The sequence below is a fragment of the Acinonyx jubatus genome, chromosome C1, assembly GCF_027475565.1.
Source record: "Acinonyx jubatus isolate Ajub_Pintada_27869175 chromosome C1, VMU_Ajub_asm_v1.0, whole genome shotgun sequence".
Lineage (NCBI taxonomy): Eukaryota > Metazoa > Chordata > Mammalia > Carnivora > Felidae > Acinonyx > Acinonyx jubatus.
In genome coordinates, this window is record NC_069381.1 from 139,246,666 (window position 1) to 139,318,754 (window position 72,089).

A 72,089-nucleotide genomic window follows, 5' to 3' on the forward strand; every position below is an offset into this window, starting at 1 on the left:
TTACAATACGGTATTTATTGAAAAAAAATCCCACATGTAAATGGACCCATGCAGTTCAAACCTGGGTTGCTCAAGTATCAACTGTAATAGTTATTTTTTAAATTGTGGAAAATTTCTGTCAGGTACTAAACTAAGTGCTTCACTTTATATCTCACTTAACTTACAAGAGATTCTAGGGGTTATAGATTATGACACAGCTGTTAAGAACGTTGGTGCCACACGGATCTGAGTTTGATTTCTGGTTCCCCAGAAAAATAAAGCCATTGTCCTACAAAAGGTTTACTAGGAAATGTCCTTTGGTGCCACCCAGAAATTCCAGGCAAAAGAGTCTGTGGGTACACAATCTCCATTCTAACAACATTAAACAGAGAGGCATTGGGCAACCAGTGCAACTCTCTCATGCACTGGGAGAGGGATTTATGAGGTAACATGAGAGTGACCTCACATGGAATAAACATGTTGGTTCAAGTCCAAATTATCTGAGCTTAAGGCCATCTGTTTAGAGAAGTGCCAGGAAATGCCAGCTGCCCACTTCCCTAGTACCTGGAGTTCGTGGTCCCGGTGGGGAATTAAGTCTATGAAGAATGCTCCTCACTTAGGGAAAGAGAAGCTTCTAGTCTCAGCCAGCTTGCTGGGAAAACAAAAACAAAATCAAACACCACAAAGAGCTCCCAGGGTAACTTCTCCGACAGTACTGTCTGTCACCACAGCTGGGTAACCTCAGGTCACACCTCAGCCTGCTCACGGTTCAAGTGGACATAATAACAGTACTTTGCTAGAAGTGTGCTTGTCAAATAAAATTACATAGTAAAGCACTTAGTCCTGAGCTTGGTACACTCTAAATATGAAATAAATGTTGGTTCCTTTGTAATTCCCACTTGACTGTTGAGGAAATGAGACTCTGAGAAATTTAATAAGGTGACCTCAGTCACACAACTCGTCAATGGTGTCAAACCCAAGTCTGTCCAAGGGTTGGCTTTTATCTCTATGCTCTATTGTCTACCCTTCTCACCAAGCTGCCAAATTCCTGATGAAGTCACCCCATTCATGACCCTGATATGTGAGGACTCTTCATTTGGAAAGCCTTGATGCTGTGGTCAGACGCAGGGTCACTTCCTCCCAGACAACTGCAGTTATATGCTCCTGTAATCAGACTGGAGGGCCAGTCAATAATCCCTGGCCACCCCCAGCTACCTGCCATCTAAGCCATACCCTGTTTTATTTTTATCTATGTCTTCTGACATAATATTATTTACATTTTATTATAATCTGCCCTTATTGGGCAGTAAACTCCATGAGATCCCACTCTATTTCAAGTACCTAGAATAGAACCTGGCACATAGTAAGTCCATAATAAATCTCTGTGTAATGAATAAATGAATTTAAACCCCCAATACTAATAAGCCAATTCTGAAATTATTTATTCTGTCATTATGGAAATATTTTCTACATCAAATGCTTGTTTTCCCTTAAATCTGTTGCCAAGATCAGATGGTCGAAGTAGAGAGGGGTACAATGATAAATTTATCCTCCATGCTAGCAACTCATATATCTTGAGTCAGCTTTGTGGATGGGACAGCTACACTGAGGAAGTTAAATTCCATGTGGCAAGTCAGGGGTGAGTTTAAGATCCTTAATAAAATTTCTGCAAGGCAATTCTAGAAATTCTTTATTAAATTAAAAAAACAGAGCTGAGCATCTCTTTTTTGGGGCCTAGCGGTCGAAGCTCATAGTTTATTCAAAAGTAATTGATATATCCATAATGAAAAAGATAATATTGAGAACCCCAGGATTCATGTACCATAGGTCATTTGATTGGTAATTAAATGAGAGGTCTAATGGACTGATGTGGCAAAAAAAAAAAAAATTGGTTATGAAACTGGCCAGTGTTTAAGTTTGCAAAAAAAAAATCAGAAAAAAAAAAGCCAAAGACAGTGTTGGTTTTACCCTTGGAAGAAGACTAAGACTAATCACAAATATGAGCATAGTAAAAATGTTCATCTAAGGTGAATTTTGGCATATCAGAAGGGACCATTGGCTAATCAGGACCCCCCTATTCTCCCACTGGTTTATGCATGAGCTTTTACTTGAGAAAGTGTTATTATAATCACCATAGAATCATGATATAATAGTTAATCAGCAAAGCATCAAGAAGAACATCTGAAATCTCAAATCCTACTTGCGCTGGGGACAAGGAGGCAGGATAAATGGACGAAATGTGGGGTAGAATTGTTTTGGGGATAAGGCTCATTCACAAGAGACCTCTCTCCCTTTAATGGCCTAAGATGCTTTTTAATGACTTCACATCTGGTTCAGTACTGCTGTGAAAATAATAAATATAAATGTACATTATTGTGTCTAAAGATTATAAAGATCAAAGATATGTTTATTAATTGGGGCGCCTGGGTGGTTCAGTTGGTTAAGCATCTGACTTCGGCTCAGGTCATGATCTCACAGTTCGTGGGTTCAAGCCCCGCCTCAGGATCTGTGCAGACAGCTCAGAGCCTGGAGCCTGCTTTGCTTTCTGTGTCTCCCACTCTCTGCCCCTCTTTCTTTCTCTCTCTCTCTCTCTCTCTCTCTCTCTCAAAAATAAACACTAAAGAAAATTTTAAAAGGCATGTTTATTAATCAAAATAATATATTATAAAAATATAAATCCCCCCAAATTAATTTAGAATAGGCAAAAAAAAAATTAGCTAAGAATGTTAGAGCTTAAATAGAAAGTCTGCACCCAGACGAAAAACATCTTTAATACTAATATTTATACCTCAAACTAGGATGCAAAACACCATAGAAGGTAGATGACATATCTCCATGGAGCAGATGGAGTCCAGAAACCTCAGCCTGGTAAATGCCTGGCAGCTAGAACTCATCATCCCAGCTTCTGTCATCACTGTCTCATCACAAATACCATCATCAGTTGAATGAGAAACACTTCATGTCAGCTGTCCAAAATGTAACAAAGACCCAAACCACTCTCCAAAACAGAACCCTCTAGGAGTGGCTCTGCTATGTCCTCACCCTCTCACCAGCCTCAATACTCTGACATGTCACATCTACTCAGAGGGCACTCATTTCTTTGCCAGTATCAAGTGAACTGGAATCAAATGACAACTTCCCCATCCTTCCTCCCTCTCCTCCCCATCTCTCTTCCTTTCCTTGAGTCTAAAATAGAAGAAGAAGAGGAACTGAAATGTCTACATGCTACTGTTTTATTTGCTTTAAGTTCTATCTCAGAGAAACATGGTTAACAATAACCCTGGAAAAAAGAAAAGTTAAGAAAACTTAAAAATGGGTTGAACCTAATTCTCTCCATACCCCATACAACACTGGTTGCATAACAAACTCGTGCAACCACGAACAATGAAGAAAAAGAACAAAAGTAGAGATACTATTTGGGAAAATACAGTAAGGATAGAGAAACATGGATTCAGAGAACACTGCCTTGTAAAACCTAGTTACCTTCTGTGACTGCACTTCAAATTAAGAATAACTTATTAATTTAAAAGTACAACTATCCTTTATGAGAGATGATGGATAAATAATCTATGACATACCCAGACAATGGAATATTATTCAGCACTAAAAGAAATGAGCTACGAAACCATGAAAGGACATGGAGAAACTTTAAGTGCATCTTTCTAACTAAAAAAAGCCCCTTTGGTTAGATTTATTCCTAGGTATTTTATGGGTTTTGATGCAACTGTAAATGGAATTGATTCCTTGATTTCTATTCGTTGCTTCATTGTTGGTGTATAGGAATGCAACCGATTTCTGTGCATTGATTTTTATATCCTGCAACGTTGCTGAATTCATGAATCAATTCTAGCAGTTTTTTGGTGGAGTCTTTTGGGTTTTCCATATAGGGTATCATGTCATCTGCGAAGAGTGAAAGTTTGACCTCCTCCTGGCCAATTGGAAGTGTTTTATTTCTTTGTGTTGTCTGATTGCAGAGGCTAAGACTTGCAATACTATGTTGAATAACAGTGGCAAGAGTGGACATCCCTGTCTCGTTCCTGACCTTAGAGGGAAAGCTCTCAGTTTTTCCCCATTGAGGATTATATTAGCATTGTGTCATTCATATATAGCTTTTATGATCTTGAGGTATGCTCCTTCTATCCCTACTTTCTTGAGGATTTTTATCAAGAAAGGATGCTGTATTTTGTCAAATGCTTTCTCTGCATCTATTGAGATGATCATATGGTTCTTGTTCTTTATTTTATTGATATGATGAATCATGTTACTTGTTTTGCAGATATTGACCCAACCCTGCATCTGAGGTATAAATCCCACTTGGTTGTGGTGAATAATTTCCTTCCTGGATAGGAAGAACAAATATTGCTAAAATGTTGATACTACCCAAAGCAATCTACATATTCAATGCAATCCCTATCAAAATAACACCAATATTCTTCTCAGAGCTGGAACAAACAATCATAAAATTTGTATGGAACCAGAAAAGACCCCGAATAGCCAAAGCAATCCTGAAAAAGAAAACCAAAGCTGGAGGCATCACAATCCCAGACTTCAAGCTACACTACAAAGCTGTAATCATCAAGACAGTATGGTACTGGCACAAGAACAGACACTCAGATCAATGGAACAGAATAGAGAACCCAGAAATGGACCCACAAATGTATGGCCAACTAATCATTGACAAAGCAGGAAAGAATATCCAATGGAATAGACAATCTTTTCAGCAAGAGGTGCTGAGAAAACTGGACAGCAACATGCAGAAGAATGAACCTGGACCACTTTCTTACACCATACACAAAAATAAACTCAAAATGGATGAAAGACCTAGATGTAAGACAGGAAGCCATCAAAATCCTTGAGGAGAAAGCAGGCAAAAACCTCTTTGATCTTGGCCGCAGCAACTTCTTACTCAACATGTCTCCAGAGGCAAGAGAAACAAAAGCAAAAATGAACTACTGGGGCCTCATCAAAATAAGAACCTTCTGCACAGTGAAGGAAACAATCAGCAAAACTAAAAGGCAACCAACAGAATGGGAGAATATATTTGCAAATGACATATCAGATAAAGGGTTAGTATCCAAAATCTACAAAGAACTTATCAAAGTCAACACCCAAAAAACAAATAATCCAGTGAAGAAATGGGCAAAAAACATGAAGAGACACTTCTCCAAAGAAGATATCCAGGTGGCCAACTGACACATGAAAAAATGCTCAACATCACTCATCATCAGGGAAATACAAATCAAAACCACAATGAGATACCACCTTACACCTGTCAGAATGGCTAACATTAACAACTCAGGCAACAACAGATGTTGACAAGGATGCGGAGAAAGAGGATCTCTTTTGCATTGTTGGTGGGAATGCAAGCTGGTGCAGCCACTCTGGAAAACAGTATGGAGGTTTCTCAAAAAACTAAAAATAGAACTACCCTATGACCCAGCAATTGCACTACTAGGCATTTATCCAAGGGATACAGGTGTGCTGTTTCGAAGGGACACATGCACCCCAATGTTTATAGAAGCACTATCAACAATAGCCAACGTATGGAAAGAGCCCAAATGTCCATCAATGGATGAATGGATAAAGAAGAAGTGGTATATATATACAATGGACTATTACTCAGCAATCAAAAAGAATGGAATCTTGCCATTTGCAACTACGTGGATGGAACTAGAGGGTATTATGCTAAGCGAAAGTAGTCAGTCAGAGAAAGACAAAAATCATATGACTTCCCTCATATGAGGACTTTAAGAGACAAAACAGATGAATATAAGGGAAGGAAAACAAAAATAATATAAAAACAGGGAGGGGCACAAAACAGAAGAGACTCATAAATATGGAGAACAAACAGAGGGGTACTGGAGGGGTTGTGGGAAGGGGGATGGGCTAAATGAGTAAGGGGCACTAAGGAATCTACTCCTGAAATCATTGTTGCACTATATGCTAATTAATTTAGATGTAAATTTTTAAAAAGAATTAAAAAAAGAAAAAAAAGTCCATCTAAAAAGGCTACAAAATATATGATTTCAACTGTATGACATTCTGCAAAATGCAAAACTATGGAGACAATAAAAAGATCAGACAATAAAAAGATAGCACAGGGACTTTTAGGTCAATAAAAATACTCTGTATGATAATGGTGGACACATGTCATTATACATTTGTCCAAACCCACAGAATGTGGGTTCACCAAGAGCGAAACCTAACATAAACTATAGACTTTGGGTAATAATGATGTGTCCATGTAGGCTCATCAATTATGACACATGCATTACTGTTGAGAGAGATGTTGATAATGGGGTATATGGAAAACCTCTAGTCCATCCACTCAATTTTGCTGTGAACCTAAAACTGGTGTAAAAAATAAAGTCTATTAAAAATAATAAAAAATAAAACTCCAAAAATGTACATCTTTGGGGTGTCTGGGTGGCTCAGTCAGTTGAGCATCTAACATCAGCTCAGGTTGTGATCTCACAGCTAGTGAGTCGGAGCCTCGCATTGGGCTCTGAGCTGTCAGCATAGTGGTGCTGACAGCTCAGAGCCTGGAGACTGCTTTGGATTCTGTATCTCCCTCTTTCTCTGCCCCTCCCCTGTTCGTGCTCTGTCTGGCTCTGTCTCTGTCTCTCTCTCTCAAAAACAAACATTAAAAAAAAAGTTTTTGGTTTTTTGATGGTTTGTTGGCTTTTTGGGTTTTTGTTTTTTGTTTTTTGATACACAGAAGCTCTGGAAGGCAAAAAGTATTTTTTTTCTGTGCCCTGGAGTAATATGAGAAGCAATTATTATAGAATTGGTCTTAGGGAACTCTGGCCAGGAGACTAAGACAACTCTCCCCTTTCCATGTGTCTACTGACAGCATGAGTATCACGAGTGCTAGGAAGGCTTCTGGGATAAACAAACTGTGCATAGGTGGTGTTGAGACCCGAATAACAGCCTAGGGAGATTATTGTAAAAGAGGAATTGGAGAGGGAGCAATGGGGAGGCTGAAAGAGAGCTCACCAGAAAGAAAGATGAAACTGCAGAGTGAACTAAAACTGCAATAACTTAAACAGTGGACGATAACAGATGCTTCTGGTTGGATGGGAGCATGTTCCATTTCCACCCAGGGGTATGCACTGTGGAAGGCAGCGACGGTATGTCCACTGAGAGAACGGTCTCACTAAGCCTGCAAATGATTAAGAGCAAAATCAACCTTGCAATGGCATTTCCCTGTCCTTACTCCCCAGTGAGCAGGGACACAGGATTGCCCTTCTCACCTCAAAGGATCTCTGCGGCTGGGCGCCGATGACCAGTTCCAATGGTACTGAGATAACGGTCATGGCTGCTGAAATATGCCAAAGGCTCTTTGAGCCTCGGGCAAGGATGGCAAAGTCTCAGGGTTACCTTCCATGACAGTTAAGGAAGGCAAGGGCTCATTTGTGGACTCAGGTTTTCTCTTGTGTTTACTCCAAGAAGTGCTCGGGGAGGATTTCTCTGCAAAAGCCTGAACACACAGCCAGGCAAGTGGAAATCAGAAGCCACTTACGTTTAGGCTTTTACGTACTTTGTGCTTACCAGTTAATAAAACCCATGACAAGGATGGAGGAAAATGGATCCTGAGAAAACTGCCTTAACGAATCCACATTACCTTCAGGGACTTGGCAAGATGGCAGGAATGTATTTAGAAATGCTCAAAGGTGTGGGGAGAAAAAAAAAACCTTCAAACTTAACTGCTGTCTAAATTATTACTCCAAAGGCCAAGTGTTGCTTAAGTTTCATACCCATGCTTAGCATCATGCGTGAGTTTACAAGCTGTAAACAAGCCGCAACTTAATCATAGCATTTTTTGTTGTTTGTAAAGCTTACTGCCAAAGGTCTTGGTATTATTTTATTCATCAAGCTTCCTTTTCCCTTTTGAAGTCGGAGTACACCCAGGGAGAACGTTACTATTGTTGCAGTAATCTTTTATTCAAATAATCAGATAAATATTTCAATGATACAGAGTGATAAAGGAAGCACTTCATTACCTTCAGGCTGAAGATTCTCAGAGGGATAAAAGGAACAGGGAAAAAAAGTAGCGAACGTGCTGCTGTTGAAAATCCAACACTACCCACATGACTGGGCAGCTCTACTGCCAAGAGCCGTTCTTGCCCCTCATTATAGGAATGGTCATTAATGTTTCATACCTGCTGGAAGAGAGAGGGGCTTTGTGAGCTATGGGCTCGGAGACTGGTATTGTCTTCTTCCCTGGTATTTATGGAGCTTCAGGGCTCGAGTGACATTTCCATCCCCCTGGTCGAGTTCTCCCCACGGCTGATTTCTTAAAGGCAGAGGAGCAGGCTGCTTTTCCCATCTGCCTCTTCCTCTGATCTCCAGGCTTGGCAAATTAGTTTTCAGACAAATAAAAAATATTTTGATAGTAAATCCTTGTTTGTAATATCCCCCTGGGGGGGGAGTAATCAGCCTTAGAATATCAGGCAGGCCATCAGTTTAACCACAATTTGAGTCCTGCAATCTGGTGAAACATAATTTCCTCTCTCTTTGTTGCTGAATATTTTTTTTATTTTTCTGCCTTTTGTTCTCTTCCAAATCCCGTTGTCCAAATAATAATATTTTGGAGGATTAATCATCATGAAGTAACCATAACCACTGGAAAAATCATGTCCTTGTTTTTTTCTCACTTATATCAGAAAATAAGTTTGAATTCATAAGCCAATAGTGTTACCTTTTGGAGCCCTGCAAAAAAACATGAAATCTATATATCTGGGTGAGACTGTACCTTTGTGACTGTTAAATAAACATGTACACAAAACTACACAAATACAAAATCAGTTCTCTTAACTTATTAAAAAGGAACAGCTAGCAAATGACTAAGAATTATTTTTTTTAGTTTATTTATTTTTAGAGAGAGACAGCACAAGCAGGGGAAGCACAGAGAGAGAGGGAGAGAGAGGATCCCAAGCAGACTCTGCACCATCAGCACAGAGCCCAATGTGGGGCTGGAACCCATGAACCTTGAGATCATGACCTGAGCCAAAATCAACAGTTGGACGTTTAACCAACTGAACCACCCATGCACCCCACAAATGACTAAGAATTATTTAGAACCATCCTAAACCAACCTAAATATCAATTTTTTATGAATTAAATTGTAGTGATACTGACTTACCTCTGACTATAATTAAACAAACTAAACCAATAAACTATTCCCAGTGTACTAGTAGGTCTTTTACATTTTGGAGAAATTTGCTTTCAGAATATGGGAAGGCAGATAAAGGAAGTTATACATTAAGGAGAAAAAATATAAGCAGTAAGCAAGATGGTAATGAATCAAGCAATGAAATAAATAATAGCATGGCTGTGAAAAGAAAGTAAGTATGTACCTCCCATTCTCCATTCATACTTTTCAAAGCACTCCTGAAGGCATGACCCACAGATTCCAAAAACAAACAAATAAACAAACAAAATCCAGTAGAGGGCATGGTCTGAATAGTGGAGTCACTGAGAAAAGCTGGTGATGATCCCAACAACTGAAACCAGGAAACGTGACTCAAGTAAGCCATTGTTCTGTAAGAGAGATGTGCAGAGATCAGACGGTGGGTAGAGTTGGAAATATTGGCTTCCTGTATAGATATTAACTTGTAAAAATATATTAGTTTTAAATGTTGATTTAATGAATATTCCAACATTAATATTCCAACAGTTTGTGATTAAGAAGGAAGAAATCAAAGGAAACAAACAAACAAGAACCCCACAAAATCTTACCCATATTTTAAATTTACTATTGGGTGCTTGGGAGTGGGGGTTGGGAGGAGAATCGATCATCAAAAACCAAATTCTGTTAAAGTAATTACCCAAAGAATTCCTTGAGAAAACAACAGAAACAACAAAAAAGAAGAACTGATATAGGTATTATATAATAAGTGGGCTATTTTCAAGTGATACATCAGCAACAATGTACACAGGTTGGCATAAAAAGAGCATTGGTACAGAGCAACCATTTTGGAGAATGTAGCTGATGAGAAAAGAAATATAAGGGAAGAGATACACGTGAGTCAATTTAGAGGACAAATCCTCAGAGTTAAATATGGAGGCTAAGAAAAGAAAGCCAAGATTTTCCTAGTAAATGTGTTATTTAGTAACTCTTATGGAAATGACCCTTACTCCTATCATATTTCTGGGAAGCAGTATTTCTGCAGAGGTCCTAGGATAGCCCTATGGATATATATGACACATTTCCCCTTCTTTCCAAGTGTATAGGTAGCTTGTATTTATTTACAAATGAAAGCCACTTTTCTTGGCTAAATGAGCTAGAGAGTGAAAACTAAATTAGTAACTTTAGGTAGTAAAAAATAACCCAAGTGAGCCCTCAGATTTAGAAGCTTGCCAAAATTGAGGATGACTCTATTTTTAGGGTTTGGCTTTATTTTAATTCTCTGAAAATAAGCAATGAACATGTATGAAGCAACATATGTAAAGGTTATTTATCAAAAGCACTGTATGTACCAGTAAAAATTGGAAGTAATCCAGCTTCCCATCATTAAGGAACTGCTTAAATAGATTACTGTACATGCATGCCATGAGAAATACTATAAAACTGTAAGAAAAAAAAGGCAAAGCACTTGAAGTATGGGTAAGAAAAGATCTTCAAGGGGTATAGTTAGGTGAAAATAGAAAAATACAGAGCAGTCTATAGTGTGCTACATTTCATGGAAGAAAGAGTGGAAATAATATATATCTGCATTTCCTTGGTCTTGCATAAAGACATTCTGGAAGAATACTCAGTAATTAATAATATGGTGACCTGCTGGTGACAGAAAAAAGTGGGGCTGATGAGGGTTAAAGTGATAGCTAGCCTTTTTACTGCACTTTGTATTATATATTTAATCATGTAAAAGTACTCCCTATTCAATTTTGTTAAAGAAAACAAAATGAAAAATTAAATACAAACTGCAGTACACAGAGACTATTCAAAGGTGTTATATTTTAAAATTTCATGGTTATTGTTTTCCTGGCACATTATCCTTCACTAAGAATATCACCGTTTACTTCTTGGTTTTGGTTCTCTAGTTGGGTAGAGAACTACTACCCAACTCTACTGCTTTCAAATGTCTACTCACATTTTGGGGGTAGACACAGAAAGTTTATTCCATAAGCTGATGATGTTTCAAAGAAAGAAAGTGTTCTGATCTTAGTAAGTAACTACCTCCGCTGGAATAGAAATATTGGCCATGGTGAGACCCCGTTCTGAGTCCATTCTGCCAATTCAGGGAATTCAGTGAGAAGTAGCAACAATTGAGAACAAGGTACTTACTCTTAAAAGGAAACCTCACAATTTTGCAAGCGTATAGGTTCTATTTGTTGTTATCTACAACCTGTTTGTCATAGTTTTCTTAATTTCAATTATTTTCTAGTGAAAAAACTGCAATGATTAATCAGAAAAAAATCCAGTATTTTAGACCCTTTATCACTTTATGACTCCTTGTGCCTTCCCCCAACCCTTCTCTTCAGAAATCTTTGTTTATATATTTTCAAACAGGTATTGTTTTGAAAAGTGTAAATTCTTCACTTATCCTTGAAGAAATCATTTGAATCTTATTAGTTGTATAGTAGTCTTACATAGTTCTTATTTGGCATCCACCTATTTTTATGTCTTGCCTCTTGAGTGGTTTTCTTCCTTTGTCATCAGTGATCTGGCTAGTGACTTTTAGGACCTTATAACCTAAATTACTTGGGCTGGCTTCAAGGTTACTTCAGATGTCTGTTGTAGGAAAACGAAGTGGAATTTATGGTATGATACATAAAGCAATTTGTTTGCTTTGGCTCAAGTAGCAGAAAACTGAACTAAAATTAGCTTAAGCAAATATATTGATTCACTTAAATAAAAAAGTCAGCTGTAGGGATGCATGACTACAGCCATGAGCCAAGGGTATGTGACATCATCAGAATTCCATCTGCCTTTCTCTATGATTTCCTGGACTCTGCTTCCTTCTTATGTCAGCTTTGCCATTAGGCTGCCTCATGAGGCAAAAATGGCTGCAACTCTTCCAAGCCTCACCTCCATACCCTACCATTTATGCTAAGTTATGCTGCAGAAAAAAACAACTCCCACATTTCAATGTCTCACATCAACAAAAAAAAGTATTTTTCATTTACTATTCATTTCCATTATAGGTCAACTATGGCTCTGTTTCACACAGCCCATATTCCAGGACCCAGGCTGATAGAGCAACCCTGATGTGGGACGTTGCCAGTACTATATGAGAGGGCAGGCATGGTGCAAACACTATGCAGGCACTTAAAGCTCCAACTTAGACATGCCACACACTACTTCTTATATATCATTGACCGCAGTTATGTTGTATGCCCTAATCCGAAGTCAGTGGGGGCTGGGAAATAGAATCCTATGTTAACTAAATGAACAGAAGTGCCTTTCCCCCGGCATTCCAAACTAAGTCTTGGGACTCATACTGATTAGACAAACTAAGGTTGCATGCTCAATTGTTGAACTAATCATTGTACCAGAGGAACAGAAAGATGATTGGCTCCACCTACATCACATGACACACCATTGAAACTGGGGTTAAATTTTGCTTCCCTGGACACAAATAGATCCTCTCCAAAAACGTGGAGGTCTCTGTGGCAAGACAGGGGACATGGTTGCAGGGGATGAAACCTGGCACCCAGTATATAGATCATATTTAACAATGTTTATAACAAATTTCTTAAAGGTAATTCAATGATTACTAGAAACTAAAACAAAGGAGAATTATATCATACCATCTCTCCAAATCTGAAGTCATCCTATCAGGGTTTGTCTCCCCAAATTGATAAAAAGAATATGGGTTTGGGGATTAGACAGACCTGTGTCTCTATGAGAAAGACCACTATATCTCTGTTACTTATTGGCTTTGTGATGGTGGATATGAAAAAATCCTCTCCTTAGCCTCATCTATAAAACAAGTTAGTAATACTTAAAAGTGAGCACAATAAACAACAACATAATAATACTTAATAGTGCTATATTAAAAGAGACAACATATACAAAGTGAGAGAAAACACAATGAGTGCTCCAAAAAATTGTTGTCTTCCCACTCAAGGCCTGATAGAAGGTGCTAATGAACTGCAAATGGTGGTCAAGGGAGTCTTCTTTTTTATTATTATTTTTTAAATTTATTTTAGAGAGTGCACGAGCAGGGAGAGGGACAGAGGGAGAGAGAGAGATAGAGATAGAGATAGAGATATAGAGAGAGAGAGAGAGGGAGAGATAGAGGGAGAGATAGAGAGAGAGGGAGAGAGAGAGGGAGGGAGAGAGAGAGAGAGGGAGATAGAGAGAGAGAGAGAGGGAGAGAGAGCGGGAGAGAGAGAGAATCTCAAGCAGGCTTCACACTCATCATGGAGCCTGACAGAGGGCTCAACCCCACAACCCTGGAATCATGACCTGGGCTGAAGTCAAGAGTCAGACACTCAACTGGCTGAGCCACCCAAGCACCCCAAGGGAGCCTTCTTTTAGCAAGGAAAAATTAACTAAATTTCATAAACAGTGCTTCAGCTGCCCTTTCTTAACCTAAACAAAACAAACAAACAAAAAAAAACACTCAGTGTTTTGCTGTTGATAATGCCATTCCATTAAAAAAAAAAAAAGGGCAAAACTCACATTCTTTTTCAAACTGAGATTGGAGACAAGACAGTGGAAGGAATTTAGAGACCTCTTTATCATTGATAATATATATTTATGAAAAGAAATGGAAATATATAAATGGTAAACACACTGTTAAGCACATTCTTATATATCTGTCAGTATGCAATTTCCCCTAGAGAAGGTCATATGTCAATTATATTATGTATATGACTTGGTTTTAAGCGAAGCCTACTCATCTGCAATTATTATTTTACACATAGTGCTTAAAGATCATTAAATAAAGTGTGGAAGAACTTCAAGGCTTAAGAATGACTCTTAAGTTAATTATACATGGATATCTACTTAAACTTCACCAAGGACAGGCTGATGTGATTTCATCTTAATTGCTATTTGAAAACTGGTGCATATAATGTGTATGTATGTGAATCAGTGGTTCTTGTATTCTCTTTGTGGAGGATGCAGCAATGCAGCTAATAACTCCCTAATTTCGGTTCAAGCCACAGGATGAATGGTCGCAAAGTCCAGGGAAAAATTATAATTACAGATTCATTCACCTTATGATCTGTCCATCCTGATTGTATAAAACTTTGTCCACCCATCCCCCACTGAACAGTATTCCCAAGGAAAAGTCCTATTTAGGACAAGTCACCGTAGATTAAAATGCGAATATTAAAGCAAATGAATTGCAGTGTCGGTTATATAATGAAGCCACTGTCACCTTGAAAGCTTCTCTTCCCACGTGAACACAAAGCAGAGAAATCAGCAGCTTTGGTAGCTGTGGCAACCGCACCGCCAAGCCTGGAGAGCGAACTGTGTCCTACGCAGGTTTTGTGCCCCTCTGGCGCTTTGTAGATTTTGCTAATGTTAAGGCCTCTCAGATTCTCAACTTGGTGCATTCACCCAGCTGGGAAAATTAGAGCTGTGATCAGGAGACAAAAGGAGGCTTGCTTTGTGTCTGACAAAGGTAGAAAAACACCCTTCAGTTGAAGCTCCTAATGACCACCCACAACAGCATCACAAATAGCAAATATTTATCATGCATATTCTTTGTTTAAATTCTGGGAAGAATACAAAGCCAGTTTACTTGGGTTAGACAAACCACTGGATTAATTGCCCCCAAAGTCTGCAAATTTATGATGAATGTCAAAAAAATCTGCATGTCACGTAGACCCAGAAGTGTGTGCCATGGTGAAGAGTAATTACTAGACATTTGTTGAATGTTCTAACCCAGTAGTGTAAGCATCACAATCCAGCTACACCTATATAATTGTTTTCTTCAACAGAACAAAACGGTGTTCACAAATGAACAAGTTTCACATTTATTTTTATCTTCTGTAGTTGTTTAAAATTTTTTATCTCTTTGTACATATTTCTTGTATGAGAGTGATGAGTATGAGATAAAGTAAAGAAGAAATCGTCTTCCTGACCGCAGGGAACATCCCGATTTGTCAAACATTTACAGTTTACTTATGTCACCACTGATCAGGAAAGCAAAGCAGACACTTGCTGTGTCCCTGCAGCTACAGTGAATGGGGAGCCTCACATTTATGCATGCATCACATGGACTGAGAGGGGCCCACAGTAGCCATCTTCCTTCATTCCCTATTAACAGTATCCCTAGATTTGGGGGAGCAGTGATGTGAATGTCTCAAAGATTACATTTCCCTTGCAGAAGACGGTGACCTTTCAATGGGTACCACTTCCAGAAAAGCTTTTCAAAATAGGCTGACCACCTACTCCACTTCTTTCCTCTTGACTGAGCTACTGCAGCATTTTGTATCTTTTCAAGTTGTGGACCAGACCTGAGGAACTGAAGAACGGAAAGCCACAAGGGGCCACTGTAGCAACTGTGAACTCCCTACCTCCTGACACCTCATTACATGAGAATGAGTATCTGTCATATTCAGGCCACCATAGTCAGGTCTCTTATAAGTAGCCAAGTGTACCTCCTAACCTATACAGAATGAAATAACCATAGGAAGCTAAAAGGGTTAAATTATGTGTTACAGACTCTCAATTTGCTGTTAGAATTGAGATAGAAAAGGTTGTGGGATGAAGATTTAATTATTAAAGAAGATTTCACAGAGGAGATGTGAGTAGGCTAAAACTTGAGCAGAATGGGATTTATCTTAATAAAATGTAAGACTGCTTAAAGATAACAGGTGGCTGCAGAAAGGCTGGGGAGCACTACAGAGTTTAGACAGACTGGAGCACAGACGTCACGGCAAGACTTGATGCACAAGAGCTTATTTGTTTGTTTGTTTTAATGTTTATTTATTTATTTTGAGAGAGGGGGAGAGAGAGAGAGAGAGACAGAGAGACAGAGAAAGAGAGAGAGAGAGAGAGAGAGAGAGAGAGAGAGAGAATCCCAAGCAGGCTCCATGCTCAGCAGAGGGCTCAATCCCACCAACTGTGAGCTGAAAATTCAGAGTCAGAAGTTGAACCAACTGAGCCACCTGGTGCCCCAAGAACTTGTTTTATATTTGATGAGTAACAAGAACAATTATGGTCATTGGAAAGTGACATAATGGAAGAAATATTTTGGGAAAAATAATGTGTTAGGAAGATGCGACAAAGAAGAAAGCAAAGAGGGAAGAGGAGAACATTCTGAAGGCAGTAACAACAATTCTGGAAGGAGGAGCTGAGATCTGGGCTACCGCAGTGGTGCTGGCAGGCAGTGTTGCTCAGGGACTGGATACACACCCAGAGGAAGTGATGTCGTCAGGGTCCAGCATTAATGGAGTGGGAGAAGCCACTGGCTTCAGAGGAATGTGGACAGAGAGTTCACCCGGAATTATGGGGAGACAGATAAATTAAGACTGAGGAATTTGCACCAAGATACATTTCCAAAAGTGAGGTGAACCAACTGTGGTTGGAGTTTGCCCAAATAGAAGGAAGTCAAAACAGAGATAGAATTGCTTATGCTCTACTCCCAGAGTTCCTGGCAGCGGGATTCCCACTGATGCTAATAAAAGTAAATAATCCATATACAAATAAAGCAAATGGTAATCAGAGGTAGAATATCAAGTGGTCTAGTTATCCACACCTTGGAGAAAAGACAGGAAGAGTTTGGGAGGGTTCTCTTAGGCACATCAAGACGTACTGACAGAAATAATTCTAGTGATATATCAAAGGTTTGCCATGAGCCTGCACACCTGAGAAGTTGTCTGGGTCCTACTGATACAGAAGTTCTCCCATAACAATTGACAGTCAGTTGAGGAATAAATGACATAGCTGCACATTCTCTCCACCTAGTCCACACCTCAACGTCACTGCCTGGGGCTGGGAAAAAGCAGAAGTGTACTCTGAGTACCCTCTAAGAGGTGGGCTGCTCTTCCTCTTTCCCCAGGAGGACGGGCCCACCTAGCATAAGGAGAAGAGCAAGATGTCACCCATTGCTCTAGTAAACAGTGTTTAGTATAGGGAAACAAGCAAACAAACAAAAAGTAATGTAGAAAAGGGTTAGTAACAATATTAAAAAAATATGTCAAACATTTAGTAGTTTTGCCACTAAATCGATACTACATAAATGTTGAGGTAGCTAAAAAAAAAAAAAAAATAGAGTAATCTGAGACCTGCTCTTGCCCTATATCACAGAATTTTAATTGTCTGCAATGCCCATTATCAACAGAAAAACTAGATATCAGCTAAATCAAGTAGAAAGGGAAACATTTTGTGTAAATATATACCAGCCATAAAGAAATCACAGCCTAAAACTTGCACTCTTAGTTGGACAAATAAGACAAAAAGAATGTCAGAAGTCATGCCCACATGCTAGTAGGTATAGAGAGGATATGCATCACTGAAGTCAGGAAGATTTAAAACAAGCAGGGGAGGGGCAGACAGAGGGGGGAGAAAGAGAATCCCAAGCAGGCTCTGAGCTGTCAGCGCAGAGGCTGATGGGGAGCTTTAACTCATGAACCATAAGATCATGACCTCATGATCCAGGAGTTGGATGCTTAACCGACTGAGGCACCCAGGCTCCCCTCAAATAAAATTTTCATTAAATACAAAATAGTATAAAATGGAATATCATGAACTACATGCAGAACCCAAAGGCAATTCTAAAACCATGAAAGCCATTATTATTTGTAATAGCAGAATTCACTGCATATGTGTAAAGATTCTTCAGTCTGGATCATATCCATTTAAGAGACTCAAAAGAAAGCTATCCTTGGCTTTCAATCTTTTCTCACATTTCAGTCACTGAGTGACTGACTAGTGAAACTCCTCTCCCAGATGGCCCATGTGGGCTGGGTCAAACTTCATGTAGTCAAATATTAATTCCCTTGAGGCAATATGCAAATGAACCAAGTATATATGCAAGTCAAAGCCATAGTGAATAATTCCAGCAACATTTTTTTTCTCAACTATGCCAAGTAAACTACCATAAAAATCTTCCATTCCATTAAAATTAGTGAGTTATTAATGGGTAGAACATCAGAAATATAAACAATTATTTTTGAAAATATACATTTAACTTTCTACTCTCAAATGCAACATAGTAACACAGACACAGACATACCCACACCACATCCACACCCCCACCACACACACACACACACACACACCATTTAAAGGAATAATTCTAGTTGTATGAATATAAGTTACATGCCTAATCTGATCACAAGTTTCTTCTGAGCAGGAAGCACATTATACATACCATTTTCTGCGCTCACAGAAACTAGTTCATTTATGAATGCAAATCATTATCCACTAAAAAATTGATGAATTGTCAGTTTAAAAATATGCTAAATAATTTTTCAAGTGATTAAAGGCAATTTTATTACAAGAAAATAAATAAAAGAATAATTCTAAAGTAATCAAGAAGAAATTTAAAATAAAAGTAAACAATGGGGAAACAAAAAAACCAAAGCAATGCCAGAACTTTAACTGACTGTGCAGTTTATATTTTTAGTTTAACTTTTGAATTTGTAACACATTCACATAGTTCAACATATATATACATACATATATATGTGTGTGTATATATATATATATATATATATATATATATATATATACATTTTATATATATAGTTTTTTTTTTAATTAAATGTCTACCCTGAAACATCTTGCCTCTCCTCTCTCCTGCCTTTTTCCATCTTCTCAGGATCTCTGGGTAATTTCCATTTCTCTTCTAGTTCCACTAAAATCCTGTGAGGTTAACACGTAAAATAGAAAGCACAGAAACAGATGTACATGTGTAAACTCACCCATACACACATATATAAATTTAATACATGACATAGAGAACTTTTCAAATCAGGGGCAAGGATTGACTATTCAGTAAAAAATCGCTGAGTCAGCTGGCCAAACATCTGGGAAAAAGTTATTCTTATTTTACAGCATAGAAATGTGAACAAATAAATATATTCCAGGTAAATTAAAGATGTAAACCCTAAAACCATAACATTAGTAGCACTAAATATAGTATAACTTTTACCATCACCCCGAGGTTAGCAAGAATATCAAGAGCAAGCCAAGAAACATAGAAGGAAAGACCACCAATACTACTTAAAAATTTAAAACTTTTATTCAAGAAAAGACTCTACAACAAAAGTTAAATGACAGAAAAGAAAAATATATATATATATATTTGCAATGCCTACAATAGGCAAAGTTTTAATCAAAATCTATAAGGAGTTCTTATTTCTATATTTATGTAAGAAAAAGAAAACAACACAATGGAAATATGAGCACAGGTTATAAGCAAGCCATTCACAGAAAAAGAAATACAGTAAATATATTTAAAAAGATACTCAGCCTTACTAAGTATCAAAAAATGTACATTAAGCCAAAAAGACACAAATATTTTACCCTTCAGATTGGTAAAAAAAATTAATGAGATATATGGAGTGTCAGTAAGAACAAGGAAATTGAGTCTTATACCTCGGAGGTATAAATAAATAAATAATATATTTACATATTTGTTAAGATGGAGCAAATTTATGTACCAGAATTCCCAGTAGGTTAAGAAGGCAGGCCAAACTGGCAAGAACCACACACCCCACTCACAGCGCCCCCCCCACCCCAAGAGTAGGAGTTGTCTAGAGCGATTGCACGACACTTTTACAGGGACTTCCAGACCAAGAGGAAGGTCAGGCAGAAGGCAGCTGGCCTTTGGCAAGCACTGAAGCAGAAGGAGAGCCAGCGAGAGGGCAGAAGACCAAGTAAGGAGTGGGGGGGGGGGAGATGATATCATTTATTATGACTTCTCTTTTCCTCAATGAGGTTTCAAAGCTCAGGAATTTGGAGTATGATTGGCTTTTTGGAGGAAAACACTGAAAGGGAATAAACTTTACATACAAATAAAGCATTGTAAAAGAAGTAAAGGGCTGATTCATGGGGCAGCTTTGAACTGCCACAAACTCTGGCATTGGAGTTTGGTCCAAGTTGAACTAGTCCTTTACAGGAAGGCAACTTCTAGTATTCAAATTAAAAAATAAGAATTAAGATAAAATAAGAAATATGCTATGCATGTGTCTTGCATATGTGTGTGTATACATGCCTACTTAATTTAGCATGAATTATTAGTTTTTGTGTTTTGTGCATAAATATATTTGCACTACTGAAAAGAAATCATTATTTGTTTTTACTCATGACTGGCCATCTATTTTTACTGACTGAATACTCTCAAGGAGCAAAGGGGTTATATCGTGCTGTCGTCAGAAAAGTATTTGCTCACAATCTGTGCTACCAATGGCTTTCCTTATTATTTTTATTCTTATTTGCATCAAATAAAACATACATAGTTTAATAGGCTTATTTAAACTATAAGGCTAGCCACTTTCCCCATACTTCTCCCCAAGAAACAGAAAGCAGTATCTTCCCTAAGCCCACTCCTTTTCCAAATCTTTCCCGGGAGCAACAAATTTTAATTCCCTTAACTGTTTTCTCTTCAATTTACCTTCACATTCACACATTTGGCTTCTATTTCTATATATTTTTTCAACATTAAACATCATCTATTGATTTCTTTCATAGAAAAAGAGGATTTAATTCTCTTAGATAACTACCCCAACTCATAATTCCCCCTTCTCAAAACAGATAACCACAATTTTTTATTAAATGAAAATACTGTGATTATATTTTCCAATTTAATTGAGATATAACTGACATATAACATTGTGTAAGTTTAAGGCATACTATGTGATGATTTGTTAAATGTATGTATTATAAAATGATTACCACAATAATATTAGTGAACATATCCATCACCTCACGTAACTACCATCTTTTTTGTTGTGGTGATGATTGCGAGAACATTGAAGATCTGCTGTCTTAGCAACCGTCCAGTATATAATTCAGTATTGTTAACTATGGTCACCATGCTGTATGTTAGTTTCTCGAGAACCTATTCATCTTATAACTGGAAGTTTATATCCTTTGGCCAAGATCTACTCATTTTCCCCACCCCCAAACCCTTGGCAACCAGCAATCTGCTCTCTGTTTCTGAGTTCAGCTTTTTCAGATTCCACATCTAAGTGAGGTCAAGCAGTATTTGTCTTTCTCTATCTGACTTATTTCACTTTGCATAATGCCCTCAAGCTTCATCCACATCGTTGCAAATGTCAGGATTTCCTTCTTTTTTATGGCTAATATTCTACTGTTTATATATAGACACCAGATTTTCTTTTTGCATGTCTTGGCTATTTTGAGGGACCTCCATACTGTTTTCTATAGTGGCTCCACCAGCTTACATTCCACCAATACTAATACAATCGTTCTCTTTCCTCTATTTCCTTGCCAACACTTGTTATTTCTTGTCTTTTTGAATAGTAACTCCAAAAGGTATGACGTGATATCTCATTGTCGTTATGATTTGCATTTCTCTGACAATTAGTGATGTTGAGCACCTTTTTGTGTGCCTACTAATGACTTGAATATCTTATTTGGAAAAATGTCTAATCAGGTCAATTGCCCATTTTTTAATAGTATTTTTTTTTTTTTTTTTTTTTTGCTATTGGGTCATATGTATTCCTTTGGATATTAACCTCTTATCAGATAGGTGATCTGAAAATATTTTCTCCCATTCCATAGGTTTCTTTTTTACTTTGTTATTTCTTTTGCTGTGCAGAAGCTTTATAGTTTGATATTGTCCCACTTGTGAATTTTTGCTTTTGTTACTTGTGCTTTTGGTAACATATCCAAAAAGTCATTGGCAAGACCAACGTTAGGGAGCTTTTTCCCTATCTTTTCTTCTAAGAGTTCTATGGTTTCATGTCTTATGTTAAGTCTTTCATCCACTTCAAGTTAATTTTTGATAGCGATCCAATCATTCTTTTGCATGTGGATATCCAGTTTTTCCAGCACCATTTATGAAGAAATTATCCTTTCTCCACCTTCAGACCAATATTCCTGGTGAATATAGATGTAAAACTCTTCAACTACATACTAGCAAACTAAACATAACAGTACATTAAAAGAATACATGTCATGATCAAGTGGGATACATTCTTGGGATGCAAGAATGGTTCAACATATGCAAACTGATAAACGTAATAAACCACACAAATAGAATCAAAGATAAAAATCATATTATAACCTCAATAGATGCAGAAAAAGCATATGACAAAATTCAATATCTTATGATAAAAATTTTCAAAAAGTAGGTATAGAAAATAAAAAAAATGTTAGTATTATCAAGTAAACTATATATAAACACAACAAAACAAGACTAAATTTTAGTTTATAAGATGCATAATTATTCAAGAAAATCAAACATGAAAGTAATATACAATAAAATTAATGTACACATTTCCTCAGAGGGAAGGAGGGAATGTAGAAGGAATTTACCTCAACATAGTAAAAGCCATATATACAAGCTCACAACTAACATCTTACTCAATGGTGAAAGGTTGAAAGCTTTTCCTCCAAGATCAGGAACATGACAAGGATGTCCACTCTCACTATTTCCATTCATCATAGTAGTAGAAGTCTTAGCCAAAGCAATTAGGTCAAGAAAAAGGAATAAAAGGTACCCAAATTGAAAAGGAAGAAGTACAGTGGCCTCTATTTGCAAATGACATGATCTTATACATAAAAATTTGAAAAGATTCCACAAAAATCTTTTAGAACTAATAAACACATTCAGTAAAGTTTCAGAATGCAAACCAACATAAAATAAATTCTGAGTTTCTATAAAGTAATATTATAATACTAAGACAAAAAGTGTTTTGAGCTGAACCACATAGTATATTTTGATTACACATTCTTTCTTGCACAAACATTTGTTTTAACAGAGCTAATAACTGCCTCTGTTTCATATTGGCTACATTTATTTTATTTAAATTTTTACTGTAAAATATTCATATCTAGAGCAAATGACATGAGATATCAATATATAAAGCACATCTATATACACCACTACCCTGGCCAAGAAAAATATTACCTGTAGATCTCTTTTCCAAGCACATTTCCTCCCTCTCTCAGAGAAAACCTACACATTAATTTTATTGTATATTATTTTCATGTTTTACTTTCCCAAGTGATTATGCATCTTACAAACTAAAGTTTAGTATTGTTTGGTTGTTTATGTATAATTTACTTGATAATACTAAACAATTTTCCAAAATATTTGTAGCCACTTACTTTGCCATCAGCAATATGTCTTTGTTCCTTCATATCCTTCCCAATATTTGAAATTGCCATATACGTATGGTTTTTATATATTTATATTTAGTATTATACATGTTTATATTTATATTAATCTCTAAATTTATATAGAGACATATATTATATATATATGTTATCACTGGAATAGCGAAAATTATATATATATTTATTATATAACTATGTATCATATACACAATTTTTGGTGTTCCAATGATTATGTTGTGGTGTCTCACTGTCGTGTAATTTGCATTTTTTTGATCCGATAAGGTTAAGCACTTTGTATATGTTTACTGGCCTTTTGAACTTTCTCTTTGTGGACTGACAGTTTAAATCGTTTGCCTTTTGGGGGGGGAGGGGGAGGTTCTATTTTATTCTTGTTACTTCTTTTGTAGAAGTCCTTTTTGTATTCTTAGTTGTATTTTTTACAGATTATCTCACTACATGGATTGAATTTCACTTTATTTGTGGTGTCCTTAGTAAACTAAATTATTTATTCAGTATCATTCCAATACTCTATGATTGGCTTCTCTCCTTCTTATGCCTTTTTTCCCCTTTTCTTTCTTTTGTGCCCTTAAGAAACTGTTTCCTACTTTGAAATTCTGAAGATATTCTCCTATTTTATTTTCCAGAATATTAACTGTTTTGCCTTTCACATATTAAAATAAAATTTTATAATTGATTTTTATGTATGGTGATTTGTAGGTGTCTAGTTTCATTTTCCAAAATGGATATCCAACTGCCCCAGCACCTTTTGTTGAAAAAGCTATCTCTTCTACTCAGCTTTTCAGTGCCATCCTTTCTTTTTTCTTTTTAAAGATAAAAGCTCATATATCCTTGGGCCTATTTTTAGGTCCAGTAATTTGTTTTACTATCCTATTTGGGATACTTCTACCACTACTATACTCACTTAATAGATTTGTAAGTTTTGATATTTAACAGAATGTTTCCTATTATTTGTATTCTTTAAGTTGTCTTAGTTATTCTTGACCCTTTGCATTTCTAGTCTATCAAAAAAAAATAAAATAAGATTAAAATTCAGATTTTGATTGGGTTTGTCTGAGTCTGTATTTCTGTTTGAAGAAAAGGATATCTTTAAAGACTGACATTCTAGATACGAAGATGATCGTAAGTACACAGCAATATAAACTCTCCAAAATGAAACACGAAGAATAAAACCACTAACATAGCTTAATATATATACTTTAATCTCTAAAGTATTGTGAAGGAAACAAATATTGAAGAAATATTTGCAGCAAAATTTCTAAATTTGATGAAACTATAAATTCACAGATCCAAGAAGCTCAACAAACTCCATGCATCAGAAAGATGAATAAAACTATTATAAGACTCATCATAATCAAATCCTTGAAAATCAAGGACAAAGAGTAAACTTTAAAAGCAGCCAAAGGAAAATAATGCATTACCTACAATAGAACAAAGATCAAGATGACAACAGATTTCCTTTTGGAAATGATGCAAGGTGGAAGACAGTGATGGACCACTAAAGAAATAATTGGCAATGTAGAATTCTTTATTCAGAAAAAAATAATTTTCAGCAAAGAAGACAAAATACAGATTTTTCAGGCTTCCAAAAACTAAAAATATTCAGTAACATTGAACTTACGTTATAGAATATATGAAAAGAAGACCTTTAAGCAGATGAAAAATAATACCAGGAAAACACATAGATCTACACAAAGAAATGAAGAGCACCACAAATGTAACTACACAGGTAAATATAGACTATGTTTATAAATATTTCTCTTATTTTATTTATGTAAATCTCTAAAATATAATCAACTGTTTAAAGCAAAAATAATAATCAAGAAGTATGAGATTTTTAACATATATAGAAATAAAAACATATGACAACAGTGCATAAAGGCCTGGAGGGAAGAAATAGAAGTACAACTTTGTTAGTTTATCATATTATTCATGAAGCAATACAATGTCACTTAAAAGTAGGCTGTCGTAAGTTAAAGAGGTATGCTACAAGGCTTAAAGTACTTCTAAAATAACACCAAAAAAGTGTCTCTATTAAGCCAACAGAAGAGATAAAATTAAATCATTTCTTTAATTCCAAAAAAAGGCAGGAAAAGAGAAAAACAAACAAAAGAACAGATAGAATTTAAAAAAGCAAACAACAATATAGTTGAGTTAAATACAACAAAAGAATCATCACATGAAATCTAATTACCTAAAATCTAAAACCTAAAGTACCCAAACAGCCCCATTTAAAAGTAGAGTTTGTCATATTGGGTAAGAATGTAAGACCTAACTGTAAGCTGCCTATAAGAAATTCACTTTAAATATTAAAAACAAGAATAGGTTAAATGTATAAAGATGAGAAAAGATACACCATGATAGCACTAACCAATTCCCTGATTAATTTCTCTTACTCTTCACCCCAGGACCCTGAAATTACATTCCAAATAAACTTTCATCCAAGCCTTCATTCAAGCTCCGCTTTGAGAGAAATCCAGGCTAGCTAGCCACTATTACTTTTTTTATCTACTTTCTTAATTTCATCATTTTTAAAAGACCCATGTTCATAGAGTATGTACAAACCCTCTATTAGTTGTCACACCAAAATAGAAATTAGAGTTTTCATTTTCTCTGAAATTTCTGAAAATTCTTTTTTTAAATCTCCAATTTTTTTTGTTAATAAGACTAGCCTAAGAGGCGGTGAGCAAATGACAAGCAGCACAGCACTGTTCTGGAAATGTTTTTTGTCTATTCTTCAGATCCTTGACATCATGGGCTTATAATTTGGTAATTAATGCACTTTTTCAGCTATAACAATGACAATTCCTTAAGACATTTGTGCTATTACCGCATCTTGACTTTATTATTAAGATGACCAACTTAATACCTGAATATCAAGGAATCATTATGCCTATTTTATTACCTATGAATAGAAGGGTCAGCTAAAGAAGATATATCAATAATTAATATCAGAAGGCATCACAGGGGCGCCTGGGTGGCTCAGTCGTTTAAGTGGCCAACTTGGCTCAGGTCATGATTTCACGGTGCGTGAGTTCGAGCCCGTGACGGGCTCTGTGCTGACAGCTCGGAGCCTGGAGCCTGTTTCGGATTCTGTGTCTCCCTCTCTCTGACCCTCCCCCGTTCATGCTCTGTCTCCCTCTGCCTCAAAAATAAATAAACGTCAAAAAAAAAAAAAAAAGAATAAGGCATCATAAGTCCTTCATTTACTATTTATTCAATCAAACTACATTGAACTTTTAAGGACCTGGTGTGGTTAGTTCTGTGAATTGTACATTGACACACTAGCTAGTAATGAAGGTCATGGTTGGAAGATTTTAATATTTTTCTATAAACCCTTAATCATGCTATTTTAAGGATATAATCCAGTGTTATACTCATTAAAATAGCCATATGTTTAAAGACCCTAAAATTAAGTAGAATTTTGTTTCCCAGTTACCCAAAATGAATAGTAGCAGACAAAACATACATGCACACAGCCAAATTCAACCCAACTGCTTTTGATGTTTCAAGGCCAAGATAAATTCACTCAGCTACTTGAAGCTAAGCCAGAACCACTTCCTTACTAAAATGGAGCTTTCCTTAAGCTACCAAGACCAGTTGAGAATCACCACAAGTTTGCTGAGACCCAAACTATTGATAAATCTGGTATTGTTTAGAGTTGACTGTAGAATATATCACTGTAGAATGATTCACCATTATAAATAGAAATAAAATAACTAGTTGGATCTTTTTAAATAGATGGGTTGTAATAAAGATGACACAAAGAACTGTGGTCTGCTTTCCAAGTAATAGCTATAATAGTACAACTTTATAATCTTACAACTGGTATACAGTAGGTATAATCTTACAACTGCCTAACTATAAAAACCTATCACTAGGCAATGTTCTTTCAAAGTAGGATCAAAAGCCTGATATTTTGAAATGGTATGAATTTATCACTAAAAATACATGGGGAGGGGGGATTCTTCATGGTAAACTTATGTATTGAGATAGAATATATATACATTAAAGATCACTGTTTATATAATAAAGAGCACAGCTCAACAAATTTTTATGAATTCAACACACTCAGGTTACCATGTAAATTAAGACCAAAGCTATTATCAGCACCTGAGAAACCTCCCCCTGTCCTTTCTCAATCAGTCTCAATCATTATTCCTCGAAAGGTAACCAATTCTGACTTCATCACCATAGATTAGTGGGTTTTTTGTTGAACTTTATATAAATGGAATCACACATTATCTTATAGTATGTACTCTTTTGAGTCTGGCATTTTTGCTCAACATTTTATCTGTGAGATTGATCCAAATTTTTACTTGTAGCTGTAGTTGGATCTTTCTTCAGTGTCTATTGTAAAATATACCACAACTTACTGAAGAACATTTGGGTTATTTACATTCTGGAACTCTTGCAAATAATGGTAATATAAACATTTTGTATATGTTTTTGGTGAACATATGTATGCATTTCTGTTAGGTGTATACCTAAGATTGGAATTTCTGTGACATGAGGTTTATGTGTATTTAATTTCAGTAGATACTGCAAGTTGTTTTCCACAGCAGGGGTACCAATTTACATTCCCCCAGCAGTGTGGAAGAATTCATTATTCTACATTCTTACTACCAATTGGCGTTATCTGTTCTTTTTTTTTTCTTCTCATTGTAGTCACTGTTGAATGGGTGGTGCTATGTCATTGTGGATATAACGTGCATAACTCTATTAATTAATGATGTTGAATGTCCTTTCATATGAACAATTTGCATATATTCCTAACTGCCAATTCAAGTCTTTTGCCTATTTTATTTGGATTGTCTTCCTATTTCTTTATTACTATTTCTTCATAGTAATCTTTGCTAGATATATGCAATTTAAACTGCTTTTCCCCCTCTATGGCTTAAGTTTTAACTCTCTTCATAGTATCTTTTGATTAACGGAATTTTGTAATTTTTAATCACACACAATATGTCAAGTTTATCCTTTATATAGTGTTTCTGTGTCCTTTTTTGAAATCTTTCCTCAACCCATGGTCATGGAAATCTTGTTGTATGATCATCTTTAAAAAACTTACTGTCTTACTTTTCACATTTAAGCATATTACATTTAAGCATTCTATATTTAACTAACTACATACATTAAATCAATCCAGAATTAATTTTTTGTATGGTATAAGGTAGGAGTCAAGATATTTTTTTCCATGTGCATAATCCAGTTCAATTAGTCTATTTCAATTTACTTTTTAAAATCTTTTCCTCAAAATTAAATTACATTAAAATTACATCTTTGTAATTTAAAATTACATTGCATTAAAATTACATCTTTGTTGAAAGTCACGTGACTGTATATGTGTAGATCTATTTCTGGACCCACTATTCTGCTCAATGGTCTATTTATCTATCTTTGTGCCAAAAAAAATAATGCTTTAATTTTAGACTTTTATGAAAGTATTGACATTTGGTGGCTTACGTCCTCAAATTTTGATCTTCACATTGTCTTGACTATTCTACATCTTTTGCTTTTCCATAAAAATTTTAGAATTACCTTATCAATTTTCATTTATACAAGTGCTAGTGGAATTTCTTTAAGCTTATTTATTTATTTTTAAGAGAAGGAGGGGAGAGAGAGAGAGAGAGAGAGAAAGAATCCCAAGAAGGCCCTGCACTCAGCGCAGAGCCCAATGCAGGGCTCAAATTCATAAACCATGAGATCATGAACTGGGCTTAAATCAAGAGTTGGACACTTAACCAACTAAGCTACCTAGACACCCAGAAGTGCTAGTGGAATATTGATTGACATTGCATTAAATCTATAAATCAGTTTAGGGAGAACAGATATCTTTGCATTGCATTTTCTAATCTTTAGAAATAGCATATCCCTTCTTTTACTTAGTTCTTCTTTCATTTACCTCAATAATATCTTGTAGTTTTTTGTTTGATTTATTTATTTCTAGGTGTTTAATGTTTTTATGTCATTGTAAAGTGTATCATTTTTTAAATGAATTATCTGTATATTTATTGCTGCTATATAAAAAATAGGTTTTTTTATAGTTACCTTGTATTTAGTTACCTTGCTAATTCATTTATCAAGCCTAATGTATTTTGTTTATAGATTATTTTGGATTTTCTATAAACATAATCACATCATCTCCAAATAATGAAATTTAAAATTTTTCAAATTCTTAAGACTCATTTTTTTTTTTGTCTGTTGCACTGGCTACACCTTCCTGTACAATATTGAATTAAAATGGTGATATTGAACATCCTTGTGTTATTCCTGACTTAGAGAAAGAAGGCATTTACTATCTCCCTATTATGTATGTTTTTTAGAGATATCCATTAATAGTTAAGAACAGTTCTTTCTATTTCTAGATCCTAGGAGATTTTAGCATGAACAGTGTTGAATTTTATCAAATGCTTTTTCTGAATCTACTGAGATGACCATGTGGTTTTCTCAAATTCTTCCTGTGGCATATTAATGATGATTGAATTTTTAATATTAAATCAACCATGTATTTCTAGAATAAACTCATCTTGGTCATGAAGGGTTTGATTTGCTAATATTCTATTTAAGATTTTTAATCTATACTTATATAAGAAATTGGTTTTAAAATTTTCCTTTTTGTAATTTCCTTACTAGGTCTTAATTTACAAGTTATGCTGACCTCATAAATTTGCTGACCTTCCATTCTTGTCTTTTTTCCTAGGGGATGGCCCTTTAGGAATCTCACATGAAAGTCAGATGTATTTATGAGGGACCCTTCTTGGCAAACTTGAATTCCAGTTTTTTCTCAGTACCACCAATTTGTCAAAATACATACAGCTTAGCTTTGTCGCCTCTTCACAACTGTATTCTGCTGAGTTTCTATGTGTCTCATCCTGTGCACATACAGCTTAGAAGTAAGCAAATGACTCAAAGGAAAACTGCACAAAGAGTGCTGCATGCGATTCTCTGCAGATTTCTCTTTTCAGTACAAAGATCTTTCAGGTCCTAGTTGTCTTAGTAGCTTTAAATTCCAAATTTTTATTGTACACCCAGTGAGGCTGCCAGAACTCAAAAGACATTGGTTTCTTTTCAGCCTGTGTGCCATGTCCTGAGGGGGTAAAAGCAGCAATGAATATAAAACTCACTTCCACATATTTTTTTTTTCTCAATGAGGTCTTAGCCCCTCAAGTCCTGGCTGTCTAGTTATTCTTCAATGAGTCCATGAAGATTTTTGTTTTTGTTTACCTAGAATTTTACCCATCTTTTATAGTTGATATCAGAAAGAGTAGGTTGGTAAGAGGTACTCCATCACAGCTAGAATCAGAAGCCCCTAAACAGAGTTCTGAAATAGGTGACCTTCAGCATCACCTCTCACTCCATCATTGCACATCTGGGAACAAACTGCTCCTTTACTGAGTCCAAGAATTTGGGCCCCAGTCAGGGGCAGGATGAAAGACTGTCTCATTCTCCTGAGCCCTGTCATTGTTCACTAACTGGGAGTCATCTTCATGGTCCATTGGTATTGCCTCCAGACAGCAGAATTTTATAGTAATATTTACAGAGTTATTCTGAGGCATAATTTTACCCAAATTATATTTCTAAATTGTGCCCAACTGATACTAAAACAGGAGATATCATATGACTATAAAGTTTGTTTTTGTTTTTCTGTTTAAACGGCTACTATTTCCTCCTATATAGAAGGGGGATAATATTAACCCATAAATCCAAAATATGAATCTACCACCTGAGTAACAGCTTATATACTTATGATTGATTCATTACTGGTAACTTTAACAGTCACAGTATTTCAAGATATGTTGATAGCACAGATTTCTTCCACATGGGCCCCAACCCATGTCCTATTAATATTGACTATAGTCAGAAATTCATAATAGAGCCAAGAGGACTCCTCTGGACAATTTATTTTCTGATTTCTCTTGGAAGAATCTTATTAAGCCATATCATATGTTAAGTTTTCATTTTTTTTAATGTTTATTTTTGAGAGAGAGAGCGTGAGTGGGGGAGGGGCAGAGAGAGAGAGAGAGAGGGAGACATAGAATCCGGAACAGGCTCTAGGCTCTGAGCTGTCAGCACAGAGCCCAACGTAGGACTTGAACTCATGAACTGAGAGATCATGACCTGAGCCAAAGTCAGACGCTCAACTGACTGAGCCACCCAGGCACCTTGCATATGTTAAATTTTAAAAGGAACAAATACCTATAGACTGAAATACTCTTCTGTCACTGTAACCAAGAGCTACACAAAGACAAGTTTGCCTAATCTATAATAAAAGTCTTTCTTAATTTCAAAAATTAATTCTGAGCCTCTGATTTCCTGAATTCCACAGTAGAAAAACATTAACTTGGTGGTAATGGCACTGAAAAGCTTACTGGCATTCATTTCTGAAAAGCCATGAAAAGGATAAAAATGAGGGGTGGGTGGACTTTGGGGTAATGTAATCATTTTGCAAGTAAGACATTTGGCCCTGGTTCTAAGCCATTTCCATCTTATTTCAAAGCCTACTTATCTCTTCAGCACCTCACTCCAACTTGTTGTTAGGCTGCAAGGACTTACTGTTTGTTAACATCTGAAACACTGAAGCCTATGGACTTAAACTGCTTTGCCAGGGTGTTTCATTCATGACGATACAGTCTTAAATGGTTTGGCTATTTTTGGCATAGCTCTGACAAATAGAGTTCTTGCTTCAGTTCTACCAACAGTGAACAATACAGTCTGGGACCACCCTCATATGCAGCTCTTTATTGAAGACGTGACTAAAATATCACCAGCCTTTAGAGTAGGTGACAGGTGGGAACATGTCACATTTCTGCTTAGGGACAAGGGATGAATTAATAGCTATAAAATGCTAATTTCCTTCCTAAGAGTCTCTGATTAGAAAATGCCATATCATCCACTTACGGTAAAAAAAAAAAAAAAAAAAAAAAAAAAAAATGCTATCTCACCTATTGAAGGACAACATCACAGCATGGGAAAACCCAGATGTTTTCCTAGAAAATTTCTGAGACATTGGACAACAGGAGAAAACAATTCACAAAGACGAGAAAGTAATTTCTCCAAGATCTTAACAAATGTGTACTAAAAGCTGCAGAGGACACAAAGACATACAGAACATTGTTCCTGTTCCTTAAGGAATTCATGGACTAATTAAGAAATAATTAAAATGGCATCTGTGGAACAACACTGATAACACGTTTACATGCATCCATAAGAGCTGGAGAATTCCTCCCAAGTCTGACTGCTCTCATTGGTGATATAACACTATTTTTAATTTTAATTTCTCTGCTCAAATACAAGGTAAGTTTCTTGAGGACAGAAACTCTGCCTTCCTTATAAAGCCTAGAACAATAGTCCATCAATATTTGTTGACTGAAAAGGTTTTTGATGAAGCCAGGGATCTCTGTGCAAATTTCCTTTTGAAGCAAACTTACTATTTTTTTTTTATATTTATTCATTTATTTTTGAGAGACAGAGAGAGACAGAGTCACAAGTGGGGAATGGGTAGAGAGAGAAGGAGATGCAGAATCCGAAGCAGGCTCCAGGCTCCGAGCTGTCAGCACAGAGCCCAACGAGGGGCTCGAACTCATGAACCAAGAGATCATGACCTGAGCCGAAGATGGACACTCAACCGTCTAAGCCACCCAGGCGCCCCACAAACTTACTATTTCTAAGTGCGTGCACAAATGTGACAAAGGGGACACTGTTCTGATCCCCAGGGTGTAATGGGATGTAATGTTATTTCTGTGGGAGTACTATTAACATCAGGAAGGATGAAACTGCTATTCATGCTATCTATTTCTTCCAAAATGATTCAGAAATTAATTGTGAATGATTCACTAAATGTTCTTAAAGTTAACGTGGGTTTAGTTAATGCTGCCAAACATTCTGTTTGAACATTTCCATTTTTCCTTTGGGGTTGAAAATCAACCCCCCTCAATGTTCCCAGTCTGACTTGTCTAATGAGGACCAGTGTTCCTGCAACTGCAGCAAAGGCTAACTCCCCTAAGCAGAACCATATGTAGAAAGTAAATAAAGTTCAAATATGTAAAAGGAGGTAATAGTTGTTCATTAAACAAGTTCTTTTTTTTTTTTTTTACTGTTTATTTATTTTTGACAGAGAGAGAGCATGAGTGGTGGAGGGACAGAAAGAGAAGTAGACACAGAATCCAAAGCAGACTCCAGGCTCTGAGCTGTCAGCAACAGAGCCTGATGTGGGGCTTGAACTCACAAACCATGAGATCATGACCTGAGCAGCAGTCGACTCAGCCACCAGGCAACCAAATAGGAAGTTCTTAATAGTGCCTAAGGAAGAGTCCCTTTTACACTTTTTGATGCAATTCTCTCTTGGGAAAATTCTTTCTTCTGTTACCATGACTAATTTAGAACTGTTAGGGCCTAGGTAAACAGCTTCCTTCCTTATGGATTGTTTGAGGTTGTTGGCTTTCACAATCCTCTCTGCTACTGAAGAATATCTAGGTTTCTCCCAACTGTACATTACCGTGACTAAGATAATACTTGGCATACAAGACCAGCTCAGGGGTGCCTGGGTGGCTGAGTCATTTAAGCATCCAACTTTGGCTCAGGTCACTATCTCATGGTTCGTGAGTTTCAAGCCCCACATCAGGCTCTGTGCTGACAGCTCAGAGCCTGGAACCTGCTTCAGATTCTGTGTCTCCCTCTCTCTCTCTCTGCCTCAATACCCGCTCACGCTCTGTGTCTCAAAAACAAATAAACGTTGAAAAAAAAATTTTAACAGAAGTCAGGAAGACAGAGAAGAGTTATTAGAAAAGATAACCAGAAATCCCTCTACTACTAAAAAACTAATAACAAAAATAACAAATGCAGGAAAGGTCTATGATTCCCAGAACTTTGGTTTTCAAGAATATATATCAGATATACCTTAGTTGCTTTGTGGGACTGAAACTCTGATTAAAAGCCAAGGTTCTTTGTCAGCAGGGAAAGCATTTTCATATAAAGAACTCACAGTGATTACTTGAAGTAACATCAAAGACTACTTCTCTATCTGTTGCAAGCATATTTAGATATGTACATGGATTTCATACATGCACATATTAATAAATCTATGTTAACAAACACATGTGAGGTTTCTTTTTTTGTTTTTTAACTTTATTCAATTTCAGAGGAGGTGAGATTTTGTGACTGGGAAAGACAATGACATTTCAGGCTCTACTTGTAAAATAAGAAAGGATGCTAGAGAAAAGAAACAATGCTAGAGAAAGCTTTGAAATAGCGCATTCTAAAATACTAATATTTTTAATACTAATATTTTAAAATAGCACATTTTAAAATACTAATATTTCAAAATAAAACATACTACCTTCTCTGTATTGTACTGGGAAAGTTCTTGTTTGTTTTCTCTAGGGGAATTTCAATTACAATAAGCAACCACTGGACTCCACAACTGAAGTAAAGTAGGGCATTCTAAGTGTAAAAGTCAGAGGACTTCACACCTGTTTTATCACCCTTAGTTCTTGCTTAAATGCTGCTGGTAAATATGCGTGGGCTTCACATCACGGTCTTCTCAAGAGACCAGAAACTACTCAAAGGAAACACTTAACTCACAAAAGTGCACCACTTCCAGGCTGGAAGCTTCACAAGTATCAGTTCCAGTAGCTTTTCCAAGGAGAAATCTCTTGAATGACAGTCCTCTATTTGATTACCACTGGTGACAAGAAGTTCACTACTTTGCAGAGTGCATATTTGCATTGAAACTGTTTTAACCCAGCTGAAGACAGCATTTCATATCTCTAACCATTATTTTTTTTTCCAAAGTTCAGTGGGCATTTTGTTTATTAAGGATCAGTCAATACGAACTTGCTTAGGTTTAGATAAAGACCTATACAATTCACAATTTAAAATGCAGAATGTTAAAAAAATAGGCATGCCAAGAAGATAAGTATCACTTATCTTCTTAGTGGCCCTCTCTTAGCATATCTAGTATCTATATAACTTCCATTTTATATGGGCATTTGGAGACCATTGAGCCATTATCACAATGGTTTTCAACATGCTGCTGGATATAAGTAATTTTGATTTTTACATTTATCTTTGATCTGTAGTTGGTTTTACAGGGCATTCTTTCTTTTTCAGATTTTAATATCAAGATTATGATTATAAGTAAATGTAGACATTTTCCGTATTTGTTTCTTTGCTTTGTAACAGTTGGATTAGGATGAGATATATCTGACCTGTAATGTTTGTTTGAACTCACTTACAAAACTATCTGAGCCCCATGCCTTCAAAGATACGTCTTTAATAACTCTTGCTGTTGTTCAATATACAAATTTCTAAGACTTTATTTCACATATATGTATAGCCTAAAGAATAATAATGAAAAGCTTACACATGTTCTCACCACTCAGTTTCAGAGAAAGAACACTATCAGTGCCTTAGAAACCCACTCAAATCATCTATGTATGCCTCTCTCTGATAATCTCCTCCTCTCTGCCCCAACCCCCACCTATCCTGATTTTGGTTTACCATTACTTTGCTTTTCTTCACAATTTTACTATCTTTGTATGCATTGCTAAAGATTATATTCTTTAGTTCAACCAGATTTTGAAATTAAATAATGGAATCATACTCTTCTATTTCTTTTGTGACTTCATTTTTTGTTCTTGCTTTGCTCCTATATTTTTGTTTTGAGATTCATTTATGTTAATAGATGTAGCTGCAGGTCATTTTCACTATTTTATAATATTCCACTGTATGACTATGTCAAAATTTATTTATCCATTCTGTTGAGGGACATTTTGGTTGGTTTTAGTCTGAGGCTTTATTGTTGCTGCTATAGGACCATTGTGGTACACTGGTCCCAGAACTCAAGTGCCAGAATTCCTCATATATATGCACCTAAAGTGCATTTGTTGGGTTGTGAGATGCACATATGCTCAGCTTAATAGAATGTGCCTAATAATTTTCCTAAATAGCTTTAATAATTTTTTCTCATTAATTTTTTTTAATTTTATTTTTTAAAATTTACATCCAAATTAGTTAGCATATAGTGCAACAATGATTTCAGGAATAGATTCCTTAGTGCCCCTTACACATTTAGCCAATCCCCCATCCCACAATCCCTCAGTTTGTTCTCCATATTTATGAGTCTCTTATGTTTTGTCCCCCTCCCTGTTTTTATATTAATTCCTTCCCTTCACTTATATTCATCTGTTTTGTCTCGTAGAGTCCTCATATGAGTGAATTCGTATGATTTTTGCCTTTCTCTGACTGACTACTTTCGCTTAGCATAATACCCTCCAGTTCTATCCACATAGTTGCAAATGGCAAGATTCCATTCTTTTCTATTGCCAACTATCACTCCATTGTATATATATACCACATCTTCTTTATCCATTCATCCATCGATGGACATTTGGGCTCTTTCCATACTTTCGCTACTGTTGATAGCGCTGCTATAAACATTGGGGTGCATGTGTCCCTTCGAAACAGCACACCTGTATCCCTTGGATAAATGCCTAGTAGTGCAATTCTTGGGTCGTAGGGTAGTTCTATTTTTAATTTTTCGAGGAACCTCCATACTGTTTTCCAGAGTGGCTGCACCAGTTTACATTCCCACCAACAATGCAAAAGAGATCCTCATTCTCTGCTTCCTCGCCAACATCTGTTGTTGCCTGAGTTGTTAACGTTAGCCATTCTGACAGGTGTGAGGTGGTATCTCATTGTGGTTTTGATTTGTATTTCCCTGATGATGAGTGATGATGAGCATTTTTTCATGTGTCGGTTGGCTATCTGCATGTCTTCTTTGGAGAAGTGTCTCTTCATGTTTTTTGCCCATTTCTTCACTGGATTATTTGTTTTTTGGGTGTTGACTCTGATCAGTTCTTTATAGATTTTGGATACTAACCCTTTATCTGATATGTCTTTTGCAGATATCTTCTCCCATTCTTTCGGTTGCCTTTTAGTTTTGCTGATTGTTTCCTTCGCTGTGCAGAAGCTTTTTATTTTGATGAGGTCCCAGTAATTCATTTTTGCTTTTGTTTCCCTTGCCTCCAGAGACGCGTTGAGTAAGAAGTTGCTGTGGCCAAGATCAAAAAGGTTTTTCCTTCTTTCTCCTCGAGGATTTTGATGGCTTCCTGTCTTACATCTAGGTCTTTCATCCATTTTGAGCTTATTTTTGTGTATGGTGTAAGTGATCCAGGTACATTCTCCTGAATGTCGCTGTCTGGTTTTCCCAGCACCATTTGCTGAAGAGACTGTCTTTATTCCATTGGATATTCTTTCCTGCTTTGTCAAAGATTAGTTGGCCAAATGTTTGTGGGTCCATTTCTGGATTTTCTATTCTGTTCCATTGATCTGAGTGTCTGTTTTTGTGCCAGTACTCTACTGTCTTGATGATTGCAGCTTGTAGTGCATCTTAAAGTCCAGGATTGTGATGCCTCCAGCTTTGGTTTTCTTTTTCAAGATTGTTTTGGCTATTCGGGGTCTTTTCTGGTTCTATACAAATTTTGGGACTGTTTGTTTTAGCTCTGTGAAGAATGCTGGTGTTATTTTGATAGGGATTGCATTGAATATGTAGATTGCTTTGGGTAGTATCGACATTTTAACAATATTTGTTCTTCCTATCCAGGAGCATGGAATCTTTTTCCATTTTTTGTGTGTCTTCTTCAGTTTATTTCATAAGCTTTCTATAGTTTTGAGTGTATAGATTTTTCACCTCTTTGGTTAGATTTATTCCTAGGTATTACGGTTTTTGGTGCAATGGTAAATGGGATCGATTTCTTGATTTCTCTTTCTGTTGCTTCATTGTTGGTGAATAGGAATGCAACCAATTTCTGTGCATTGATTTTATATCCTGCAACTTTGCTGAATTCATGGATCAGTTCTAGCAGTTTTTTGGTGGAATCCTTTGGGTTTTCCATGTAGAGTAGCATGTCATGTGCGAAGAGTGAAAGTTTGACCTCCTCCTGGCCGATTTAGATGCCTTTTATTTCTTTGTGTTGTCTGACTGCAGAGGCTAAGACTTGCAATACTATGTTGAATAACAGTGGCAAGAGTGGACATCCCTGTCTCGTTCCTGACCTTAGGGGGAAAGCTCTCAGTTTTTCCCCATTGAGGATGATATTAGCGTTGGGTCGTTCATATATGGCTTTTATGATCTCGAGATATGCTCCTTCTATCCCTACTTTCTTGAGGTTTTTTATCAAGAAAGGATGCTGTATTTTGTCAAATGCTTTCTCTGCATTTATTGAGAGGATCATATGGTTCTTGTCCTTTCTTTTATTGATTTGATGAATCATGTTAATTGTTTTGCGGATGTTGAACTAGCCCTGCATCCCAGGTATAAATCCCGCTTGGTCGTGGTGAATAATTTTTTAATGTATTGTTGGATCCAGTTGGCTAGTATCTTGTTGAGGATTTTTGCATCCATGTTCATCAGGGAAATTGGTCTATAGTTCTCCTCTTTAGTGGGGTCTCTGGTTTTGGAATCAAGGTAATGCTGGCTTCATAAAAAGAGTTTGGAAGTTTTCCTTCTATTTCTATTTTTTGGAACAGCTTCAAGAGAACAGGTGTTAACTCTTCCTTAAATGTTTGGTAGAATTCCCCTGGAAAGCCATCTGGCCCTGGACTCTTGTTTTTTGGCAGATTTTTTATTACTAATTCAATTTCGTTACTGGTTATGGGTCTGTTGAAATTTTCTATTTCTTCCTGTTGCAGTTTTGGTAGTGTATATGTTTCTAGGAATTGGTCCATTTCTTCCAGATTGCCCATTATATTGGCATATAATTGCTCATCATATTCTCTTATTATTGTTTGTATTTCTGCTGTGTTGATTGTGATCTCTCCTCTTTCATTCTTGGTTTTATTTGGGTCCTTTCCTTTTTTGTTTTGATTAGATTGGCTAGTGGTTTATCAATTTTGTTAATTCTTTCAAAGAACCAGTTTCTGGTTTCATTGATCTGTTTTACTGGTTTTGTGTTTTTTGTTTTTTCTTTTTTTTGGTCTCAATAGCATTAATTTCTGCTCTAATCTTTATTATTTCCTGTCTTATAGTGGTTTTGGGTTTTATTTGCTGTTCTTTTTCCAATTCTTTTAGGTGTAAGGTTAGGTTGTGTATCTGAGATCTTTCTTCCTTCTTTAGGAAGGCCTGGATTGCTATATACTTTCCTCTGATGACCGCCTTTGCTGTGTCCCATAGATCTGGTTTGGCTACCCAAGGCTTGGCACAGGCTCTGTCATCTGAAGTCCCCAGCCCTCCTTTGGACCCCAGGAGGCAAGGCCCAACATATGCCGGCTCCTGTCAAGGCAGGGCCCTGGAGACACAGGCAGGCAGAGCTGGCCCCAGGGCCCTGGGCTTCAAACTAGGCTGTTGATCACCACCTTGTTTGGAGCTGGGCTGGGTGGGGTCTGGCTGGCCACCAGGGCTGAGAAGGAGCAGCGCAGCAGCAACAGTAAACGGAGGCCCTGAGCCAGGCGGCCGTGGGCCAGGGTGACTTCAGCCTGCTGAAGGCGGGGGGTGGGGGGGGACAGGCTCGCTGCAAAGCCGACTTCTGGGTCAGTGGGTGTTGATGTACTTTGGGTTCACTCACTGCCCCAACATCTGCCCAGATGAGCTGGAGAAGTTGGTGCAGGTGGTACGGCAGCTGGAGGCTGAGCCCGCCTGCCCCTGGTGCAGCCTATCTTCGTTACTGTGGACCCCGAGTGGGACACTGTCTCAGCCATGGCCCGCTACCTACAGGACTTCCACCCACGGTTGCTGGGCCTGACTGGTTCTGCTGAGCAGGTAGCCCAAGTGAGGCACAGCTACTGCGTGTACTACAGTGCAGGCCCCAAGGACAAGGACCAGGATTACATCGTGGACCACTCCATTGCCATCTACCTGCTCAGCCCTGAGCTGAGCAGATCTGAATTTTCTGTCCAAATCACAAACGCTTCCTCCTCTTTACTCAATTGATTTACTGTATTTGCTAATTAAATTAGAGCACCATCCCAAGCACGCAACATTAGCTAGGATGGAGAGGGGATGGGCATTCTCAGTATTTCTTCTGGGGAAGGAACACACTGCTCTTTTAGCATCATTGATCACAATTGATTACGTTGCTGATGTTTTACATCTCATATGTTGCTGATACTTCAAGTCACCGGATCAGTAATAGAAAATGAAGCTGAATGTAGATTTGTCAGTGTGTGTGAGACAGAACTTAAACTTCAGAGGTTTACAGCCTTGGTTCCTATCTTCATATCCCTGCTAGGTGACTTAGGAGAAATTACTTCACTAAACTACATCTTAGTTTCCCCTTCTGTAAAATAGGGAAATACCAGCACCTGAATCAAAATATTTGGGTTGGAATTTCAAAGAGTTGATGTGTGTGAAGTTCTTAGTATGCCAAAATATTATTTCTATAACAATAATGTTTTTATTGTATAAATAGTTATTTTATTTCATACAATTATCACTTATAATACTATTTATAGGTATAAATATATCAATATTAAATATTTCATATTTATAAATATAATAACTAATCTAATTTTTATTACTATCATCATTACTACACCAAGTATTATCGACTCTAAAACACCCAGATATTTTCTGTGTCTTTTACTCTGGCCTCAGAGCAGCATCTGGGAATGAAGCCAGATGCCTAGGGCTGAGGAAGGCAAGTCTTTTGTTACTAATAGAGAGACAGCCTGACTGGAGCACAGAAGCCTCCAGAAAGCAAGTCCCTCAGGGGCAATCATCTCCCCTCTCTCACACCCCTGGCCACATGCACAACATTCTTCTAACCTCCAAAGGCCAGTGTAGGGCCCAGCTCTTGGGGTTTATTTTGATAAATGTTTCAGGCCACAGAGCACTAAGAAACTTGATTCTTTCACTTTTCAAATACCAAACCTCTACCTGAAGAAGGAATGCTTAGATTAGAGCACAGAGATGAAAAGTTTTAAGTTAAACATGGAGTTCTCCCCTTAACCTATTGTCTGCTATGTTCCTCAACTCTGGAAAGTTGGAAGAAAAATATCTTCAGATAAAGACTATTATAAATCACTATTGAAAAGTTAAATATGATTTATCAAATGTTCATTTTATCTTGGAAAGCAGGGTTTTAATGGAACTGCCTTTACAGTTAAGGCCAACAATGCTCTTGAGGGAATTGTATGTATTTTAATAAAATCACTCTGCACAGTAACATAGCTCAAATTCTTTACTGTAGTTCTAAATTTTTTAGACCTCATGGTCAAAGTTTCACCTGGTTATTGTAAGAACACTGTATCTTTCTTTTTCACTGGAAAGGAGAATTATTTCTTGAGTACCTGCTAAGTGACATGTGTTTCACTTACATCGTACTAGTTAATACAGCAAATGTGCACCACCTTTACAGACCAGCAAGCGGACATTCAAAAAGATTAAAAAAACTTTCCTGAGTTCATAACACTAACAAGTGAAGGACGTAGGATTTGAACATAAGTGTGTGTGATTTGAGAGCCAAAGTCTTTAACGAAAACTGTAAAAAGTCTTCGTATTTCGACTGCGGTATTGTAGAGCACTTTCATGTCATTGCATTCAACAGTCCACATACACAGCAGCTTATCTATAATTTGCAACAATTTATGCCTCTAGGAAAACATATTTTTGAAGTCTGAGAAAACCTCAATATGAAATGTTGATCAGGTACCATCAGCAGTGAATGATCAATTCTTCTTCATGTATTTGCTTGTTTATTGACTATGTTCCTGCCATACCGTAGGCTCCATGGGAACCCAGCTTTATCCATCTTGGTCATCTCTGCATTTCCACCACCTAAGACAATTCTTGCCACCAAGAAAAAGCTCAGTAAATATTTTTGATTAAAAGGATGAATGAATGACACATTTCTAACATGCCCAGGATTATGAGTCAATAGGAATTCAAATCAATTCTGACTTTCCCTCTGGAAATGAATGATGATGGCAATACTTCTAGTACCTTGTGGCATTTTCTCATTGCAACACATATAATAGAAAAGAAGTCTTTCCTTCTTTTTTGAAAATACCAGTCAAGGGGTGCCTGGGTGGCTTAGTCAGTTAAGTGTCTGACTTCAGCCCAGGTCATGATCTCACAGTCTGTGGGGTGAAGCCCTGAGTCAGGCTCTATGCTGACAGCTCAGAGCCTGGAGCCTGCTTTGGATTCTGTGTCTCCCTCTCTCTCTGACCCTCCCCTGCTCATGCTCTGTCTCTCTCTCTCTCTCTCTCAAAAATAAACACTAAAAAAAATTTGTTTAAAGAAAAAAAGAAAATATCAGTCGCTATCTATCAAGTCCAGAGACTATTATCATTCCCTATGAGTTTGTGATGGCACCAAATCTACACTGTTGAAGCCTGAAGAATTTTCTAACTTTGTAAGACATATCAAAAATTTCTCCTAAAAGGATGGTTTCCAAATTTAGTTAATGGTGACAACTGAAGCAGTGATGCTGGGGTGACATGATAACATGTAATGCTTTAGAGTTGACATCAGGTTTCTCTCATAGGTTTCTTCCTTATTAGTTAGTTCAGTTGGTTAGAGTTTGATATAATGAGGTCAAGGTCATGGATTCAAACCCCTGGTGGAACAATTAGCTTCAGCTTGTTCCCTGACATAGGGTTAACTCTGAGCCCTTCTATTCCCCTTGACTTTGGTTCTATGCTTCAGAAAGGCCAGGATAAACAGTCACACAAAGTAGAACAGATGCTTAGTGAAGGAATTGCAGGAGAGTCATCTCTCTATAAAATCTTCAGATTTCATATTCATACTCTTCAAAGAGCTGTGCTACTGACTCACACTTCCTTAACAATTGATTTTATACATTTCCTAATTATAGCTATAAACAGTGGAATAAGTCATCTATAAACAAGTCTATAAATAACCAATTGCCTTATATAAAATTAAATATGAAAAAATACTTCCAGTGACCAAAAGTAACCCTTTGGAATAAAACTTCTACTGAAATACATTAGCCAAGAGTTTGTCTTAATGGGAAAATAGCTACTCAAGTTATTGTATGGGTGAATACACACTTATAATAAATTTTATATATAGATTCTCAGAAAATTATTAGTGACTTTATAAGCAATAACAAGAATGCATCTCATTAACTGAGAACATTTAAGTCCTAGAGGAGATCAATTCCAGGAGACACACAGCCAAGCAGTCTACTTGCAATAAGGACTTATTCAATTTAAGTCAAGAGATGAATAAGAAATTGGACCTGAATCTGGCCCACAGAAAGATGACTCCCTCTACTAAAAAAAATGGAACGTCTTTAAAATGAATCCAGATCACATTAGCTTGCTGAACCAAATGCCAAGTGTTTATTTAATTTGCTTTTCTTACTGGAACCTCCAGAGAGTGAATGATTCCACAATTCATCAAGTGAAAAAAAAAAAAAAGGTGAGGGGTAGTGAGTGGAATGTTTCCTTTGGAAACCAATGTTGCCCTTGAATTTGGCCAAGCTGCCATCCATGAAATGAGGACACCCCCGCCCCCATCACTGCCTTGGTTATCACCATACTCCACGAATGAATATTTTGGTTGTCCTTTTTTACCATAATAAATTCTTGGCTAATATCTGGGTAAATACTGATTGAGATGACATTTGGAGAAGCTAAGACAATCTCTAATATATTACTTTTAACGTAAGTCATTCTCTTAACTTTTCACTCATCGCTCCTTTTTTAGAGACAATGCCTTGGTTCTTTCTTTCTTCTTCCCTAAGTAGTCTTGCACATTCAATTACAGACAGACATGGCCAACACTAGGTATAATTGAGAACCACGTAGTGCTCGCATTTGGTGTTCGCAAGTTTCCTCTTTTCACGGGTTGAGTCGTTCCAGCAAGCTCATCCTCAGCCCTGTGTCTCCTCAACCTGTCCCTCACCCTCACATTCCTACCCTCATTACAATCTGTGCACAGAGATACAGTCCTATCAGCTGTTCACATTTGAATGCAATTTCTATTAAGCTCCTATCTTATCAAAAGATTTCTAAACTTCAAAATTCTTTCTCCTTATTAAGATATGTAGAGTAGATCAGAAAAAAAAGGTGGGTTTGGATTAGTTTTTGTTTTGATATGTTCAATTTTCTAGAAGAAGCGTGGAGTCATAAAATGAGCAGAGGCTTAGTGACTCCTCAGACCTATGTCTGAACTCTTTCTAAGACTTCATACTGTCTTGACAGGAGGGAATAGTAAGTCTACATAAAGGTGATGTTAATATTACTGAGACCATTTGTAAAAAACAATAAAAGCACTTCCTTGTATGGCATTCCTCCCATCTGTGGTTTCACTGTCCAACGTTTCAGTTACAGTGGTTAACTGTATGTGAAAATGAATAATCCTCCTTATGACATATCATTATTAGGTCAGTAGGAGGCTAACACCCCATCACGGTACCTACACCATTCACCTCACTTCTTCTCCCTATGTAGGCATTTTATCTTCTCACATCATCTCCAGAAGGATGAGTACAGCCTAAAAAGATATTTTGAGAGAGAGACCACATTAGCATCATTTTTATTAGGGTATATTATTGTAATTTTTCTATTTTATTATCTATTATAAGGTTGTTAGTCTTTTACTGTGCCAAATTTATAATCTTTATCACAGGTATGTACATATAGTAAAAAACATAGTATATATAAGGTTCAGTACTATCCACAGCTTCAGACGTCTTCTGGGAGTTTTGGAACCTATCTCCTGTAGATAAAGGGGAGGGACTACTGTACATAAGATGCAATACATACAACTTGTTATTATCTAAGCAGTGAAGCCCTCTGTTTCCCGTGAAGTGGGAAGCACGATTACCTTTTAAGAGTAAAGTGAATGTAGCACAGTAATAAAATTGCATAATATTAGAACAGCTGCTGTGGGAAGCCTGAACAGATTAGAAGAATAGTCAGTAAAACAGCATCCAACAATGCTATGGTTCTGGCTGAGGTAGAGACTGTATCTTGTTCAGGCACTATCATGCAGGGTGCAGATACCCTGGTATAGGGTCAGAGGGAGCAGACTGTTTGCTTGGTCCAGAGTCTGAGTAACCTCTGTTTGTTAGCCATTTGAAAGACATTCTTGTCAACGACTTCACAGGCTTAGCCCTCCACTGGGAAAGCAAAACCAGCTCTGGAGTCTGGTCTAAGTCAAAGATACACTAAACATTCATTAAGGATGCTTCTGCCTTGGGAAGCCCAGATTCCTGACTCAGCACCTACTTTCTAAGCAGGAAACTGAGAAACCCTGTTTGGTTATGACTGTGGAAGATTTACTTCCTAGCTCCAGCATCCTGCTCAAGCATTCTTTTGTCTCTCTTTCTCTTTTAGATTAAACAAAAATGATTTGGTGCAAGATGTGGGACCCATGTCATGGGTGGCTATTTATCTTGGATCTCCTTGCACTTTCTATCACCATTGTTCACACATTTGCACTCTTGATCAGAGTTGGGTCATCTTTTTTGGAATTTAGATAGATAAGAAATATAGTTTCTCTGTTGGGTGACCTACTTTTAGTAAGCTATTCTGTAAAAAGCCTCAGGATGATTCAGTTATATATTCTCTTTAAATGTGCTACTGTCTTTATTGGTCCATTCACACCTCCATTGCTCCTTTCCTACTACCCAGTTTGGGTAGGCACTGAATCCTCTCCCAAGAACCATCACCGACTTCAGTGAGTAGGATCTGTTGAGGGTTCTTGGAGAGATTAGAGAAAAGATGCACCTTAGAACAGTGTCACAAATTGGCAAAAAGTCTCAGAGATGTGCTGGGGGTATCTAGGGGCATGGAGGCAAAGAGCTGCACTGCATCCCCTCTAGGATGTAGAAAGCTCCCCATCACCTGAAACACTCCAAAAGACACGGTCATCTGGAATGGACAAAAAGGAAATCTCTCAAGGATGCTGTATAGGGCAATCCTGTGTTGAGAGAGTTTAACACTTCCTTTAGAAAAGGAAGCTTTTACTATAGATCTCACATAACCACAAGTACAGAGAGGAGGAGAGATACGGTATTCCTTAAGTTCCCTTCTAACTCCGTGATTCTGTAAACCCAGCTTAATCTGCAGATTTTAGGTGAGGTGGGTAACTACAAGCTGAATGCTATTTTCTCAATTAACTTCAGGCTTTTTCATGTAGAAAAAATTTCAGTGTGTAGCCTGGCTTTGCTGCTCTTCTGGTTTCAAAGAAGTGCATAAGTTTATTGTAAAATCATATCAAAATTCCAAGTTTTCTCATAAGTGGCTTTACAGCTATGACCATCTAGAGCATGACCAGAAAACCATGTCTTAGTTTGAAGATGGTTGTTTTGAAAGTAGGTTTGATTGGCGGTTGATTATCCGTGGCTGTGAAGTCAAGATCCACATGGATAAAGAAAATTCACGTATAACCCCAAAATTTCATGCCAATGTAAACAACAAGGGAATAAAGCCACCAAATAAAATTCCCATCCTTGCCTGGTTCAGTCTTCAATGGATGTGTTAATAAGGAGTGAAGTGGGCAGAAGGGTCACCAGTGGGAGAATGTCTGGGTAAGTAAGGATCCTAGCAAATCTATAAGCTTGGATAATAGAATGGTACAGTGAGAAGTCCAGATTCAAGGTGATTGATTATCCACAGTTTGCTGTTGAGAAAATTATCTTCTCTATTAACACAACTGAGGTCCAGAATGGTTTTCACACAACTCAGCTATGGTATTTTCCTCAGGCATCAAATCGGCCTCCTGGAGTTATAACTGTTTGGTCCCAAGGATTACTCAACTATACATACACAGACTCTGTATAGACCCAAACGAAAAAAGCACACTGTTGTCACATAAATAATAAAGCCAAACGTGCTAATGCTTTGCTGCCTTTGCAGTGATCCACTAGGGAACTTTTGCCAAATAGACTGGAATCGAGTCAATGTTACATTTTTAAAAGGAAAAGAAATTCTAAGCATAGAAGTGTGCCAGTTATCCATCTGACAAAGTTGATAGATAAATATATCTGTAAGTTTCTTCTTTTTATGGACTCCAATGGTCTCTAAACTTTTTAAAATACCCCCATCAATAAAAAATATTGGAGAATGCATGCCTGGTAAGTATTCGTTATAAAATTATTAATTTACATATGTATGTGATATTAAGCTACTCTAAAAAATATGTTCTAGATGCAATAATATTTAAAAGCATTTAAAATGATGTAATAAGCATAAAATAAACATTAAAAATGTCTTGCAAATTATTATACCTCCATACTACCACTGACTAATATCCTAACACATGGTATAGACCGAGTTTGATGCATTGTTAACTGGGGTTGACTTAAATCCACATTTTAAAATAGATGTACTGATATTTGTGAATTTTTACTGACTTCTTGTCAGATCCTCTTAATGTGGCTGATAAAGAGCTCCTACCAAGAGCAGAAGTGTCAACTCTGCTATGGTCTTGTTATGGCCTTCAGCTTGCATTATTTTTACTTTGCATTTGAATTTTCTGTGCAAGATATTTCATGTCATTTAGCTCCATAATTGTGAATGTTAACCTTATAAATATATACATGAAAATATAAAAATAAAAATATATAAATGACATAAAAATATGACCCCCAAATGCACTTATGGAAACCCTTGAATTACAAGGTATTACGAAGCACTGGTAGTCATCAATCACACGAAGCTACCAGGGACAGCTCTTCGTGATGTGGAACTCCTATCCTACCTACAAGACAGCTTCCACACTAGCTGACAAATGGGCAGGTGGTGGCATCAATGGTACTGCATACAGTAAAATTAGTTGTATATAATAACAAAAAACGGTAAGTTAGACTTTATCGAAGTTCTAAAACCTCTGTACATCAAAGGGCAGTATCCACAGAGTAAAAGGACAATTCACAGAATGTGAGTAATATTTTTAAATCACACATGTGATAAGGAATTAATGTCGAGAATACATAAAATCCCCAACATTCTACAACAACAACAACAAAAACAAGCAGCCCAATTAAAAAATGGGCAAAGGTCTTAAGTCCTTTCTCCAAAGAAGATATACAAATGGCCAATGAGCACATAAAAGCATTCTCAACATCACTAACCATTAGGAAAATGCAAATCAAAAGTTCACTGAGATAATACTTCACACCCATTAGGCTGGCCATGATAAAAAAATAAACAAATAACAAGTGTTGGCAATGTGGAGAACCTGGGGAGAGATTGGAAATTCGTGCTCTGTTGGTGGTTATGTAAAATGCTGCAGTCACTGTAGAGACAGTTGGGAGGTTCCTTGAAAAGTTACACATAAAATTACCATATGATCTGGCAATTCTACTACTAGGTGTATACCCCAATGAATTGAAAACGGACAAAAACAATACTTGAATGCCAATGTTCACAGCAGCCAAAAGGTGGAAACAACTCAAATGTCTTTCAGTGGATGAATAAATAAATCATCGTGGTATACCCATACAATGGAATGAAATTCTGATACATGGATGAACTATAAAAACACTAAGCTAAGTGAAATAAGCTAGACACAAAGAATAAATATCATATGATTCCATTCATATGAGGTACCTAAAATAGGCAAATTCATAGAGACAGAAAGTAGAATAGAGGTTACCATCAGCTGAGGAGAGAAGGGAATGAGGAATTATTATTTAATGGGTCCAGAGTTTCTGTGTGGGATGTTAAAGAAGTTTTTAAAGTAGATAGTGCTGATGGTTACATTACATTGCGAACATATTTATTGCCACTGAATTGTATTTAAAAATGGTTAAAATGGTAAACGTTATGTGTTATATATTTTACCACACAAAAAAAATCACCAGAAAATTAGTGAAGCTTAATTTTTTAAGGTTAATTTAAATTAAATTTTTATTATATTCTTTTGGCATAATTATAGGTCGCCTTATACTCCCTTTATAGTTCCTTACTCTGGAGACCTCTAATTTTAAATCAAACTGCACTTATTAGTGATTGGAAGGGGACTTACAAATAATGTAAGGTTTATGTATGCCTTGGAATTGTCACGTACATGATACCTCCTGGGCCCCCACATGTTGTTTTACAAGTGTGCTACACAATGGTGTTTCCTGGCTGCTGCAGAGGGTGAATGGGTCTGAAATCTAACTTGTGCTGCACTCTCCAAGCCATGAGCTTCATCTACGTCATCCTAGATGAAGGGGTGCAATTATTTAAATCATTTTGAAAAGTGTGCAAAATCATCATATGTGTAATAACCAATAGTTCTTGCTATTACTATGTAAGTTTGAAAACCTAATGTTGAAACAAATAATTTCACGGATTTCATACCAATATTCAAATGCATCTTTCTTGACATGTCTAGAAAAAACTGTTGCCCAGTTGATATGCCATCTTGTTAGCCAAGGCAGTAAAAATCCTTTGATTTTTCTGAATGAAAAATGGTGACCACAATCGTCAAATGGAGCAGGGTAAGCTGTTAAGTATCCAAGTTCCTAATCAAACCCACATTCAAGAGATGCTCAACATCACTCCTCATCAGGGAAATACAAATCAAAACCACACTCAGATATCACCTCACGCCAGTCAGACTGGCCAAAATGAACAAATCAGGAGACTATAGATGCTGGAGAGGATGTGGAGAAATGGGAACCCTCTTGCACTGTTGGTGGGAATGCAAACTGGTGCAGCCACTCTGGAAAACAGTGTGGAGGTTCCTCAAAAAATTAAAAATAGACCTACCCTATGACCCAGCAGTAGCACTGCTAGGAATTTACCTAAGGGATACAGGAGTACTGATGCATAGGGGCACTTGTATCCCAATGTTTAGAGTAGCACTCTCAACAATACCCAAATTGTAGAAAAAGCCTAAATGTCCATCAACTGATGGATGGATAAAGAAGTTGTGGTTTATATACACAATGGAGTACTACATGGCAATGAGAAAGAATGAAATATGGCCCTTTGTAGCAACGTGGATGGAACTGGAGAGTGTGATGCTAAGTGAAATAAGCCATACAGAGAAAGACAGATACCGTATGGTTTCACTCTTATGTGGATCCTGAGAAACTTAACAGAAACCCATGGGGGAGGGGAAGGAAAAAAAAAAAGAGGTTAGAGTAGGAGAGAGCCAAAGCATAAGACACTCTCAAAAACTGAGAACAAACTGAGGGTTGATGAGGGGGTGGGAGAGAGGGGAAGGTGGGTGATGGGTATTGAGGAGGGCACCTGTTGGGATGAGCACTGGGTGTTGTATGGCAACCAATTTGACAATAAATTTCATATATTAAAAAAATGAAAATAAAAACCCACATTAATTAATTAATTAATGAAACTGTATGGCAAATCCACTTTGTACCAAGGAAGTACAGAAACTGGGGGCTAAGAGATGAAGTGAGGTCTCCATGTGAGGTGGTTAGTGTGAAAACTGGCATAAGAGTCTGGATCCCCAAGCAGCTGAGGCTCGTGTCACAGTCAGTGTAGTGCTCCCCAGATTGGGGAGATGAGCACATAAAATCCAGCCTACGCATGGCTGGTATTATGGACTCCACAGAGCAGGATGTTAGCACCCTCACTGTAGATTGAGATGTTTGTGACATCTCCATATGAAGTAGAAGAAAGAAAAGAATAAACAAGGAAACATTTAGTGACTATCACCCACCATTCCACACCATTTTGTGTGGGCCCCTCTGTTCTGTTCTTCTCAGAACTTTCCATAGTATCTGTATTCTGGATATGCTAAAGGCAATACAAACATTGTCTTACATGTATATATGCAATACATTATAGGTATTGTACATAGATATTTATATATTTATTTTTCTACCATTTACATAATAAACCATACTTTTAATAAAACCCTAATTTAACTTAATGAATATTCTGGAATTGCAAATGTTCCCCAAAATAAGGAACCAAAACCCACTTCCCTTAATAAGCTGTCTGTGTCCCATTTTTGAAATATAACATGTAGATGAAGTAAATGAATCTGGGGTGGAAGAAACAAAATTAAGCAAAAAAAAATATTTTTTTCCCATTTGACTGGTAATTCTCATTCCCCCTCTCCTTTTCTCCCTCCTCTCCATGCCCCCCATATGTTTATGTCACTTCTGATTTCAGATTCCCTGAATGAAATTCAGTAGGCTATAAGCTAACTGACTGACAAACACTGGCCGAGTTAAACAAAGGTGGGAACAATGAGAAGGGCCCAATTGCTCTGAAGAGTTTTGAAGTGAAAAATCTTCACCTCTGGGTTGAATTTTTCATGGCAGCTGAAACTAACCTACTCGTAATGGGTCAAGAGCCACGCCTTCCTTTGCTGCTGTACACACGGATCCATTTTGTGTGTTCTACCAAGGAATGGTTTGGAGCTGGGTAGGTCTTCCAGAGGTCATCTTTTCCTAAGGCCTCCAGGCAGTTTTCCTCTAAAGCATTCCAGATTTTTCATTCCTTAATTCTTTAAAATGCATTGAGCAATTGATAGCTAAACCTCTGATGTCTACAGGAAGAAATGTTAAGAGTCAGTGGGTCTTAATTTTACTCCTAGGCAAATCTGTGTGTAAGGCGAGGATGCCCTTTAAAGTCAAATTTAGTTTTGCTTTCTTTATTCTTACATTGTGATAATACTTTAGGAAGCTGGCATTAAAAAGAGGTCAAATCACAGGCTAAAAGAAGAATTATGTCCATTTTGAACAGAGACTTTTAGACAACAAAATGATCATTTAGTGCCTATATTAGATTCCTTCCTGAATTTAGCCTTTAGGCAATCGGTTTATTAAAGGATTCTAAAAGCATTTGGCCTTTATGTGAATGGGAGTAAGCTCTACAGAGCTTCTAACTATAATGAAATCAGAAGGGTCATAAACCCTTGTGCTGTAGACATTAATTAACGGCCAGCTTACCCCAGAGTAAAGTGCTGGGATAGCAGGTGTGTTTGGGGGAGGTACATGACTGCCTGGGAAGCAGCTGGACTTGGCAGTTTTTGGATTGAGAACAGAGAGGTAGGAAATCTCTCGCACAGGGGCAGTTTGTCCATCCCTTTGACCCCCACATGCCTTAAGTGAACTCCTCTGTTTCTTCCAAATTTTGCATCTGCATGTGGAAAACCATGCATTTCCCATCTTTTAAAGGAAGTAGTTGCTTTCCCACTCTCTCCCTTTTCCCACACCTGGACTGGACATTATTTGTCTTGAGGCAGAAGAGGGTTCAACACACCATGTGACCGTATTTAATGGTCTCCAAAATTACTTCTGTGAAATATCCACCTACTTGCCACAGCTTGATTTACTGCATCACCGGGAAATAACAAATGTAATTACTTTGGAATCAACATAATATGAGGCCAGATTTCCTTAACATTCCTTTTGCTTGAGAGGAACTTAATATGAATGAGAACCAGCTGTCTGTCTGTCATCATGTGCATTTGGTCAGCTTTCATAACTGATGACAGATATGGCTCTTTTGGAAAATACTTTAAAGTCACATAATTGTAATGGCCATTTTTCCTCTGACAGCTTTAAGATCTATAATGAATCATGTAAAGCACATGGATCTTACCTGAAACCAAGAGATAACTTTGTGTCCTCCCAGTGGTTACCTCCCCCAAAATAGTTTCCCCCAGCCTAATGTTTTGGATTTCTTTGGGTAGAATGTTCTTATTCAAGAAGAAAACACAAATGAAGCCTGTGACATTGTGACTATAGAAATGCATTAGTAACCTATGTAACCTAGAGCTTTGGATGGCCAGCAGGGTCTTCTGTGTGTGTGTGCGCGCGCATGTGTGTGTGTGAGAGATCTGATTTAATTAGCCTTATTACACATCGACTAATTACCAGACTATTTGTCAGACACTAAGATTTTTACAAGGACCTGGCATTTTGGGGTCTCTACTTTGTGTTAGGCTACTGACATCCATTTTCTTTTCTTAACCTTCACATCAAACCAACCTCATGAGTTAGATATTATGACCTGCTTATTTCCAAAGAGAACATTGAAATTTAGTGACACTAATAACTTTTTTAGGGTCACGGAATTTGTTAATTAATAAAGTTGAGAGTAGGAACTAGGCCTCTTTTATTCAAGTCAGTAATGAACCATTAATGAAAGACTCAGCAAGATTGGTAAATACAAGCTCATTATACAACAACTGATAATTGTCTATGGACCAGGAATAACTAATTAGACAATCTAATACAGAAAAATGATCCCATTCCTAAATCAGAGAAATGAGAGTGCAATAGACAAATAGCTCAGTAAAAGTGGAGCACAACCACATGTGTGGACACTTAATATTTGACAGAGGTGCAATTACAATGGGGTAAGGATCTGTTAATGAAGTAGTGGTGACTGGAAAATAAGATAGCCATCTGATTCCTTACTTTACACTATATAAACATTCAATATTCCAGGAAGATTAAAAACCTAATGTGAAAAAGTAAAGCCTTAAACATTTTATTTTATTTTTTTAGAGAAAGAAAGTGCACGTGATCAGGGAAGGGGGTAGAGGGAGAGAGAGAGAGAATCCTTTTTTTTAATGTCTATTTATTTTGAGGGGGAGAGACAAAGCGAGAGCGAGAGAGAGAGCGAGAGCGAGAGAGAGAGAGAACAAATGGGGGAGGGGCAGGGAGCGAGGGAGAGAGAATCCCATGCAAGCTAGAGCCCAACACAGGGCTCGATCCCATGAACTGTGAGATCACAACCTAAGAGACAAATGCTCAACTGACTGAGCCACCTAGGTGCCCTGAGATAGAATCTTAAGCAGGTTCCATGCTCAGCACTGACAGAGCCCCAATGCGGGGCTTAATCCCACGACTCTGGGATCATGACCTGAGCCAAAATCAAGAGTCAGACACTCAACCAACTGAGCCACACAGGCACCCCAAACCTTAAACATTTTAGAAGAAACTAAATGATGTTGAAATATGGAAGGAGTTCTTAAATAAAACACAGAAAAGCACAAATGGCACAATGAAAGATTAACAAATTCACTATATTAAAACTAAGGCTCTTTTAGCCTAAATGTCCATCAACTGATGAATGGATAAAGAAGTTGTGGTTTATATACACAATGGAGTACTACACGGCAATGAGAAAGAATGAAATATGGCCCTTTGTATCAACGTGGATGGAACTGGAGAGTGTGACGCTAAGTGAAATAAGCCATACAGAGAAAGACAGATACCATATGTTTTCACTCTTAATGTGGATCCTGAGAAACTTAACAGAAACCCATGGGGGAGGGGAAGAAAAAAAAAAAAAAGGAGGTTAGAGTGGGAGACAGCCAAAGCATAAGAGACTCTTAAAAACTGAGAACAAACTGAGGGTTGATGGGGGTGGGAGGGAGGGGAGGGTGGGTGATGGATATTGAGGAGGGCACCTTTTGGGATGAGCACTGGGTGTTGTATGGAAACCAATTTGACAATAAATTTCATAATTGGATAGCACTTCTCTCTGTGCTTCCACATTAAAAAATAATAATAATAATAAATAAGTAAATAAATTTAAAAAAAAAACTAAGGCTCTTTTTTTTTTTTTTTTTTACAATAAACACAATGCAAATAGTGAAAACACAAGCCACAGACTGGAGAAAATATTTGCAACACATATAACTAACAAAAGAATTAGTATCCAGAACATTTAAAGAAATAAAAATCAATAGCCCAAAAGAAAAAATGGGCAATTCGCAAAACAGGAAACTCAATGTTTATTTAATATATAAAAAGATTTTTTAATCTTACTAGTAATAAGGAAAACAAGATTAAAGCAATGAGATCTCATTTCACATTTATCAAATTGACTAATTTTTAAAGTCTGAAAATACCTATTGTTGATTAGATGTGATGCAACAGGAATCCCATTTATTGTTGATGAAATTGAAACAACTACTTTGGAGCACAATTTGGTACTGTCTAGTAAAGCTGAAGATGCACATTACCTAACACCAAGCATTTCCACCTCTGTGTAAGTATCTTAGAGAAGCTGTCTAACACGCATACATCCAAGGGAGACATACAAAATGTTAATTTCAGCATTATTTCTAAAAACAAAACAACAGGAACTCAACTATATTTAAATTTTAAATGGATATATTTTGATATATTCATAAAATGTGAAACCATGCAGCAGCTAAAAGGAACAGACTAAATTCTACCTTCTTGTAGCAACATGAATAAATCTCAAAAACACGTGGTCAAAAAAAGTTGCAAAGCCTTAGAACAGCATGATATATATAAAATCCAAATATATGACATTGTTTATAGAGACAATTTACGGTAATTTATGCTTTACTGAATAGTGAAACATGCAGTTTGTATTTATATAAAAGTATAAAAGCATGCACATAAGAAAAATAACAAAATAAAATAGTGGCTTTCTCCGGAAAGGGGCAGATAAGAATTAAATCAGAGAGTTTTGTTAGGAAAGGCCCTTAAATTAAAAAAAAAAAAAATCTGAAATGAATATGGTGTTGGGTGATTGAAAGAAAAAGAGAAAAGATGAGGCAGGCAGAAGGGAGAGAAGGTATAAAGGAAAGGGAGAGAGGAAGGCAGATTCTGTCTTTCAAGGTACAGTCATTTAAATTAAAAACCAGATTAAAGGAGGAATTCCCAGATTTTCCGAAACACACAATGAACAAATGGGCTAGGTTTGATAGGACTTAATAAAATTCATTAATTTTGGGGCACCTGGGTGGCTCAGTCAGTTGAGCGACTGACTTCGGCTCAGGTCATGATCTCATGGTTTGTGAGTTTGAGCCCCGCGTGGGGCTCTGTGCTGACAGCTCGCAGCCGGGAGCCTGCTTCGGATTCTGTGTCTCCCTCTCTCTCTCTGCCCCTCCCCCACTCATGCTCTGTCTCTGTCTCAGAAATAAATAAACATTAAAAAAATTTTAATTCATTAATTTATATTAATTAGCAGAAGGTCCATTTGAATTAAACAAATTCAGAAATTCTGAGTAGTTAAAGGCATGCAGTTGTAAAACATTCTGTGCCTACAGCTATTCAAACTGACCACAGCAAACAGTTTACCTTTACGTATGTGGCACATTTGTATCTTGAAATATGAAGCAGCTTGGTCTCTGTGTGTCCCCTCTCCTCTCTTACTTGTGCCCTAGAGCAATTTTCCTTCCTCTCATCCAGAAACAAAAATTCAAACAAATCTATGAGCAAAGTGCCTGATTTTCTTAATCTTCATGTGTATACTTCTCTTTCATATAATGTCCATACTGTTTTTCACTATTTTACTGAGCAGTAAAACATTATATTTTTGTTTACCAAAATGAGATCATAATCTACATATCCCCTTGAAAGCTAATTTTTCCAGTTCACATTCATCATTTCAGAAAATGTTCATCTCACCTAATATTAGATTTAGATTCTCCTCATGGCCCTAAATACCCCTTTTAAGACTGATTTGCACAAATCACAGCCCATACATTTCACCTATTTTATTTCTTATGTCTCTTTTCATTTAGAACAGATCCTTTATTTTAATAATGCTGAACTATTATCTTACAGGATATACCACTTTCTAAATCTGTCCAGTTTCTTCATGATGAATTTTAGCTTGTTCCTTACTTCATAAACTGAGAGCTATGTCTAAAGGCTCTAGGGATTCAAGTTGAGCATATTTGGCTAGATAATTCATAAATGATGTTACCAACCTCATTTTGCAACACCTGAGAAAACATGTAACATCTGGCCGAGCCCCATTAATGATACTAAGCTTAACCACTGAATTAGAGTGGTGACAGTTTGATTTCTCTATTTAATAGTTAACATTTTTCCCTTTGCAACCTGAAACAATTTGAATGGTGTTGCTCTGGCATTATACAAGTGTTTCGTTCACCATCATCCATTCCCTTAATGGTTTTAACATCAACTGATAATCCCGAATTAACAATTTCATTATATCACTGGCCTATAAAGCAAGGAATAACACGAGCAAAAATCCCTGCTCTCATGGAACTTACTATCTAGTAGGATAGTAGGATAGAGAAACAATAAACATAAAAAGTTAGAAAAATACTCTAGGAAGTATATCATGTGGTACAAAGTGCTACAGAAATAAGGCTGGGAAGGGATGAGGAAATGGGATGGAAGAGAGGACTATGGGATTGTTGTATTGAATAAGGTGGTCAGGGAAGGCATCACAAGGTATCTGTGACTTTTGTGCAGGGACAGTGGACATCGGGGGGAAAGAATAATTCCAGATAAGTGCAAAGGCCCTGGGGTGGGAGACTGCTCATATATTCAAGGGCCAGCTAAGAGACCAAGGTGGCTGGAGCCAAGATAGGAAAAGAAGAGAATGAAAAGTGGTCAATGAGTAGACAAGAGAGTGTGCAGATCACGGAGATCTTGAGGGCCAATGTAAGGGCTTTGACTTTTACTCCAAGACAGGCTAGAAGCAGAGGAGCAACTTGGCCTGTCTCACATATTATAGGAATTTCACAGGCTGGTTTCAGCATGGACATGTAAAGAGAAGTTATCACCCCTATTCTTACGACAAGAAGAAACTGAAGCAAACTGAAAATCGGTAATCTTCTTGGACCTGTTAGAGAACTGAGGTTGCAGAGCAAAGGGCTACCCTGAAATTTGGAGACACAGGAGAATATGAGATCACAGCCAAGATCTACCTACCAGGAGCAAAAGCTGCTAGAGCCATAACCTGGCAGGAACACCTGAAAGGTAATTTTGACAAACTGACAGAAGCAGAATATAGACTAGAGTGACAGTGAATAGCTCCTGGTGGCCTAGGCCGACGCTCAGATTTTCTTGGCTTTTCCCTCCAGGGTCCCCCAGATTCTCACAGGAAAGAGATGCCCTCATAGCTCTGGCAAGAGGAGTAGAAAGGTAACTATTTTGAAATACACCCAGAGTATTCTCCATGCCAAAGGCTTACTCTCCACAAAAAGGACTTCACCAGAGCCTTGCCTCGCCAAGGTCAAAAATCCATATGCACACAAAATAGAGTATAGGACAGGCAGGAGAGGAAATTAGGAAGTTATTGCAATACCTGTAGGAGGCAAAAGATAGAGGTGGCTTTTTTTCCAGGAAGAGTCTAGAAAAGACTGTGACTGGAGGAAACGGCAAAAGAAAGCCAAATAGTGAGTTTGTTGAAAGGAGGATAGTTTCTAGTCATGGACAGGGAAAGGAGAAGGTTAACCATCCCTCTCTGATTACAAAGTGAAAGGGTCTCTCCCTGAGCCATACGGGCCAAGAGATGGGCGAACCATTATTCCCATGGCCAATTCACTAGTCACCTATGGGCAAACTGCTCTTCAGGAGTGCTGACACTTGTAAGTCTTCTGAACAGAGGGCAGAGGATTCAGTTCCTGGAGTGGGGACCAGGGCATCAAGAGGAACATTTCTTCTGTCAGTGGAAGGTGGAACAGGAAGAGAACCTGGAGAAGTTATCCTTGTGCCAACTCTTCACTACAGTTTGCAAGCATCCCTTGTCCAATGCACTGTATGATATTGGAAATGGACACTATTAGCACTCCTCGGCACAGCTACGTGGTCCTAAGGCCACAGAATCATACATTCACATTAGGAATCACCCCTTCAAGTCCCCTCAGATCATGACAAATTTCTTGGCATATTTTTTTTGTCATGGCTATAGCTCATGTGGTTGTGGGTCAGTGTTCCAGATTGCAAAGATGCTAATCACGCCCATCCAAACATTAAAGGATTACACTAAGCCCTGGGGTCTGCTGACCTTTACCCTGTAGTTCCTCAAGCATCTCCTTGAAAGTACCTGAAGTCACTGTAAAACTTATATTTTATCCTTCAGGTATTCTTGTTTTTGTTTTTTGGTTTCTACAAATCCAACATCAACCCTTGTTTCTTCTCAAATCAGTCAAAACTATTTGTCAGAGCACAGCACAAATGACAGCAGCCACACCACAGTATGTAGAATATTCTTTTTTATGAAAAGATTCTCCTGGGGGTGCCTGGGTGGCTCAGTGGGTTAAGCGTCTGACTCTTGATTTTAGCTCAGGTCATGATCTCATGGTTCATGGGTTCAAGCCCCACATCAGGCCCCCGCTGACAGTGTGGAGCCTGCTCGGGATTCTCTGTCTCTCTCTCTCTCTCAATAAATAAATAAACATTAAAAAAAAAAAAGATATTATCTCGGGCTTGGTATCTCTGGTTTCACTGCCATTTCTGTGACAGCAGCTGGAGATTCATGGGCTGCCCAATTTCAAGGTAGTCTCCAAAGCACAGCAGATGAGACACAAGAGGACTCTCACTTTTAGTAACTCCTGTGCTGGCTCATTTCTATGTCATGGTGACTGCACTCTGAACTTCACAGATAACATTACTGAGATTTGCTAGTTCACTATGAATGGATGGACAGACAGATGAATATCAGAAAGCAATGTTAAATTAACAGTTGAACTCACTTTATAAAAGGGAGCTCTCAAAATACTTCCTTCCAGGCAGAAGACATCCTTATTTTCTACTTCTTATATTTTTAGTAGCAAAATTTGGGAAGTATGTGGGGCTAAAGGAATCATATGGAAGATGACTTCGTTAAGTGATTATTGGCCCTCAATCTGATGGTCTCTCTGACCTAACATACTGAACCTAGAATGAACTAGTAAGTGTAAGCTGATGAAGTGCCCTTGGGCTGGATTTACTCATCAACAAATATCTAAACAAGTTGTAGTATCACTTTTCTAGCCTTAGAAGTTGATATCTGATCACACAGCTGATTCTAATGACTTCTAAATAAAAGAGAGAAATCAAGTTCAACAGCTAAAAAATTAGGGAACTATTACTGGGATACTTACCACATGTTGTTGTGAACCAAACACTGAAAAAGATACAGGTAGGAGTTTTTTAAAATAAAAAAATTCCTCAGAGTTGATATCATAGTCTACTGAACTTTATGTTTTGACTGTGGTATTTTACTTTCAAAACAGATTAGGAAAATAATATGTAAAGCTAGAAATAACAAGGGAATCTATAAACCTGAAGGTCCTATGGAATAGAGTCAGAACTTTCTCAGCAAATGTGGTGAGTTAACATCTATACACATATAGGAAAAGACTAAGCCAAAAGTTAATTCCACCCTGTTGAGTGTGGCCAAAAGCCATACTATTTTATTTTAATACAATAAAGACTATATCAAACATCCCCAGAATCTGGACCAGAGTACGTAAGAACTAAACTATTCTGACAAAATGCAAGCTGAGTAGTCATATTCCTTTACATAATTTTTTGCATCAGTCACCCAATTTTGCATCAGTCATACAATTTTTTGCATCAGTATAATGCAAAGCACCTTTAGAATGATAGAAACATCTGAGCTCTGCACTTCCTAGTTGCATGGCCAAGAACAAAAAAATCTCCTGAACAATATGACCTACAGCTTTCCCAACTGAAAAACTGAACCATAGTCCCCATCTTGCAAGGTTGTTGAGGAGGTTATAAATAATATGGGTAAAATGTCTGATTTTAAATGCCTACTGCTATTCTTAGAGGGTAGTCTTTCATTAAGTAAATCTGACGTAGGTGTGCTTGGCTACTTCCTATAACTCTGTGTCCTCCCAAAAAGTGGAAATTTCAGTAGTAATTCGTAGATTGCATTTTCACATAGAAAGCTGGCTACTTGGTATTTATTAGAGATGTGCCACTCAGGTCCCCCTTCCAAAGAGGGCTTGCTGCTCAGCTGTGAGGAGTGTGGTTTGCTCAAGGCCTCCAGCTATTAGTCCTCCAGGGTCTGCTTCAGCTTTCCAACCAAGGTCACACCATTTGTGGAGTGGCCCTGGGCCAATGACTGTGCCAGACAGTGGTGGCCAAGAACATGTTCCTCTCACAGCAGCCTCCAGTCAATGACTGAACAAGCAGGAATACACCCAATGCAGCATTCCTCCGACAGGCAAGCCATGCTCCTGAGCTCCCCTTGGGCAGGCAGAGGCTTGGCGAGGTGGGCAGGGCAAAGCGACAGCTCCCCCGACCCAGTCCCACTCCCTCTCATTCCCATTCACAGGCTTACTCCCGGTAAATATTTTACACCCTAACAGCCTTGGCATCTGCTTCCAGAGAACCCAAACTGGGACACCTAGAAAACGTTTAAGAGATCTGTGTTACCAGACAATGATCACCACCACCACCACCACCACCAATCCTGCTAGAAGAATCCATGGAAATGCAGAAGCTCTTTATAACTTTGTCTAAAACATCCCAGGCAAGTGTCTACTCTGTTCTTTTTTGTCCCCCAGCTATACTGAGATATAATTGATATGCCACGTGTATAAGGTTAAGGTGTACAACCTGTTGATTTCACACACTTACATAAGGCAAAATGGCTAGCACCATACCTTAGCTAACATCTCCATCACATCACATGATTACCATTTCTCTTTTGTGGTGAGAACATTTAGGATCTACTCTCCTGGCAACGTTGAAGTATATGACGCAGTATTGTTGACCATAATCACAATGCTGTACATTACATCTTCAGAACTTAGTCATGTTATAGCCGGAAGTTTGTATGCTTTGACTAGCATCTCCCCATATCCCCCTCCCCGAGCCCCTGGCAACCACAACTCTATTATAAATTAACACTTCATGCCTTCAGTCTTCCCTCAACGTGTTAAACCAACGTTAGCATTTGTGCATATTTTTTCCTGTTTGCTCCAATACGAATTTGCTTACTGCAACTTAGGCTGCCTTCTCCATGAATTCACTGTGAAGATGAAGAAAAAGCACCTACAATGTGATTTCAAGACATGTAGGCTGTGCTTTTGCTATTGATCAAGACTCTCAACCTCTTTAGACATGCCTCGGAGGTGTTACTTCCCAAGCTATTAATCACTTTTATTGCTTTTCTCTGGATGTTATCCAAACTCTCCACCCTGCAGCTGTCTTCGGATGAACAGTTTCAAACTCATAGCAGGTCTCTAGGAAGAAGCTGGCTTAGTATAGAAAGATGGAGAAGCTCAATGGCCAGAACTCCAATGACTAGGATTAACTATGGAAAGTGGCTGCAAAAACTTTCTAATTATGCTTACCTTTATCATTCAGTAATTGTGTAATTCAAAATATTGGATTTGTTTATATCCCACCTCATTCTATTGCTTTGGGATGCAGACCTCTAAATATATCTGTCAAGTCCATCTGATCCAATGTATCCTTCAGGGCCCTTGTTTCTTTATTGACCGTGTGTCTAGATGATCTATCCATTTCTGTAAGTGGAGTGTTAAAGTCCCCTGCAATTACCACATTCTTATCAATAAGGTTGCTTATGTTTGTGAGTAATTGTTTTATATATTTGGGGGCTCCTGTATTCGGCACATAGACATTTATAATTATTAGCTCTTCCTGATGGATAGACCCTGTGATTATTATATAATGCCCTTCTTCATCTCTTGTTACAGCCTTTAATTGAAAGTCTAGTTTGTCTGATACGAGTATGGCTACTCCAGCTTTCTTTTGACTTGCAGTGGCATGATAAATAGTTCTCCATCCCCTCACTCTCAATCTGAAGGTGTCCTCAGGTCTAAAATGAGTCTCTTGTAGACAGCAAATAGATGGGTCTTGTTTTTTTATCCATTCTGATATCCTATGTCTTTTGGTTGGCACATTTAGTCCATTTACATTCAGTGTTATTATAGAAAGATATGGGTTTAAAGTCATTGTGATGTCCGTAGGTTTCATGCTTGTAGTGATGTCTCTGGTACTTTGTCTCACAGGATCCCCGTTAGGATCTCTTGTAGGGCTGGTTTAGTGGTGATGAATTCCTTCAGTTTTTGTTTGTTTGGGAAGACCTTTATCTCTCCTTCTATTCTAAATGACAGACTTGCTGGATAAAGGATTCTCGGCTGCATATTTTTTCTGTTCATCACATTGAAGATCTCCTGCCATTCCTTTCTGGCCTGCCAAGTTTCAGTAGAGAGATCAGTCACGAGTCTTACTGGTCTCCCTTTATATGTTAGAGCACGTTTATCTCTAGCTGCTTTCAGAATTTTCTCTTTATCCTTGTATTTTGCCAGTTTCACTATGATATGTCGTGCAGAAGATCGATTCAAGTTACGTCTGAAGGGAGTTATCTGTGCCTCTTGGATTTCAATGCCTTTTTCCTTCCCCAGATCCGGGAAGTTCTCAGCTATTATTTCTTCAAGTACACCTTCACCACCTTTCCCTCTCTCTTCTTCCTCTGGAATACCAATTATGCGTATATTATTTCTCTTTAGTGCATCACTTAGTTCTTTAATATTCCCCTCATACTCCTGTATTTTTTTATCTCTCTTTTTCTCAGCGTCTTCTGTTTCCATAATTTTATCTTCTAGTTCACCTATTCTCTCCTCTGCCTCTTCAATCCGAGCCGTAGTTGTCTCCATTTTATTTTGCAGCTCGTTGATAGCATTATCCCACCTCATTCTAGAGAATATTTTGGATGTGCCTAATTAAAATGCACCAAGGGTCAGCAATACACAAAGCATGGCCTCGGCAGAAACACAAAACTTCACATTTACAATCAGTTCCATAATAGGCGTTTTTAAAATCTCCCTATTAAAATAACATGAATGGCACTTATACCTACACACGTCTCTAAAAGTGATGGTGAAGGGCACAACACAATGAAGAAAGACCACATTGTGTTATCTTTCTCTGAATCTTTTAAAATAAGAGCCACCAACTCTGCTTACAGTCTGTGTTTTTTGTAAGCTGGCTTTCTTGGCCTGCAGAATATGGTGTGACCTGCTCTTCCAGCCTATTCTTCAACAATCCCTTTACCCACTCTAAATTCTGGTTAGACTGAACCATATGCTATTTCTCTCCAAACACTGCTGCTCTCCCTAGCCCTCTTACGTTCATTTTGTATGTCCTCAAATGTATTCTCCCCTCACTCAAAATAGGTTAAGCCATCCAAAGCCCAATTTGAAAATCTCCTTTGCCTGGAAGCCCTTTCTAAGAAGGTTGTACCTTCTCCCTTCTCCGAATTCCTAGAGCACTCTATTGGCATGATCCCATTCTACACTATGCTGTCTGACACACGTATGTGTCTTACATCATGTTTCTGTGGCCAGAAAAAGGATCAGGTTTCTCTTTGTATTTCTGACAGCTTTCTGCCAAATTATCTATCCAGTAAGTCACTGAATTGTCCACAGATACATGCCAGGCACTGAAGTAGATATTGGGAAAATAACCCACCAAAATTGACTTCGTATCTATCCTCGAGGAACTTCTGGGCAGAAGGGACTACAGAAAATGCAATGACCATAGTTTCACAGCAGGCAGAGGGTTCCTGGGCTGGTGCAGGAGACATTGGAAGGGCTCCTAATCTGGATTTCAGGATCAGGGACTCCAATAAACACTAATATGCAAACATTTAGCCAAAAGAATAGGCTGGGTGGTGGTGATTGCTACTGGTAGAGAAATAAGTCATGAAAACACCAGGGGACAGTTTCAAAGCATCAAGAGAGGAGCATGAGGACAGGTGGAGTAGCCCCTAAACTCAGAGGTGTGGTTGACATTTAAGCTAGGTCGTGACAGGCCTGTTACATGTGAGGGAGTTCAGATATTAGCATAAGGACAAAGGCAAGCCACTGAAAGATAAACATAATTTGCATTTTCAAACAATCCTTCTGGCTTTAGTTCATAGACTAGGTTGCAAGAGAGCAGGACAGGAAGGACAGGAACAGGGAGACGAATTAGTAGCCTGTTTGCAGTAATCCAGGCAAGTCTCTATAAGTGGTATGATAGGAGGTTTATACTCACATATTTAAATAAGCATCATATGCCAAATTCCAACTAAAATGCATTATGTACCAGCTCTCACTCTCTCTGTGAAAAAATTTTAAGTGAAACCGACAGAAAATATGCACTCCCCCATATGATCAAGGGGCCTCCGACTGTCCTGTGCCAGACTGCCTTGTCCAACATCTGGATTTTTAGTACACCTGGTAACACTTAAGCATTTTAACCATATTTATCATGGAGAAATTCACTGAGTTTCCAAGCACTGTTGTAGTTCACAGCTCATACACTCAATCAATCAATACTGCAAGCATCTTTATTTTTGCAACAGAAATAATTACTATACTTAATTGATAAGCAGTGAGGATAGAGAATATAAGCAGGAAAACCACTACCAAGGAATGATGCCATATTCTCTTCCTTATGACCATGGGCAAAATCAGCAGGCACTTTTGCTTCTGCCATTTTTTTCTGAAATTTTTTTAAGTTTATTCATTTATTTTGAGAGAGAGAGAGAGAGAGGAAGAGAGAGCCAGAGAGGGGCAGAGAGAGAGGGAGAGAGAATCCGAAGCAGTGCAGAGCCCAATGCAGGGTTCTATTTCACAAACCATGAGATCATGACCTGAGCTGAAATCAATAGTTACCTGCTTAACCGACTGAGCACCTCCAGGCGCCCTGCTTCTGCCTTTGTTTAAAGCTGATTTGGAGATAAGAAACAGTGTAGAGCCCACTACATTGGGACGGTATGTTTTTGGTTAGGGTATAGCATGAAATTCCCTGTATAATATAAAGCTGTTTTTGAATGACAGGAAAAGAGAGATGGGAAATACACCATGTGATATTTCCCTCATGGTTATAAAATATAACCCCTCCACCATCACTATGAGCTCACAGACAGATAAGTGTTCTCTTCTATATAGATAACTCAGCATTATAGTGAGGAATTGGGAATTATTTTTAATAGCTGCCATAACAACTAACTAATACCAAAAAGAAGAACCATAATTTTTTTTTTGGAAACAGGTAATCTTTCTTGGCAAATGTCCTCATTATCTGATTTACTCAAAATTAAATAATTTAATTCATTCAGTGCATCTTAAACTATACACCAAGAAATTATATTACACATGACAATGTCCTATGGATTCCTAATGTAGCTGTTACCATTTGATTCTGTTTAGTCTTAACAGATGTGGTAACTGGTTGCAGCTGTTATAAAAACACTGAAGGAAATAATCAGCAAAACTAAAAGGCAACCGAAAGAATGGGAGAACATATTTGCAAATGACATATCAGATAAAGGGTTAGTATCCAAAATCTATAGAGAACTTACCAAACTCAAAATCCCAGAAAACAAATAACCCAGTGAAGAAATGGGCAAAAGACATGAATAGACACTTCCCCAAAGAAGACATCCAGATGGCCAACCAACACACGAAAAAATGCTCAACATCACTCATCATCAGGGAAATACAAATCAAAACCACACCCGTCAGAATGGCTAACATTAACAACTCAGGCAACAACAGATGTTGGCAAGGAAGTGGAGAAAGAGGATCTCTTTTGCATTGTTGGTGGGAATGTAAACTGGTGCAGTCACTCTGGAAAACAGTATGGAAGTTCCTCAAAAATTAAAAATAGAACTACACTACAACCCAGCAATTGCACTACTAGGTATTTATCCAAGGGATATAGGTATGCTGTTTCAATGGGACACATGCACCCCATTGTTTATAGCAGCGCTATCAACAAGAGCCCAAAGTATGGAAAGAGCCCAAATGTCCATCAATGGATGAATGGATAAAGAAGATGTAGTATATATGTGTATATATATAGTATGTATTATGTATATATATATATGTATATACACACACACAATGGAGTATTACTCGGCAAACAAAAAGAATGAAACCTTGCCATTTGCCACTATGTGGATGGAACTGGAGGGTATTATGCTAAGCGAAATTAGTCACTCAGAGAAAGACAGATATCATATGACTCACTCATATGAGGACTTTAAGATACAAAACAGATGAACATAAGGGAAGTGAAGGAAAATTAATATAAAAAACAGGGAGGGGGACAAAACATAAGAGACTCTTAAATATGGAGAACAAACAGAGGGTTGCTGGAGGGGTTACAGGAATGGGGGATGGGCTAAATGTGTAAGGGGCTTAAGGAATCTACTCCTGAAATAATTGTTGTACCATGTGCTAACTAACTTGGATGCAAATTATAAAAAAATAAATAAATTATAGGAAGTAGAAAAAAAAAAGAAAAACATCTAGGCCACATGGATTGTGGCACTGTTCTATAAGAAAAACACTTAAGCCTGATTTGCCTTCCTATTTGTCTACAAGCTAAAGTGGTTCAAAATTGACATTCTTGGAGCCAAGATGGCGGAACAGCATGGACATTTTTTGTGTGTCTCACAGCCATGAAATACAGCCAGACCAACACTAAACCATCCTACACACCTAGAAAACTGGTTGGAGGATTAACACAACAATATGCACAACCTGAACCACAGAATTCAGCAGGTACGTGGTGCAGAGAGGTGAATTTGGGGGGTGAGAAGCCACAGAGGGTAGGGAACCACTTTTGCAGACAGAGAGGATGGGGACTGGGGAGGGAGGGAGAACACGGGAAAAGCACCCCTCCCCAAAAGCAGCTGGAGAGAAAGTGGAAAATTGGGAACAGCCACAGGGACTAAACTAAAAAGGGAGAAAGGAGAAAGGAAAGGATTTAAATTCCATTAAAACTGTAAACAAGGGGAGAGCAAAGGTTGCAACTCTGTAGCTCGATACCTGGCAGTGCTCTGGTGGGAAGGGCGAATCCCCAGGAACAGAGTGGGGTCCAGGAGGTTCTCAGGCCACATAGGAAAAAGCGGTTCCACTGCTGGAAGGACATTTGGTAGAGACTGTTGAAACCTCCTGGTCCCAGCAGACCCCAGAAAACGGCCACATTCGCTGGTGCTGGAACGAGGTCATTAAGGGTGAAGTCTGGTGCCAGATGTGTGTGGTGATTTTCCATAATCCCTGAAACACTGTTGCTACACTGTCTCCCGAACTTTTTCTGGGGCGTGCTGGCACCTGGCCGCAGTCTCAGGGCACCAGAAGCAGCAGGGTCCAGCAGGCGTTCCTGGGTGCAGCCATCATTTGGCCTTTGCTCGGTGAGACCCTCCCAAAGAGGGGCAGAATGGGTCAAAGCCGAAGTCCTTCGGAAGTAAGGAGCCGGGGAAAACAGCCACATCTGAGACAAAACACGGGAGAGAGGTACTGCCTGGGGCCTGGTCACGGAGAGTGAAAAAGCGGGGAGTGGACAAGAGCTGAGGACAGAGGATAGTTGTGGGATTGCTGGTCTGGGAGAACAGACTGGGTGGCGCCATTTTCACTGCTCCCACGCATGTGCACACACACCTATGAGCACTGCAACAATCCACCCCAGTAGGCTAGCAGCGCCATCTAGTGGAGAGTGTAGCTGTTACACCGAGCCCTGCCCAACAGGGCCAACCTCACTCTTTAAGAACACAAGTCTCACCGCCAGCTCAGTTTATGGACTATAAAGCGCTACATAGACTGACTTCTAGGGGAAAACGAAGCAATTTCAGTCCTACTTCAATCTGTTACAGGGTTCATCTATTCAATTTTCTTTCTTTTTTTTTTGGCTTTTTTTTCTATTTTACACTTTTCTTTTTCTTGAATACAGAAAGAAAAAATTCATTTTTATTTTCAATTTTTATTAAAAATTTTTTTCTTTAATTTTTATTAGTATATTTTTCTTTTGTGTAAAATTTTTCAAATTTTATTTTACTTCCATCATTTTATTTTAGTCTACTTCAGTATATTCACCTTTTCAAATTTTCAAACAATTTCCTTTTTTTCTTTTTCATTTCTTTCTTTTCTTGAATGCAGGAAGAGAAAAACTTCATTTTTACTTTCAATTTCTATTAAAAACATTTTTATTTAATTTTTATTACTATATTTTTTGCTTGTATGTAAATTTTTTCAAATTCTATTTTACTTCCATCATTTTATTTTAGTCTACTACAGTGTATTCACATTTTCAAATTTTAAAACGATTTCTTTATTTTTCTTTTTTAAATATTTTTTCTTTTTTGTTTCTTTTCTCTTCAATACAGAAAAAGAAAAAATTCATATATATTTTTAAATTTTATTAAAAATATTTTTCTTTAATTTTTTTCTACTATATTCTTTACTTTTGTGTATATTTTTTCAAATTATACTTTACCCCGATCATCTCATTTTAGTCTACTTCAGTGTATTCATTTTTTCAAATTCTCAAATGATTTCCTTGTTTCCCCCCCTTTCTTTCTCTAATCTGTCAAACCAATTTCAACACCCAGACCAAAACACACCTAAGATCTACCATCATCTATTCAATTTTTGTGTGTGGGTGTGTTTTTAATTTTTAACTTTATTAGTTTTTTATTTTAATTTTTTTAATTTCAATTTTTCTACCTCATTAATTCCTTTTCTCCCTTCAAAATGACAAAATGAAGGAATTCACCCAAAATAAAGAGCACGAAGGAAAGACAGCCAGGGATATAACCAACACAGATACAAGCAAGGTGTCTGAACCAGAATTTAGAATCACGATAATAAGAATACTAGCTGGAGTCGAAATAGATTAGAATCCCTTTCTACAGAGATAAGAGGAGTAAAATATAGCCAGAATGAAATTAAAAATGCTATAACTGAGCTGCAATCATGGATGGATGCAGCGGTGGCAAGGATGGATGAGGCAGAACAGAGAATCAGCCATATAGAGGACAAACTTATAGAGAAAAATGAAGCAGAAAAAAAGAGGGAGATGAAGGCAAAAGATAACGATTTAAGAATTAGAAAAATTAGTGACTCCTTAAAAAGGAACAACATCAATATCATAGGGGTCCCAGAAGAGGAAGAGAAATAGGGGTAAAGGGTTATGTGAGAAAATCATAGTGGAAAACTTTCCTAACCTGCGGAAAGACACACACATCAAAATCCAGGAAGCATAGAGGACCCTCATTAGAGTCAACAAAAACCCATCGTCAACAAGGCATATCATAGTCAAATTCACAAAATACTCAGGCAAGGAGAGAATCATGAAAGCAGCAAGGGAAAAAAAAAGTCCATAACTTACAAGGGAAGACAGACCAGGTTTGCAGCAGACCTATCCACAGAAACTTGGCAGGCCAGAAAGGAGTGACAGGATATATTCAGTGTGCTGAATCAGAAAAATATGCAGCCAAGAATTCTTTATCCAGCAAGGCTATCATTCAAAATAGAAAGAGAGATAAAAAGTTTCCCAGACAAACAAAAATTAAAGGAGTTTGTGACCACTAAACCAGCCCTGCAAGAAATTTTAAGGGGGACTCTCTGAGGGGAGAAAAAATGAAAGAAAAAAATATATATATAAATAACAAAAGCAAAAAAGATTGGAAAGGACCAGAGAATGCCACCAGAAACTCCAACTCTATAAGCATCATAATGGCAATTAATTCATATCTTTCAGTACTCACTCTAAACGTCAATGGACTCAATGCTCCAATCAAAAGACATAGGGTAACAGAATGGATAAGAAAACAAGATCCATCTATATGCTGTTTACAAGAGACCCACTCTAGACCTAAAGACACCTTCAGATTGAAAACAAGGGGATGGAGAACCGTCTATCATGCTAACGGTCAACAAAAGAAAGCCGGAGTAGCCATACTTATATCAGACAATCTAGACTTTAAAATAAAGACTGTATCAAGAGATGCAGAAAGGCATTATATCATACTCAAGGGGTCTATCCACCAAGAAGACCTAACAATTGTCAACATTTATTCGCCAAATGTGTACGCACCCAAATATATAAATCAATTAATCACAAACATATAGAAACTCATCGATAGTAATACCATAATAGTAGGAGACTTCAATACCCCAGTCACAGCAATGGACAGATCATCTAATCAAATAATCAACAAGGAAACAATGGCTTTGAATGACACACTGGACCAGATGGACTTAAAAGATATATTCAGAACATTTCATCCTAAAGCAGCAGAATATACTTTCTTCTCCAGTGTACATGGAACATTCTCCACAATAGACCACATACTGGGACACAATCAGCCCTAAGTACAAAAAGATCGAGATCATACCATACATATTTTCAGACCACAATGCTATGAAACTCAAAATCAACCACAAGAAAAAATTTGGGAAGGTAACAAATACTTGTAGACTGAAGAACATCATACTAAAGAATGAATGGGCTAACCAAGAAGTTAAAGAGGAAATTAACAAGTATATGGAAGTCAATGAAAATGATAACACTACAACCCAAAACCTCTGGGAGGCAGCAAAGGCAGTCATAAGAGGAAAGTACATAGCAACCCAGCCTTCCTAAAGAAGGAAGAAAGATCTCAGATACACAACCTAACCTTACACCTTAAGGAGCTGGAAAAAGAACAGCAAATAAAGCCCCAAACCATCAGAAGACAGGAAACAATAAAGATTAGAGCAGAAATTAATGCTATCGAAACAAAAAAAAAACCAGTAGAACAGATCAATGAAACCAGAAACTGGTTCTTTGAAAGAATTAACAAAATTGATAAACCACTAGCCAGTCTAATCAAAACAAAAAAGGAAAGGACCCAAATAAATAAAATCAAGAATGAAAGAGGAGAGATCACAATCAACACAGTAGAAATACAAACAATAATAAGAGAATATGATGAGCAATTATATGCCTATATAATGGGCAATCTGGAAGAAATGGACCAATTCCTAGAAACATATACACTACCAAAACTGAAACAGGAAGAAATAGAAAATTTGAACAGACCCAAAACCAGTAAGGAAATCGTATTATAGTAATCAAAAGTCTGCCAAAAAACAAGAGTCCAGGGCCAGATGGCTTTCCAGGGGAATTCTACCAAACATTTAAGGAAGAGTTAACACCTACTCTCTTGAAGGTGTTCCAAAAAATAGAAATGGAAGGAAAACTTCCAAACTCTTTTTATGAAGCCAGCATTACCTTGATTCCAAAACCAGACAGAGACCCCAATAAAGAGGAGAACTATAGACCAATTTCCCTGATGAACATGGATGCAAAAATCCTCAATAAGATATTAGCCAACCGGATGCAACAATACATTAAAAAATTGTTCACCACGACCAAGCGGGATTTATACCTGGGATGCAGGGCTGGTTCAATATCCGCAAAACAACGTGATTCAT

At 37.5% G+C, this 72,089-nt stretch overlaps 1 pseudogene; it reads left to right on the forward strand.

Annotated features, from left to right (window-relative positions):
• The first annotated feature begins 7,564 nt into the window (after positions 1-7,564).
• On the forward strand, positions 7,565-40,148 carry LOC106988368 (protein SCO2 homolog, mitochondrial-like; annotated as a pseudogene).
• Positions 40,149-72,089: the final 31,941 nt, after the last annotated feature.